The sequence below is a fragment of the Akebia trifoliata genome, chromosome 14 (assembly GCF_017979445.1).
Source record: "Akebia trifoliata isolate Shusen 1 chromosome 14, ASM1797944v1, whole genome shotgun sequence".
In the NCBI taxonomy this organism is placed as follows: Eukaryota; Viridiplantae; Streptophyta; class Magnoliopsida; order Ranunculales; family Lardizabalaceae; genus Akebia; species Akebia trifoliata.
The window spans coordinates 31,192,631-31,264,719 of NC_141388.1; the positions used below are offsets into that span (position 1 = coordinate 31,192,631).

General features: G+C 34.2%; 1 protein-coding gene and 1 pseudogene across 1 annotated transcript; one reads left to right on the forward strand and one right to left on the reverse strand.

Moving 5' to 3' along the window:
• The first annotated feature begins 23,756 nt into the window (after positions 1 to 23,756).
• On the forward strand, positions 23,757 to 28,891 carry LOC147386760 (E3 ubiquitin-protein ligase BOI-like; annotated as a pseudogene).
• A 2,240-nt stretch (positions 28,892 to 31,131) lies between these two features.
• Positions 31,132 to 51,732, reverse strand: LOC147386761 (uncharacterized). Its single transcript, XM_086424611.1, has 7 exons — positions 51,653 to 51,732; positions 51,251 to 51,534; positions 37,244 to 37,341; positions 34,366 to 34,752; positions 34,141 to 34,211; positions 33,573 to 33,640; positions 31,132 to 31,712 (listed from the first exon to the last, which is right to left on the reverse strand). Exons 1-7 carry the CDS (start codon positions 51,730 to 51,732, stop codon positions 31,357 to 31,359), a joined length of 1,344 nt encoding a protein of 447 aa, XP_086280737.1. The 3' UTR covers positions 31,132 to 31,356.
• Positions 51,733 to 72,089: the final 20,357 nt, after the last annotated feature.

A 72,089-nucleotide genomic window follows, 5' to 3' on the forward strand; every position in this document is an offset into this window, starting at 1 on the left:
ATTAAATTAAAATTAAAATTAATCGACAAACAAAAATTTCAAATCAAAAATTGATCCAAAAGATTCAAATCAAAACAACCAAGATCAACCAATCAAGACGTAAGCAATAAAGTATTAACAAAGTGCGAGTAGTGTGGAATCCCCACCCCCATTCTTCTTAAAAGAAAGTAAAAAATGTGTGAGAAAAAAAGAGAGAATAAAATCCTTTTTTTAAAATAGAAACTTAATGGCTGGACTCCTTCTCTCCCACTCTCTCTCTAATGGCTGGCTGAACGTGCTCCCTCTCATGGCTGGAAAGCTCTAAATCCTTATTGCACGTTCTGCCCAACTCCCTCATGTTCTGCTGCGACGTCCCTCTCTAATGCCCTCATCTCCCTGATTCCCCACTGCAACTCTCCCTTGCCGCACATCCTCTCTCACACGTCTCTACTGCCCTCTTCTTCTCTACTCACTGCTGCAACATCTTCTTTCCAGACCTACAAGAACGTCTCTGCCCAGTCTCTTCTCTACTCACTGCTGCAACAACCTTCACATCCCTCACGTTCTGCTACAGCACACTCATCTCTCTCAGCCCTCATCTTCAACAACACCTCTTCTACAGCACACTCATCTCTCTCAGTCCTCATCTTCAACAACGCCTTCCTGCACTTCTCTCTCTCAGCCCTCATCTTCAACAACGCCCCTGCTGCACTTCTCTCTCTCCACCCTCTGTCTTCTCCATCTCACCACAATACCTCTTCACGTCCTAACAGGAGTGACATATTCATTGTTGTCCTCCTTTTAAAATGTCCCCACAGCACAGCCAACCATCTCCTCTTATCTCTCTTTTGAACACCCCATCATCAGGCTTCCTTACTCTTCTACGTCTCTAAACAAACTTCCTCCAAGGATAGTGATCGCTCGCATTTTCATACTACTACACTACTCGCAAGCCATTTCAGGTCAGGCCTGAAGGAATGCACCGCCACAACTCTATAGCGGAGGTAAGTTCAGTTTATTTTTATTTATTTTTTATTTTTTTACGTGGTATTTTACATTTTTTCTTTCTCCTACTTTTCTCGTTTCTATGGTGTATGGATGATTATCCGGGTTTCATCAATGTGTTCATAAGGTTCATCACATATTCTTGATTTTTTTTTAAAAAAAAAAATCTCGTACGTAGATTTGAATTTTCAATTCGCTGTTTTTTCACGTGCTCCTAAAGTTTCGATTAAAAAAATTTGCATCTATGTATGAAGTGATGGCTCACTGATTTTGGTGCAAGTGGAGAATTAAAAATCGAATTTCTTTTTGCTTAAAATACTCCCAAGTCGACTCACTGATTTTGGGGTAAGTGGAAACTTAAAAATTGAATTTCTCTTTTTACTAAAAACTATGACTTAACTCGCTGATTTTGGTGCAAGTGAAAACTTAAAAATCGAATTTATTTTCATTTAAAACATGTGAGTTAACTCTATGATTCTGGCGCACGTCGAGATCTCAAAGTCCAAATTTCTCTTTATAAATACATGTGAGTTGACTCAGCGATTTAGATGCATGTGGCTCACAAAATATTATTTCAATTTCAGAAAATGGCTAATGAATTGATTTATTGATTTCTGGTGCATGCCCCAAGGAGTTATTTGGAAATATATGAATTACATGTGTTTTGGCCTTCTATTCATATTGGTAACTTTCTATTTTGGAAAATTATTTTTATAAATTTTTAAGTTGGGAATTCATCATATTTGCAAATTTCTAATCTGGGAAATATAAACTTCCTAATTTAAAAACTTCCTAAGTTACCAATTTTAGAAATTTCGCAATTCCTAATTTCCTAATTTGGAAAATTTTTATAAGTCCCATTGTTATTTATTTGGAAAATATTTGCATGTGTGGATTGCTAATTGATTTTAGATCATGAGACATAATTATGGCTTTCAGACAAATTTTTCCTTCTGTGCAAAATTCGAGAATCATGTAATATTGGAGAATTTTAGTCATAAGATTCGTTTAGCACATCTAATATAAATTAATGAAGATGATTGGACCATAGTCTTCCCCATTTGACCTTAGTATAGTTTTGGACGTAGTAGAGACCAATCATTTTGATCGGATGGGTAAGTTCGGTGCCTAATACCTTCTGAAATTTGTAATTTGACCCCTTACCCATTTCTCTTATTCATGGACCGATCCAGATCTATTCAGAGTTATTTGTGGTTCGCAGACCTAAACTAGGTGGCAACTCCCATTTCTCAAAAAATCACCATTTTACCAATCAGATTCCTCTTCACTATTTAGTGAAAAAGGGTCGAGACGATTTCACAAATGCAGTGATTCGGGATTTTATTATTGATAGAAGGTGGGTGATTCCAAGACTATATAATGATTGTATGCAATCAATTATTGATCTTATTTCATCCAAACCAATTCTTAAGATGTTGATGAGGGATAGAATAATTTGGAGCTTAACATCGAATGGCCAATTTTCTTCGAAATCAGCTTATGAAGCGCTATGTGAAAGGCAAGATTCAGTGGGATGGAACCAAATTATATGGAATAATTGTATTCCAAGATTTTCTTTTATTTCGTGGCTAGTAGTTCAGAAGAAGTTATCTGTAGTAGAAAATCTGAATAAGAGATGATTCAAATGGTTTTCGCGATGTTCCTTGTGTTATAACCATCAAGAGACAAATGACCATTTGTTCTTTTGATGCTATATACCCGATGGATCTAGACTCATTGTTTGAAGAAGTTTGGAATTTGAAGAGTAGGAATGGGGGTCAATAGAGGATGAAGTGCCGGTGATCAATAGTATGTGATTTCAGTGTAAACAAATATTGCAAATGCTTTATTTATCCTTTTGTGTAGTGGTTTACTATTGTTGGAAGGAAAGGAATCGAAGAGTTTTCGCAGATCTTAAAGCTCCGAAGGAAGTTGTATTGCAATAGGTTGGAGAGGCAATAAAGAATCGGTTTGATGGTATATCTATTGAAGACAGATCTATGCAAATAAATGTGCAGATTTTAAAAAATTGGAGCTGCTGCTATTCAATTGTTAACCTAGAAATTAAACAAATATTTTGGGCAACTCCAGAGGAGAATGTGGTGAAGATCAATACTCTTTGCAGGCTGGAGTAACATTTCTGCAAAAGACATTATTCAAATAGAGTTTCAAGCAATCTTAGAGGCAATTAGATATGCAAGATCGAGGGGATTGAATTGAATTCTTATTTCTACAGATTCTTTATATTCAATCAAAGGCACAAAAAACAAAATCGTTCCGTCATGGAAATATGGTGAAACGCTTGTGGAGATTGCAGAACAGAGCCAATTCTTTAAGGACTGTTCATTTGAATTTCTTTGGAGATAAACAAATTGGGTGGTGGATTATTTAGTGAAAATGGGATCTTATTCTGATGATTTTTTCATTATTGAAGATATGTTCAATGTTCCTCTAGAACTTTTGAGAATTGTAGAGGAAGATTTAACTTGTAACACACTCGTTAGTAGTGTTTCTAAGGTGGGGTCCCTCTAACCCCAGCTTATCAATAAAAAATAAAAAAATTCATTGAACTTTCTATATGAGCAATAAGGTTGCAACCTGGGTTGTCTAGCTCGAACTCAGCCTGCACTCAACCCGATTGATTGGCTAGCCTAGGCTGAGTTATGTAGAAGATGAGTTGAGCCTAGGCTAGAATATCTCAACCCGACCTCAATTCACGTTGAGCTCCAATTGAAGGATGTAGCAACCCAACCCAATGCCTATATAATAATATATAAATAATTTTATATTAATTATAGATTTTTTATTTAACTTTTTGATTCCATCTTCTTACCATGGCTTGTGGATTATTGGATATTATAAATGTGGGCTTTGGTTTAGTATGTCTTGTCTAAATGTTCTCTCAATGATGGATTTGGTGGTTATGTACGATTTTTTTTATTAGTGGTTTTGTTTTTTTTATGTAGAAATTTTTTTTTATTATATAAAATTTATTTCTTGATCAAAATTAAATTAGGGTTATTAGACGAGTCCAACCCACCCAAAATTACCTAACTCGGGCTAACCCGAGCTCAAATTGATTTTAGAAGATCAAGCTTGGGGTAGGGGGACCTAGGCCCGACGGTCCAGTTGAGTTGAGCTTCGGTTGGGGTTCTACCAATTGGGTTGAGCCTGGTTTTACTGTAACCCACACAGGTATCTGCCGTAATGACCAATGCACTCCTCCAAGACTACCAAACAAAAATTGATCTAGGCTGGCTGTACCCACCTATAAATCAAAACTCACTGCCCATAGATGATAAAGACCATATGAGTTTATTTAAAAAATATTTGACTACGGAGCAGCCCAAAAAATAGAATTAGATAACAATACAAAACTTTTTAACTTGCATGCCCAATGACTTCTATAGTCTAATTTTAATCAGAAAAACTTATCCATCAAACGTATTATGAACATCATCATTCATTTTGAATACAAAAGATTTTTGGGTTACTTTGTCCTCAAAAAGCAGTTGGGGTTGTGCTCCTTCCATAAATGATAATAGAAGTAGAAAACCCATGCATAATAGTTCTCGGAGATTTAAATTCAATCGTAAAGAATGAAGAACAACCTTGCTTCCTCAAAAACAGCCCGAAACTACTTAAATATAAGCAAAACTTGCAAATTGAGGGACACTTCTATCCAAATCCAATCACTATATGCGAATTTGAGTAGAACATACCAACTATCCTCAGAATTTGATCGACATAATACGCAATGGATGCATATTAGGAAAATACACCCTTTAGTTAAGTATTCCATAGTCAGAAGATTGTCTTGGATTGCCAACCAAATATAAAAAATCATTCCCGTTGATACTTCCCTTACCCCAAACTATTTTGATCCAAGATTTCTTACCATCCATTTTTCCTAATAGCATCCCATGCTGATGTAAAAGTGAACACATCCAAACACTTGAATCTGTAAGGCTGGAAAACATATAAGGATGACTTGTGATCGCATCAACCCATGTTCTTCACCAATAATCGAAACTTTGGCCTCAAAAAAGCTAAGAAAGTGATAAAAAAAATAAAATTATATCTTCTGCATACGTGTTACTCCAACCTACAAGAAGAATTTCTCCCACATTATTTCTGCCGATGAATCGAAATCCCGAACCATGCCCCATCTGTATTGATCTTCACCACATTCTTGTTTCCCAAAAAATATGTGTAATTGCTGGATTGACAACTAAGTAGCTGCAGCTTCATTTTCTCGTAATCTGCATATTGATATGCCTAGAGTCAACTTCAATAGCTGCCCCATCGAAACAATTCTTTATAGCCTCTCCCACCTTTTTCAGCACTATTTCCTTTAGAGCTATAAGATATGCAAATATTCCTTGACTCCGTTCCTTCCAGCAATAGTATATTACTGCACAAAACACTGAATGTAACATTTGTGTTATCTGTTTACGCTGAAATTGCACACTATTGATCACTTCAACTTCATCCTCTATTGATCCCATTCCAACTCTGATAATTCCAAACTTCTTCAAGCATTGGATCCAAATCCATTGAGTATATGGGCATCGAAAAAGTAGATGGTCATTTGTCTCTTGATGGTTAGCCCACAAGGAGCATTGTGACACCCATTTTTCATAAAATCCTGTAATTTTAAATTAAATAAAAACCTCCCTATGCATTATACAAGATGCAAGATCGCTTGTTTCTCAAAGAGAAGTTAGCTAGCCCATTTACCACCTTATTTCCCTCACTCCAATAAGATTTCCTTTCCACTCCACCAAAGCTATAGACCATGACTAATATCCTGAAATACACGCTTCAGCTTCCAATGAATATTTCCACCATTTATGCTGATCTTATTAGGAGTGAGGAATAAGATTTTCAATCATTAACTTCCTCCCTTGAGCATGAAAAAGCTTTAGGTCTTGAAGGAGTTCTTCACATTTATGCCATAAGAACTTGTTTCGAACAATATTCCAAAACAACTTCATAAGATCTGTTAGGAAGACAAACATGAATCAAATTTATAGTATGAATAGAACTAACAAGGGGCCTCACCAAAGCAAATGAGAAAAAAAAAAAGACTCAATTTTGGCCATAACTAGCTTTAGGATACTAAATTTCAATTAATCAACCATTAAAATTAAACTCAAATTCTATTGAAACCTTATCAACAAATTTAAAATTCAAAATCGAGCCAAATCCAAAACCAAATTAAAACTCAACCAATGGAAGCAAAATTAAATCTACCAATCACAACTCATTAGCGGGGAACTATCGTACTATGAGTAGCGTAGGATCCCCCTCCTTCATTCTCCTAAAAGAAAACAAGGGCAAGAAAGAACGTGCAAAAGAAAGAAGAAACAAAATATTTCAAAAAGAAATCAAAAAAGAAACTCAGCCTCTATTAAAGGATGGACGATTAGGAGAAGGCTCTCTTCTTTTCTTTTTTTGGGCTGAAGGACCTCTGTTTTTCTTTGGATCTCACTCTTTGGACGGCTTCTGCTCCATCGATCTTCTTCTACAGAGACCTCTCTGTGGTTTCTGGAATTGGCCAACTCCATTGCAGCAACTTGCTGCAACTCCTTTGGCTGAATTCAAGGCTCTCCTCTGGACGTCTTCTTCTCCTTCGGCTATCTCTCTCTACCACTTCCCCCCTTGCTGCCCCCTGCATCATCTCCATTGCAGAACCTGCAACTCTCACCTCACGTTTCCTGCTGCCCAGCTCCTCTCCACGTCCTCTCTCACTCCCAGCCCTTCTTTATCTCCCAATCCTGTTTGTCTTCATCTCATCTTCAACAGCATCCTCCCAGCACTGCAAAGCAGCCACCTTGCTGCCTTCATTACCTTCAACAGCATCCTCACTTCACTTCTTTGCCCTCCCTCCTTGCTGAACGACCTACCCAGCCTCTCCTCTTCTTCATAATTCCATTACAGAACCCAGCACACTCCGCCAACATTTTATTTTACATTTTTTTTTTCTGCCCAGTCCCTCCTTCTCTACAAAAGAAAAACGCTCTCTTCTCTCACCTTTTACAGCAACAACGTACTACCCCTTGTGGTGCTCATCTCCATCCTCACTTCACTTCTTAGCCCTCTCTCCTTGCTGAACGTCTCCACAGCCATAGTGCGCACAGGTCTTGGTGTCATATCTGAAGGAGTCGACTTCCGCTGCCTTTTTCTATAGGTAACTTATTATGGTTCTTTTTTTTTTTTTTTTTTTTGTTCTTGCTTTCTTCTTATTTTTCATGGCATGTTTTTTTGATGTATCGGTAGAATTAGGAGAATTTTTTCTTTTTTTGGTATTTTACGTTGTCATATACAGTGGCATATCGATGGGCTAAGAAGAAAATTTTATATTTTTTTGCTTTTGTCTTTGTTTGTGCATGCTGATAGGAGTAGAGGAGATTTGCTTCCTTTGCATATTGTTTCTATGTTTTTATTGTTTATTTGTTTTCCCATATTGATGGGGTTAAAAGATTTTTTTTAAAGTGTGTTTCCATGTTTTTATGTTTGTTTTTATGTACCAATAGGGAAGGGGAATATATATATTGTTAGGTTTTTTTTTATTTTATGTTTTATTCTTTTGCATATTGGTAGGTTAGGAGAATATTTTTACGCTTCTATCTTATTTATTTATTTTTTTTATTCTAGTTATTTTTTTATTTTATTTTTTGCATGATAGTAGGATTAGGGGAATTTTTTTTTTATATCATGATCACTATGCTCGAATTGGATTTTCATGATTTGTGATGATATTCAGACTCTTTGTATTATCTTAAGATTTTTTCATATGATTAGTGTACCCTTTGACTTGACAAATATGCATGTCATTGAGTGATAGCTATTTTGAAAAAATCGAAAATATATACGCATGCTCATTTGGTTAATTTAAGGATTCGATGAATATGAAAATTTTCTTATAGATTTTTTTTTCAAATTTGAAAATTTTAAGAAATGATATTTGTCAATCTTCAATTTGGCAAGCATGATAATGTAGATTTTTTTCTCGTTATTTTGTAAGTTTTTAATTTGACGATTCTTGGAAATCCATAATCTTCTAATTTGGGGACTTTATGTTTATATAATTCTTCTTTTAGGAAATTATTTGCAATTCATTGAAAAATCCATGTTTGAAACTTTCTAATATGGAAACGGCACAATTTTCCTTTTTTGGAAAGTCATTTATAAATTTCTATTTTAGAAGTTTCATGTTTTAACCACTTCCCAATTTAGAAGGTTTTATTTTCTATATTTCTATATTTGGAAATTTCCTATCTATCAATTTGGGATATCCTAATTCGGAAATTTGATTTCTTTTGGAAGCTTCCCCTTTCGGAGGATTCAGTTTACAAACTTCTAATTTGGGGGCTTATCATATATTTCTTGAATTCTTAGTTAGGAAATTTTACATTCTTAATTTGGAATATATTATAAATCCCAATTTAGCAGGTTTCTATTTGTAATCTTCCTATTTAGAATATTCTCATCAGTTTCTATTTTGGACAAAGTGGAAAATATGAGCATGTGGACTTTTCGTAATTGATTTTAAATCATATAGTTAAATTAATGCTTTTTTAGACCCTTCTATTTTTTGTAGAATTCAAAGAATAATCATATAATAATTGGGACAATTTTAGCCATAAGATTTGTTTGACAAACCCAACATAAATTGATGATGATGATTGGACCACAGCCTTGACCACAATCTTCCCCGTTGACCATAGGTTAGTGTTAGATCTTAGTAAAGACTGATCATTTTGATCGGGTTAGTTCGGTACGTAACACCTTCTGAAACCTGTAACCTGACCCCTTACCCATCTTCTTTGATCTGTAGATCGACCCAAATCCATTTGGAGTTAATTTTGGTTCCTATACCTAAACTAGGTAGCGACTCCCATTTTTCAAAATCCCCATTTACCAATCGGACCTTTGAACTATTTAGTGGAAAAGGGTCGAGGCTATTTCAAGTGACCAAACAAGCGAAGATCCTTACAAAAGGTTAAACTACTCAATAGCAATACCACACACCCCATCCGAATTGTAAATAAAATCCCCTAAATAGAATCCTTGCGCCATGATTCAAGTAGAAAAATCAACTTTCATTGGCACTTTTGATCGCCAAATAGCAACATGGGGAAAACAGAGCTTCCTAATAAATATCACACAAAGAGTGATAGAACGACCTCACCAAAAACTTCCCCTCCTTGCTCACCATCCACCCTCTCTCATCCTCTCTCTCCACCTCCAAAACAAGTGGAAAACTCCAACGATTAACCTACCAACCTCCTTCATCTCCCAATCATTGAATGCTCTATGGAAACTAAAGTCCCAAGCTCACTTTCCACCCACATATCTTCTAAAAGTTGAGATTTTGAAGAAATGGAATATAAAGATGGGAATTCCTCCCCAAAGGGATAAGAGCTACACCAAGTGTCTTCCCAAAATCTCACCCTATTACTTTTACTCACCTTAAACTTAGTTCTTGCCTTGAAAATTAGAAGAATCTTCATGATACCTTTCCACAAAGATTCCATTACCAAGGTAAATGAAAAATGAGACAAAGTATCACATCGGAGAATTTCAAAAGAGAGGAGAAGCAATACACTCTAAAAAAATATCATAAGATATTTGCCTCCTTTAATAAACATAGAGTACTGACTTGGGCAATCTAAAAATAATTTTAAAAATGACCTTCTAAAAAAATTACAAAGAGAAATAGGCCTAAATTTATCAAACCTGGACGCATTAGCTTCTTTAGGAATCAACGAATGCAAAGTGAGAGTTAACTTCACTAGGAAACTCCCATACTCAGAAAAATTTGAATAGCCTTTATGACATTGTTTCCTACTATATCTCGAAATGAAGAAAAAAACTCCATCGCCCAAAGCCACTTTATCACCCATATATGTATACAAAATCTAACTAGTTGTCAACATCTGTCCACAATGTCTTCGTTATGAGTGTCATTTTATGGCACACTTCTTGGAGTGACGCTGGAGAGGCTCCACCAATTTAAACCCGCCCATTTTCGTCATTGTTCGTGTTAGATAATAATCATGATCTATAACCTGTCATTCTCAATAGCAGCAGATACGATAGTGTTGGCATTGCGAGATGCCATTGATCTTTGGTTGACTTTTTGTCATTGACTGGAAGATGAAAGATTAAAACAGTCCCATCGGGTGTGCCAAAAATTTGTCGACAATAAATTTTAACAAATCTACCTAGAGATTCGTAAAATAAGATCACAAATGATTTTATTAATTTTGATGAAAAGGAGATTATAAATCTCAATATTTTCCTCTGATTAACAGTTAAGTACAAAGATAGTGGTGATACATGTGTAACTTTATTTTCTCTAGACTTCGCACGTGATTGACTGAGAATGTTGCTTTGACGGTGGCTTTGTTTGTGTTTAATCTTTTGTAAAGTTTTTTTTTTAGATTTTTCTTCTCTTCGGGCTTCATGATTTATCAACTAAGAAGGATTTCTTGACTTCTGAAGAATGAATTTTGAGCTTAATCTTTTGTATAGGTTTGTGTAGATTTTCTTCTCTCCTGGCTTCTCATTTTATCAATTGAGAATGATTTGTTAGCTTTTGAAGGACTTTTGAGCTTGATCTTCTATAACGGTTTATGTAGCTTTTCTTTTTTCTGGGCTTTACGCTCTATCGATTGAGAATGATTTATTGACTTCTGAAGAAGAGCTTTTGGGCTTGATCTTTTATTTAATTAGAGTCTAAGTCTCTTGAAGAGTTTTACTTTGTCTCTAAAGGAGATTTGAGAGCTTTTTTCTACTGAGAGAAAGTGATCTAGAACCCCCCTTCTCCAATGAGAGGAGCTTTGGTATTTATAGATTTAAAGTCAATTTAGCTTTTCAATTATGCCCCAACTTAAAGAACGTTGATTGGTTTATCTAAAAGGCTAAATTCGTCCAAATCCATTTTAAGGATTTTATGGACCATTAGTGGGCAAAGCTTATTTATTTTGGTATAGGACCCAATACTTATTGTGGATCACTTAGATTTATTAGATCATGGACTTTACCTACAAAGTCCAAAATCTAAATTATAAGATGTTCATTCCCAGTCAATCAATGGGCTCAATTTAGATGTGTGTCCCATTTACAACTTTTAGGGTCTTTCTTATGATTTGTAAAAGATTAGGGACTTTGTCAAAATTTCGATGAGTACAATAAGATACCCATCATCAAAGAAACAATTCAAATTACAAAAATACTTTTAGTACTTGTTAAAATTACATGCATATGAATTTAGAAGAAAAATACCCCCATGATAAGTATATTTTTGTAATAAAATTGATGAAAGGGTATTTTTTATAATTTTTAAATGCAAGTAAATGTTACGATGACATGTATTTTTGTAAATTCAAATGCATATTATTTTCGATGACTTTGGAGGACTATTTTTATAATTTAAAAGTTTCTTTGATAAGGTGTTTTTAATTTTTTTGTAATTTTAATACAAAATTTAATATATCTTGGAAGAAGGGTATTTTCATAATTTTTTGTGCATATTATTGTACCAAGTACTTTATAATTTTCTTAATAGCAAGTATTTTAGTAATATTCATATGCATGGGTTTGAGCCATATAATTTCAAATGATTTGCAGTACTTTTTGTGTCACAAATCATTTGTAGACTTTTCTTAAGAATTTAGATTACCCATGCAATTTTTTGGCAATGCAAATCATTTGCATTGTGTAACCAATCACCGGTACAATTTATTTTAGAAAATTATTTACAGCATAAAAAGCATGGCCTAAGATTTAAAAGTTTAATTTGGTATTTTCAAAAAAAATTAGTACACTTCATCATAACTATAGAATTCCCCTAATCCATTCATTACTAGTATGTTAGCAAAAAAAAAAATATCATCTATGAAGAGGAGAATTGCATTAAAGCCCTTGATTATCATGCTACTATTGACCAATCCGAAAATTGTTAACACCATGAGCAGATAGTCCAATAAGATGTCCTCTATTAGAACATAAATAAATATGGGTATATATTCACATAAGCAAACATGATATCCAGCAACATTCATTTTTAGAATTTTCATTATAGAATTGTCCTGAACACCCACATCAGGATTTAAATCCAAACCATCCCAAGCAAGGGATCAAACCTTCTCCAGAAGCTTTCAAGATTAACATCCAAGGACAAATGGTCCAACTAGATCACTTTAGGGTCAACATTCAAGGACTTTAAAACACAAAATTTCAAGAGTTCAACATACAAAAAACCACATCATGCATCAAAATCATGTTCTGTTATACCAATGTATTAACTAATTATTTGTTTTGATCTATATAAGTGTAGCACTTATCTTATTCTTTTGCTTTTCACCATTGTATTAAAAGCCTTTGTTGAAATATTTTGATCAAGGATTTCTTAGCCTTTACTATTTTTATTGATAAGCGGACTAAAGGGCCCCTACCTAAATACATCTAGCAACGAGACTAATTACAATACAAATCTTCGGTTAGTATTCTCTCACTACAAAAAAATTGCAAAATAGGAACAGATATTTAAAACTGCATTAAGCCGTTTCTATTTAAAAATGGTATTAAACCATTTTACCTATAAAGTCATTTTAATAGTGTTTTAAACGTCCCATTTCCTGTCTCATTCTATGGGAATGAATCACTCTCTCACTCTCGATCTCTCTTTCTCTCAGTCACTATCTTGATCGACCTCTCGATCTCATCTTTCTTTCTCTCAGTTGCTCCTTCGATCGACCTCTCAGTCTCTCTCCAGTAGCTGCCTCGATCGACCTCTCGATCAACTTTTCTCTTTTTATCTCTCTCGATCGACTTCTCCATTTCTCTCTCACAGTCTCTTTCAATTGACCCCTCGATTTCTCTCTGTCTCTATCTGATCGATCTTATTTTGTATGACAAGGGCATGGTTACCTACTGCATCACCTCACGTGACAAGCCAGGAATCATTGCAACTTCGGGCTAGGTACTCTCTCTAATCCCTCTTTTCTTTATATAGATTGTGTTACAATTTTTTATCTGATATCTTTCGATTTAGAATGAAGATTTGGGCTTTTTATCTAATATTTTAGTCATAATTTCAAACATTGTGACTATGGCCGCCTAGACAAAGGTCCTTGTGAATCAAAATCGATGCCAACTGAATAACTAGAGTCTCTAGTGGCACCTAATAAAATTTGACATGGATGTTTTGTTTCTTTTTGTTTATTGGATTAGTCGGATCTTAATGTTGATCAAGACATTTGACTTAATAGTCGCAATTAAATTTCTTAAATGGGAACTTGGTTGGATTTATAAGAGACCTTTACATATATAATTAAGATCATTCTTATTTCATAAATCTAAAGTGGTTGCTGTTGATAAGTCAGGCATTAATTGAATATGAGTTGTTACTTTTCAAAATAGCACTTAGTGAGAGTGAAATGTTGATATTGAGATCTTACCTAATAATCTTATAAGTATTTGTATTTTCTTCCTTGTTTCTACATTAAGATGTTTGCATGGAAATATCATATTTAAGATATTAATCTATTAGCTCTGCTGATTTTTATACTAAATGATAATTTTTGGTATTCATGTCTTATTAATCTCAAGAAACTTCCAAAAGGTATGATCCTAAGGTTGCATAGGGCACTTTTGGTTATGTGGACATAATAGGGACACAACCCCAAATATCTAGCAAGTACTTCATATTTGTTTGGAGTTTCTCGACTTAATTTCAATTTCTTTCAGGCTGTAAACAACATTTCAATGCTATAAATGTTGGATTTGTTATAAGCTTGAATCTTGATAATTGTAAGTAATTGTAGTATTCTTGTAGACAAGTTTATTTATTTATAAAATATATCTTTTTTGAGTCATAAGTGAATCTTATTTAAACTGAAATGTTATCTCAACTTTGTAGAATAATGATATCAAGTAGCAAAGCATGGATGACTAAATCTAGGATAAGTGCTAAGTACTTTGATGAGATTCAATCATTTTTGGATTTTGTTGTAAAAATTTCTGGTGGAGATACATTATTTTTGTATCCATGTATGAAATGTTGAAATAGTAAGGGAAAATTTCTATTGAAATGATTTCAGAGCATTTAATCATAAATAGTATTGATCAAACATTTATTGTATGGTTTGTTCATGGAGAAAATGAATCATTATGTGAAGAACAACCATCAACAGCAAATTCTGTAAATGATTTTTTTTATCAACAAATGATTAATTATCCAAGAATTGGTTAACTCATTTGAAAAAACATCTATTGCATTTGAAAAAATAGGTGGAAATTCTAATGATGTTATGGAAGATATGGGAAAAAATGAATATGACTGTGGGTCATGCTCAGTAGAATCTCAAGATCATGAAGACCATAAAGCAAAACGAAACAAGTCTTTATGCGACAATCCAAGAAAAACCATTGTACCTTTCATGTCCAAAAGAATTGACAAAGTTGTTAGTTATTATTAAGTTATACAGCATAAAGACACAACATGGTTAGTCAAATAATAGTTTTGAAGAATTTTAAGAGAAGAAAAATATTCTACTTATCTTGAAAAAATTGGAGATTGCAAAATAAATAGAGAGCTCTGCCTAGAAAGTCTCAACAACCTAATAAATTAGAGCAGTAGAATCTGAACCAACATAACAACCTATCCCTAAATATCCAATCACTAACTTAACCAACATAACAACTTATCCCTAAATATCTAATCTCTAACTTAACCAACATAACAACCTATCCCTAAATATCTGATCACTAACTTCAGATGTGTTATCATAACAAACAAAATAGAAAGGCCTATTTTTCAACACTCCCCTTAAGTTGATGTCTATCATGCCCAACTTGCTAATTAGATACTCAAAAATTAGGTCGAGGAAGTCCCTTTGTCAAAATATCAGTAGTTTACTTAGTTATAGGAACAAATGGCAAACAAATAATGCTAGCTTCAAGCTTATTTTTTATAAAGTGTCGGTGAATCTCCATGTGCTTAGTTCGAGCATGCTGAACAGGACTATGGGCAATGCTAATTGCAGTCTTATTATCATAGTGCAGTTTCATTGGATACTCTTCCTACTTTTGTAGCTCCTCTAGGACTCGCTTTAACCACAATAGTTCACATATTCCATGTGCCATTGCTCTAAACTCAGCTCCAACACTGCTTCAAGCCACTACATTCTGCTTTTTACTTCTCCAAGTCACTAAATTTCCCCACAGGAATGTGCAATATCCAGAAGTTGATCTTCTATCAGTGATAAATCCAGCCCAATCTGCATCTATAAAAACTTTTATATTTCTTTGCTCAGTTTTACCAAAGAAAAGTCCTTTCCCAAGTGTATTCTTCAAATACCTGAGAATTCTATAGACTGGTTCAAGATGTTCTTCATAAGGGGCATGCATAAACTGACTTACCATACTAATTGTAAAAGTAATGTCAAGACGTGTATGAGATAAGTAAATCAATTTACCTGCCAATTTTCGGTATCAAGTAGTATCTACTAGAGTTCCTTCACCTTTTTCAAACATTTTTACGTTTGGATCCATAGGTGTGTCAGCAGGTCGGCAGCCACTCATCCCTGCTTCTTCTAAAAGGTCTATATGTACTTTCGTTGTGACACAACAAACCCCTTTTTGAATGAGCCACCTCCATACCGAGGAAGTATTTTTGTGAGCCCAAGTCTTTTATTTCAAATTCTAACGCCAAGCAAGTCTTCAATCTGTTCATCTCTGTCAAGTCATCTCCTGTAAGAATGATATCGTCGATGTACACTATCCATATTGCTATCTTCCCTTTAGCTGAAAATTCATGAACATGGAATGATTAGCTTGACCCTATAAGTATCCTTGCTTCTTCAAAGAATGAGTGAACTACTCAAACAAGGCTCTTGGAGACTGTTTTAGCCCGTATAAGGACTTCTTCAATCTACACACTTTTGAACCAAATTTGTTTTCAAAACCTGGAGGAGAATCCATATATGCCTCTTCTTCTAAGTCGCCGTTGAGAAAAATAATTTTAACGTCTAGCTGCTGTAATGGGCAATCTAGATTTGCAACATTTGAAAGAAGTACTCTTATTGTATTCAACTTTTCCACAGGTGCAAAAGTTTTAAAAAAATCTATGCCATAGGTCTAAGTGAAACCTTTGGCAACAAGTTGAGCTTTTTATCTCTGTAGTGAGTCATCAGAGTTGTAGTTGATTGTAGACATCCATTTGCATCCAACAGTTGTCTTCCCCTTTGGTAAGGTTATTACATCCCAGGTCTTGTTCTTCTTAATTGCACTTATCTCCTCAAAAATAGCTTTCTTCCATTCAGGAACAATTAGAGCATCCTGCAAATTTTTAAGAATTTCTACACTGGAGAGTTGTAAAATGAATATAGCAAACAAAGGAGACAAACATTCATATGACACAAAACTTGACAAAGGATGGTTAGTACAAGACCTACTGTTTTTCTTATTGGTAATTGGGACATTAAGATCATGATATGACATAGAAGGATCAGATTTGGAGGTATTTTACCTGACTTACAAGTCTTCAAATGATTTGTCCTCAGGTTTAAGTCTTGGCCATGTGAAAAAATTGAGTCATCCTTTCTTCGCATCCAAGTCTTCCTTGAGTAAACCATCACCTCTTTACCTGTATTCTTATCAGTGTTTATTTCTTTAGTGTTCTGATCATTTTTTGGCATATTAGTAGATTGTCCCTCGCTTTTACGTCCTGAAATACCTAGTTTTAGACGCGATTGTACTGGACTTGGTTGTGGTTGTCTAGTATTACCTCAACTTAGAATATCACCCTTTAAGGTTGGTCATGGGTGGTCCGCACCATCTTTTCTCCATCACTTGTGCCCTAATCCAAACCTACATTTTCCTAACTACCCATTGATCGGTTGTGGATCTTGCTAAATAAATGTAGAGATTAAGATGTGAATTAAGACTTTGGGCAAGTCGAATTCGTTCCACAGGGACAATGAAGATTCAAAGATTCATTCGGTTAGAAACAAAAACAGAATTAGAAAACAGATTTTTCTTAAAAACAAAATTGATTTGTTGCACAAATGAAATGAAAATTACTTGCAATTGAAATTAAAAATAGAAAAGAAAGAGTGAAAATCTAAGAGAGAGAGATTAGAGAAGTCAATCAAACCATTGCAATTCATCCAAAATGCTGATTTATTCTAATTATAACTCAATCCACATAGCAAGTCATTGCTCGTGGATCGGATGATAAATCGAATTAAACATTGATGGTAACCGAAGAGTATTCATGAAAATCCTAACTTCAAACAAGTGTAGCTGACTTATACTTCAATTCTTCACATAGCATGATTGTTCTTGAGCTTATCTAAGTAACAATCATCTAAGCTTGATTTGAATGTATAAGTTTGCTAATCTTATCCTAAGAGGATTTTCAGAATTAATATGTAAACTAGAAATAAAGAATCAAACAACATTGGTAGGATGAAATTGCTCCGGCATTCTTGACCTCTCTAAGGAAGGTCTAGCCGATCATCGCAAGAATTAAAATTGCAGAAATTAATAAAAGATCAAAGAACATGGGTGAAGAAGATGAAGATGATGATCAATCCGAATTGCTTCTTTTATAGCTCTCCCAACAATTACACAAACAATGAATGGTTCCTCTTGATGTTCTCACTACACTCAAGATCTCACCAAAAGGAAAAATTACAGAGAAATTAAAAGAATAAAAATCAAAAATTAGAGAAGAAGATAGCAAGGAGAAGACCTAAGAGGGATCCAAGAGGGGACCCCTTCTTTGAAATCAACCCTCAAATTTATAATGTTCGTATTCGGGTAATCGAGGTGATTTGGCGGATAATTCGATTCGAATGGCCCAATCAGTTACAACCACCGAAGCTTCTAGAAGCTTCTGTAAAAATCTCGAAGACAAATTCCTCGAAATGACCGCGGGGCGGTCTTGGCTAGCCGCGGCGCGGTGACGTGGCACCCAAAATCCTCGAGATTTTGCCGGATGCTTCCTTTTTGCTCGCATGTTGTAACAGTAATTGTTATTTCTTTTGTTGATTTCCGAATGTGCCCTTTTCACCTGAAATTAGTAATAAACTATTGTTAGCCACATTAATTTGGGATTTAATAAAATTTATTATTATTTTAAAGGGAACTAGTATTTATACGATGGTAATCTCGGTGAAATTACGGTCCCAAAATGATATTATTGGGACCTTATCACCCATTCCCTGGTTTAACCTGTCATTGTCTAATTCCTCATCTTCTAGCACCTCAACACTATCTTTGCCTAATTGTTTTCCATCTAGCATCTCCAAAAAACTCACGGGATCCGAATCTTCACATGGTTTCTCCCCTTGAAGATGAACGTTATGAAAAAAAAATTGTTTAAGAAAAGGTGACATCCATGGTAACATGCATTTTTTTTTTTTAAATGGTTCAAAACAGTTATAACCCTTTTGTGTAGGAGAATACTAAACAAAGACACACTTCTTAGCCCTTGGATCAAATTTTCCACGGTTATGCTTATGAATGTGGACAAATGCAGTGCAACTGAAAACTTTTAAAAGTAAATTAGAGCAAATCCATGATGTGGGAAATAATTTTTTGAAAACGTCAAATGGAGTTTGAAATTTTAGAACTCTTCTAGGCATCTATTAATTAAGTAAGTTGCTATTAAAATTGCTTCTCCCCACAAGTATTTAGGGACATTGGTTGAAAATAGTAAAGATCTAGCAACCTCTAAAAGATGTTAGTTTTTTCTTTCAGCGACTCCGTTCTGTTGTGACGCATCATTGTAGGAGCTTTGATGCACAGTACCATTTTCAATAAAATATTTCCCTAGGACAAGACTTAAAAATAATCCCCATTAACACTCCTAAAAACCTTAAGTTTTCCCTGAAATTGTGTTTGAATCATTTTGTGAAAATCTTTGAAAACCTATCTTACTTCCAATTTGTCCTTTAACAAATATACCCAACAAATTCTTTTGTGATCCTCAATGAATGTAAAAAACCATCTCTTTTTAGAAATTGTACTAACTCTAGATAGCCCCCAAATGTCACTATGAAGGGTAGAAAAGGGTTTAGTGGGTTGTAGGATTGTAATGGAAATGATACACGATGATGTTTTGATAATTCACAAATTTCACATTGAAATAAAAATGGGTCTTTATTCTTAAACAGACTTGGAAACAAATATTTCAAATACAGAAAATTAGGATGACCAAATTTAAAATGCCATAGCATTATTTTATTATCAAGAGAAATAGACACTGATTCAAAACAACTACGTTGATGTTGGTTTCTCAATTCTGTCCCATTTTCGAAGAAATAGAGTTCTCCACTTTGCCTAGCATTGGCAATCGTCCTCCCTGATTTCAAATCTTGAAATTCACAATGAGATGGAAGAAAGTAAGCATGGCAATTTTGATCTTATGTTATTTTACTGATAGACAAAAGATTGCATGATAAGTTATGAACATGAAAAACATTGTGAAAGGTTAATGAGGGAGAAATGACTATTTACCCTTTTCTTGTTATAGTCGAAAGAGATCCATTGGATATTTTGACTTTTTGATTCCCTGCACAAGGACTGTATGACGAAAATAATTTTGATGAACCTATCATGTGATCTGTTGCACCAGAATCTATAATATATGAACAACTGGAATTGACACTAACAAGTGCAGTAGAATAAAAATTACCTTTTTGAGCCAATGAACAAAAAGGACACTTTTTTTGGGACTAGAGAAATTGACACGATTACTCTAATTGTTCCTTAATGAAAGGAAGTGTTTCTGAAGAGATTTTTTACCCTTGATCATTATTATTGACCAGAAACGTGTGTCTTTCATTGCTGGATTTTTTCTTCCAATTTTGTGGCTTGTCGTATATTTTCCAACAGGTCTCCCTCATGTGCTAGGGCCGCTTGCAATGATCACACCACGGTTTTTCTAACCATCTATTATTCCTCTTATCGTGATCATGTTCAAAGCCTTTAGTGGCCAGGGCAGAACCTTCAAGTTATTGGGAAGAACATAAATGGCTTTCAAAGGGCAGACTCCATAGAGTTGATTAACCAGGCTAACCATGGAGTTTTTGGACCTCCATGTCTTGAATTGTTCTACTAGTTTTGGCAGTTCACCAGTGAGATAGCCAACTTTGCCTTTGTCATCAATCACTAGTTTCACCGATTGAGCCCACTCTAAATAATTTTTGCCATTGAATTTGTGAACAGTTATTTGAAAGGAGCTTGAATTTTCAGAATAGTTGAATGAGACAACAGTGTTAATTTGCATTTCCTCCGTCATTTGTTTGGTGGAGTCACTAGATTTGGTGGCACCGATCATCGCCGTTTTTAGCATCAAGAAACCCTAGTTGAGAGTCGTAGCTCTGATACCATGAATTTTAGGGAAAGAAAAATACTATACTTACCTTGAACAAATTGTAGATTACAAAATAAATAGAGAGCTCTGCCTAGAAAGTATCAACAACTTAACAAATTAAAGTAATAGAATTTCAACCAACATAACAACCTATCCCTAAATATCTGATCACTAACTTAACCAACATAACAACTTATCCCTAAATATCCGATCACTAACTTTATCAACATAACAACTTATTCCTAAATATCTTATCACTAACTTCATATTTTATTATCACAACAAATAAAATAGAAAGGCCTATTTTTTAGCAAGTTTTAATGAACTACTTGAATTGATTAAGAAATCTTTATCGAATGAAAACACATTACCTGATAAATCTTATCAAACGAAGAAAATGATCAAAGACTTGGGAATGGATTATGAGCAAATACACGCATGTCCAAATGATTGTATCTTTTATTAGAAGCAAATAAATATAGAGATAATTGTCCAATCTATTATGTGTCTAGATAGAAATTAGATTATTTGGCACAGAGAAAAGATAAACGAATTCCTACGAAAGTTTTAAGATACTTTTCTTTAACACCATGACTAAAGAAGGTTTATAGGTTAGTAATAATCAAGTTTAAACATATTTTTAATATCTTACTAAATAATAAATATTTATGATATGTAACTATGAATCATAAAACTTTATTTTGTAGTGTACCATGGATATCTTAACAAATGACCTGGCATACTAGATCAAAAGAATCTATTGGTGTCATATGGTATCCCATTGATTCATCAAACTGGAAGACAATAGATGTCACATGGCTACATTTTGTTGGGGATGCATGCAATGTGCGTTTAAGGCTTGCAACTGATGGCTTTAATCCTTTTATTCATCTTAGTAATACTTACAGTTGTTGTCCTGTGATTGTAGTTCTGTATAATCTTCCTCCTCTTTTATGCATGAAAAGAAAATTCTCAATGTTGACCTTATTAATCCTAGGGCCAAAAGGATCAAGTAAGAACATTGATGTCTATTTAGAACCTGGATTGTACAGTCGAATGAGTTATGGGTTAATGGGGTCTCAACGTATGATTCCCAATCTAAGACAACTTTCAATTTGAAAGCTATCTTGATGTGGGCAATTCATGATTTTTCTGCATATGGGAGTTTATCAGGTTGTGTAACACATGGTTTGTATGCATGTCCTGTTTGTGCTAAGAGAACTTTTGCTGAATGTCTTAAAAGTAGTAAGAAGTACTCTTATCAGAGTTCTCGAAGATTCCTTCCTACTAATCATGTATTTAAGACCCAAAAAGCACTTTTCAATAATAAAGTAGAGGATAGTAGATGTCCTAAACGGTTGAGTGGTGCAGAAGTTGAGAAAAAAGTAATTGATATTAAGATGAAAATTGGTATATCAAAAAGAAAAAAATGAAAAAGTTATGACAATGAGACAAACGATTTAACAACATGGTACAAAAGATCAAAGCTACTCGATTTGCCGTATTGGAAGGTAATTTCTTTAAATTACAAATTAGTAATCATTTACATTTATGTCGACGAATTTGAACTTAATATTGTATTATAAATATTTTTGGTCGTAGTTAAATGTTCGTCATAAACTAGATGCCAAGCACATTGAGAAGAATGTTATTGACCATCTTTTATTGATGATTCTTGAAGTCAAAGAAAAAATGAAGGACGACATAAGTGCATGTGATGATCTAAAAGTGATGAAAATAAGAAAAAACTTGTGGATGAAAGAAGTAGATGGAAAAATAGTTAAATGCAAGGTTCCCTTTACTCTAAGTTGCAAAGAAAAAGAGTTGTTATGCCGTACTTTATATGATTTGAAAGTCCCTATGAGGTATAGTTCTAGATTGAAGCATCACGTGAACTTAGAGAATTTTCAAAAAAAAGGACCTCAAGTTAGATGACTATCATGTAATTATGCAATAATTGTTTCCTATGTTGATATACATGCATTTTCAAAGCATAAGATACTGCATTCTACTATTCGACGGATATGTATGTTTTTCAATGTGTTATGCTCATAGGTGATCTGAGTAAATGATATCATTGCTATCAAACACAGTTTTGTGGTAGCAATGTGTGTTTTGAGAAGTTTTTTCAACCTTTCTTTTTTGTTATCAGCATTGACCTTATGATACATCTAGTTGATAGAGCATTACCGTGCGGTCCAGTCAGATTTCATTGGATGTATCCTTTTGAATGGTATATTTTATAATGTTACGTATCAATTCATGTATAAATTGAGAAGTATATTCATAATTGGACATTTTTCTGAATAGGTTAATGAAAACTTATAAAGAATTAGTAAGAAATTTTGCACGTCCTGAAAGATGTATTGTTGAGCGTTACATTGTAAAGGAGATTATTTTATATTTTATGGAATACATGCCAAATAATGATAAAAGAAGTCATAAGTATACATGTAAGAGATTCTTAAACGAGAATGGTGAATTCATCGATGAAGGACCTTTAGGCAAAGGCAAGGACATATGTCTAACTCAAGTACAATATTAACAAGTATGTAGATGGGTTCTATATTGCTATGGTAAAGTTTACGAGTGGAAAGAGTAAGTAGATAAATTTTGTTTTGCATTATCAATTTGAATAATTTGAGAAGCAATTAATTACAATGAAATATGTCTATTGTTAACATAGGAAATATGAAACATATTTGAAATAAATCAATACAAAAGGCCTGAAAAAAAAGAAATTTGAGTCAAAGGATAGAGATGAAGGTTTCATCCCTTGGTTATGGAATGAGGTAATCACTTCAATTATTATTATATTTTCTAAAACATAGAGTGATATATTTATTTATAACTATGATACTAATATCAAATTATTTGTTTCATTCTTGTTCTGTTTTTTGAGTTTCAGATTTGAATGGTTAAGTAGGATTCTTGTTTGCCTATCCAATATTTGTGTCAAGGAAAAAACAATGACGATACTATAATATCTTTAGCGTTGTGCTACACTATTTGCCTATATGGTACTGTGATATGAAATGCTAAACCAACTGTGAAACAAGAATTTGATTGTTGTGTATATTTGATTGTGCAGGATGATGCGGCGAACAAACCTACAAAAAGAGGGTTTATGCACCTACTTAAATATGCTCGACTTTGTTTATCTAATTGTGATAAATTTAGGAAATTTATTTAGATTAATTTTTGGTGCAGATACATAGAATCTGTTTCTTCTTCACATATTCTTCCTCTAAAGCATTAAATTTTGATCTATTTTGTCTGCCTTATCATGTTTTAAGTATTCTTTCATTTACATTTTTGTGGTTGGCTTGTTATGGAATTATGATGGCCATAGTTTGGCTTTTCCCAAGAAAAGATGTAGTGGGGTGATAATGGTAATCCAGTTTCCCCTCTTTTTCTTGAGGAAAAATGTTTCCAGTATGATTCTAAGGCATCCACTCAGCTGCAATTATTTGGAAATTCTAACTTACTCGTCTAATTAGCCATTGTTCTTGATTAATTTTAAAATCACTAATATGTTTGCTCTATATTTCTCCTGGCATGTTGTTTTATAAGGTTGTGGGCTTGTGGCAGTTTGCATCCAATCAGGCCTTCTGTTTTTTCTTGCGATGCTCTTTGTTTTTTTTTTTTTTTTTTTTTTTAATCTTTTGTTTATCGATATTGTTAACCATTGGCTCTATTCTCCATATTATTTTGTCTGTCTACAAAAATGTGATGGTTGGACGTTTATAATCAAGTTGTTTTTAGGGAATCTTCCATTACACTAACTTGCAAATACCTTTTCACAAAATTCTTGGCTCATAGCTAAGGACAGTCTCCTAACTCAGAGCTCAGTAGCTCGTAAGGAACGTTACCCCCCTAGCCCCCTCGGGGGGGACTTCGAACTCACCTATCGGCATACACCGAACTTTTACTTGTATCTTTATGCCTAGTTTTTGCCTAGAACTTTGAAGTGACTACTTTTTGACAGATTAGAGCCTCAGGTCTGTCTAGTCTAAACCGACTTTATTGCTTGTTTTAGAGCTCCTAATGGCATGCTTAAAAATTTGTGTATCTTTTTTTATGTTATTAGTGATCGAACACCTTAGTTCCTTCATTAGTTTAACTGACAACCATCCCCACGAGCAACTCATTCCGTAAACTTCATGAGTTAAGGACTCTACATGAGTCTTAAAGCAGCGAGTTCAGTGTTTACGCCCCTTTAGCGATAGGGGCGAGCTTTAAAGTAAGTGGGAGTGAGTTCAATCGGAGTCTCAAGTACCACATAACTACTATACCACTACCACTCCACGTACACAAAGAGTCACTTATCTATGAATAGAATCCTAATTCAGGTCTTGTGTAGCACTTAAATGGATAACTCAAACCCTTACCTTGACCAGTTTGTAGTTCCAAACCTCGATGACATAATCGTTTATAGTAACTCACTGGAGGAGCATTGAGGCACCTGAGTACAGTGTTCCGGGTGTAGCTGGAAAAGAAGCTGTACGTGAAACGGTGCTCAGACGAAAGTGCTATTTCTTGGCCATTGGATCAGCAAGGGTGTGATTCAGATGGATCAAGAGAAGATCAGGTCTGTTGTGGACTGGGAAGTGCCGAAGAAGGAGAGAGCAGGCAGCAGTGGTGAAGCCGGATGCTCGAAGCCATTTTAGATACGGCAAGACAGCTCAGGAGGAGTAGAAAGTGGCCACAACCTAGGAGGGGTTTGATGGCAAGACAGCGCGAGGCCTGGAAAGCTTGCTGCAGAGGAGATAAGAAAATTTATGAAGCATCGATCGTCATTTTCTTCATTCATTCCAATCCCACGAGCAGAGAAAGAACTGAACTGGGGATGGAATAGGTGAGTTGTTCTCTTTCGATAGAGACTCAAAGCTCAGTAGCTCGTACGGAACGTTACCCCCCTAGCCCCTTGAGGGGGTCTTCGAACTCACCTATAGGCATACACCGAACTTTTACTTGTATCTTTATGCCTAGTTTTTGCCTAGAACTTTTAAGTGACTACTTTTTGACAGATTAGAGCCTCAGATTTGTCTAGTCTAAACCGACTTTATTGCTGGTTTTAGAGCTCCTAATGGCATGCTTAAAAATTTGTGTATCTTTTTTTATGTTATTAGTGATCGAACACCTTAGTTCCTTCATAAGTTTAACTGACAAACATCCCCACGAGCAACTCATTCCGTAAACTTCATGAGTTAAGGACTCTACATGAGTCTTAAAGCAGCGAGTTCAGTGTTTACGCCCCTTTAGCGATAGGGGCGAGCTTTAAAGTAAGCGGGAGTGAGTTTAATCGGAGTCTCAACTACCACACAACTACTATACCACTACCACTCCACGTACACAAAGAGTCACTTATCTATGAATAGAATCTTAATTCAGGTCTTGTGTAGCACTTAAATGGATAACTCCCTTACCTTGACCAGTTTGTAGTTCCCAACCTCGATGACATAATCGTTTATAGTAACTCATTGGAGGAGCATTGAGGCACCTGACAGTGTTTCGGGTGTAGCTAGAAAAGAAGTTGTACGTGAAACGGTGCTCAGACAAAAGTGTGTGATTCCGATGGATCAAGAAAAGATCAGGTCTGTTGTAGACTGGGAAGTGCCGAAGAAGAAGAGAGCAAGCAGTAATGGTGAAGCCGGATGCTCGAAGCCATTTTAGATATGGCAAGACAGCTCAGGAAGAGTAGAAAGTGGCCACAACCTAGGAGGGGTTTGATGGCAAGACAACGCGAGGCCTGCAAAGCTTGCTGCAGAGGAGATAAGAAAATTTATGAAGCATCGATCGTCATTTGCTTCATTCATTCCTATCCCACGAGCAGAGAAAGAACTGAACTGGGGATGGAATAGGTGACTTGTTCTCTTTCGATAGAGGCACTGGTTGTGGAATAAACAAATATATTATATCGGCCGATTGCTCTTATCCTTCCTTCGCTGCAGATGGCAGAGCTACCGCACTACGTTCCGTTGATTGATGGGAGTATTGAACAACCAGCACAAGAGACAGTAAAGAAGCTCAGCTGCCAGAGTAGAGTGGATCCTATCCCATGTTTACCAGCGAAAAATGGGAGAGTCATCCGTCTAACGAGAAAACGGAGGATATGAAATAGATAAATAATAACTATTTATCTAGTTTTCTGACAACTTCTAATTTAGTTGCTATCTCAGGATTGGATCTGTGGCTTCATTGTGGTAGTGCAATATGAATACAAATTGAGATACAAACTCAAACCATTGTTATTGCTTATGCTTGTGGTGACTTTAGATGCATTACTGGTTTCTGTATCGAAGGTAAATAGTATAGAATAAGAAAAAAGGACTTGCTTGATAGTCAAACAAAGTGGGCAAGAGGCAATATCGTTCTCAAACACAGTACTCACCATGTTGTTTTGAAAGACTTGTAAAAAATATGGCATAGAAGGGAGTGTGTCTCATCATTCTTGGAGCTTCTTTTTTTCCATAATGCTTTCACTTGATTTTGTTGATGTATAGATCTTTGTTCGATTGTCTTAGTGATATAATGGGTTCATATTACTAACTCCAATATTTGAAATAAGGCATAGGTGATGATTCTGAATGGTTAATGTCTATATTGTGTTCTCTTTAACTAGTATAGTGTTATCACTGTCAATTCACATCTTGTATTTACTATCACCTTAGCACTTATTCGAGGTTTTGAAGTGTTTTACCTAGGTTTTGGTTGATCTATTAAGACATTGTCAATATCAAATCTATTTTACAGCTCCAGGAGGATATAGTATTGATTCAATAAACTATGTGGGAAAAGAACATGTTTCTACTCCGAATCAACTAACTAAACGAGGTAGGGAGGCTGTAGAAGAAATTTGAAGGCAACCAAAAGCTTCAGATTTCCTTAATAACTTCTATCAAGAGAAGACTGAGTAATTGGCAGTTATTCCTAACCAAAATCTTGTGTCAACTGGGCTAAGACTATCGTTTGACGATGATGAATATAACTCCACTATGATTTCAGCAAGCAAAAGTATGGCAACAACCCTTCCTATCATTATTAACCTTGGTGACAATCTCAAGAGTGAGATTGATTCATAGAAGGAAGAATTTGGCCATTACATCAGAGTTCAGGTACATTGGCTTTCGAATTATTGTTTTAGCGTGCTTAAGAGAAACTCTTGGTGAACAGGAAGAACACATAGCGAAGGGAGTGAGGGAGATGAAGCAGAGGCGCACATCTTCTTTTCTTAGTGCCATAGAAAAAGGAGTGGGCAAGAAGCTACAAGAGAAAGATATCGAGATAGAGAACATAAACTGCAAAAATAGGGAACTGGTTGAGAGAATAAAGCAAGTAGCTATAGAAGCCCAGTCTTCGCACTATAGAGACAAGTACAATAACGTGGTAGTAAATATTCTGTAGAACAACCTCAGGTTGGCCATTGCACAGTGTGTTGATCAAGCAAAAGAAGGCTGCAAGGACAGCGAAGTTGACGATGTGGCCTTTTATATTGACCTGAACAACCATCTAAGCGTCATCCCGAGTGGACCCAGGATTCTCGAAAAGGGAGGGAAGATAGCTTGTAGGGTATGCGGGTGTAAGGAGGTTTCTATCCTTTTGTTTCCTTATAGACACCTGTGCTTATGTAACGATTGTGAAGGGTTTATCGATGCATTACAATTTTGGATTTGTAAATTATAACTCATTGTAAATCTTTTTATATATAAATTAATGTGATAGATAACCGCGATGTTCTTTATTTGTGTCTATTTTGACTGTGGGTAATAAGCGTGTAGAAAAAAAATTAAAATTTAATTTCTTCTTTAAAAGTTTAGATATCGATTTATGACCACTTTAGATATCGGTTTGTAATTGATGCCTAAAGTCTCTAACTTAGGACATTAGTCTTATATACATTGGATTTTAAATTGATGTCTAAGATATTTTTTTGTGTTAGTAAGTTCCGTTATATAAATGCAGATTTGGAACGGTTTCTAGCTGTTCCAAATCTTGAGATCTAGAAGGTAAATTCATAACGATCTCTCGATTAGAGACAGTCTTGGGAACGGTTACAAACCGTTACTAATTTCCATTTTTATTGTATATATATAGCTCATGATGAATACTCGTAGCATCCACAGTTACAATCCATAACCCCCCAATTTTGTTAAATAGCATGTCACGCGCTCTATTAGCTTCATGCCAAAAGAATTCAAATCTACATGATACGAAATTTGTTGAGATGAATTAATTCTCTTTTTAAATGACTAATTCCATATATTTTCAAGAGTATCAATCTCCTTGATCGATCTAATCAAGTAAAGAGAGTTTGATGAGTTAATTCCTTTATAATAATTCTTCCTTCTAGCAAATGTCATGGCTTTCAAAATTGCTTTCAGCTCGATTGATAGAATGTACACATCTTCAACGCTTCCCCCGCCTTCGGACACCATTCGGCTATTCATGTCTCTTCCAATAAACCCCAATTCTCCTCCAAACATTTACAAGAGCCATCCGTATTAATTTAGTAACACCTTCATTCAGGTAGCTCCAAAAGAACTGTTTCACTACTGGAGCACCAAGAACATAACTGCAACTCAAAACTTGGAAGAAATTTGGACTACATCTAGTAGGATCTCATCATCTATTTAGTATCCTTCAAATACACTATGGATAAACAATATTGATGATTTTGGAAATGAAATACTTTCAAAAACTCGTTTGTTTCGTTCTCTCTATATCAAGTCTATGGTAGCATTGAAACAGAACTTCAACATTTTAGAGATTGCATTGCTCAGGAATCTAATTCATTAAATTTTTTGCCCTTATTCTTTAAATGATCCCACACAAATTGAGTTACTCCAAATCTCCTCAGACATTGAACCTAGATCCAACTGCTGAACTAACATTCTAGGAATACATGATCAAATGTTTCCAAAGTAGTTAAACAAACACTGCAGTTGGAAACCAAAGAAAAATCCTCGTTTATGAAGATTGTTAGAAGAAAAAAAAAACTGTAGATTGAAGTATAAAATCAATAAGAATTAAGTTAAACAAAAAGTGCAATCACACAAGGCACAAGATATACATGGTTTGGTCAGAATTGACCCACGCCCATGGGCGAAAGCTGAAGTTTCACTATATCATCCAATGAAGAATCCGAGTTACGATCTCCATCTTTATATTTATCTCCCCAAATATGCAGCTAGTCTCTCTCCCTAGGGCAACACAAACAAGAAACAAACAATGATCTAGGCACTAACTTCACTTCTCAGTATTTGAACTTTGCCCCAGCAACAATGGTGAAGATGATGAAGATATGAAGAAGAACATAATAGGGAAGATAGGTTTGTGGGGTGAAAGTAGATGAGACTAATGATTTTCCACATGGGCTCAATTTGTCTCAACATTTTTGGAACGATAAGTGTCCAACTCTTCTCATGACTCTCCCTGAATCAAGACATTTTACTCTTCTAAGCTCTCCCCTCTTAGACATCAAAAAGGAATAATTCCTTGAATAATGAACTGATTTTATTAGAAATAAACATATTTAAAATCTGAAAATTAAACAAAGAATAAAAATGGAAAAAATCAATTTTTTAATTGGATTTAGAAATGGAAGGAAATGTAAACATATTCTCCTTCAAAATTCATGCCATTTCAAAACATGCCACTTTTTCCCTTTCAAGGACAACCCTTATGCTCCTTTTTATTTACAATCAAATTCCCTTGATATTTATTGATTATTTTCAGATTAAAATAACCAACGATCAATAACTAGAAACAAGAGCCTTTGCTCTTGAGATATGAGTTTTTCTAGGCCCAACAAAATAATAATATATTTTTTAGAAAAAAATTTCAGGGTTCCACACTTTTGGCTACTGATATACTATATAGACCTATATTCGAAACCATATTCATATTTGAATTATTGATCATGTTAAAACAAGCTTACTTCCTGGCAGCACCCAGAAATAACTAAGCCAATTAAAGAAAGAATGTCCACATCATGAATATTTGTCATGATTAACTTGGTCTCACGTTTAAACGCCCTGGCATGTACATGAGATGGAAATACTAGGCACTAGAGATAATAATCGTAATCTTGTGGTTCTGCCCTTTTGGTGTAAACTTATAGAGTTTAAGGGTCATGCTCTATGAGGATTTCATAGGTAGATTGGAAAGGGTTCCATGTATTTTGGCTGAGTGATAGACTTTTCTTATAAAAAATGTACTTGGGTCATCAATAATTAATATTCTTCATGCAGTCAGTATTCTCTCCATTTTACGCATGGAAATAGAAGAGACCAATGTTGAATCACTCATTGACGACCTTAGACACACCAAATATTAATTCAAAAGAAAAACCTACATACAGTACTGATATTGTTTGTGGAGCCTGATGGTATTGTACATGAAGTATTGTTCATCCCGAAGATATTTTTGAAATATCATTTGTATTATGTAAAACTATATTATATATTTTCTCTTTCTGGTGAAAGGGCGTAAGATGTAACTGCCAGTTTTCTTTTCATGGTGAAATCTGTATGATCCATGGATGTATTGCAATCTTGAGGGATCCACATAAAATCTTTGTGTTTTTGTGTGTGATTGCATCTCGTTTTTCTTTCTCCCGATCATTTTCTTGGTTCAATTGCCCTGTTTTCTTAACAAGTACACCTGTAAAACATAAATCATTTTCGAATAAATAGAAATGAAGTCCATAAATAACTATCATTGAAGAATCAATCCATTGTCTTCAAGCAACATGGAGTTCATTTTTTCCTAACCCTACTTTGAGACCACTTAACATTGTTTCTGATAACTCTATTACTTTAGCTTTAGACATTCTACTTGGTTGGATCTATGACATAGGAATTCTACTGTAGAAACCTTACGATAGATTTTTGAGGATTTTGATCATTCTTGACGACGTAGATAACAATGATGATCATCAAGAAACATGGTTATTGTTCATCGGAAGAATGTTAAGGATTTTCTTGCTGATCGCTGCAAATTTTGCTCATGCTCCTAGTCCTGGCCATCCCCAGATGATGTTGGCACAAAGAGTACCCCATCAGAGTTATCTGCTTACACCTCCAACCTCTTCCATTAACACGAGTGCATCTTGATCCCTCCATTGATTCATTACCTTCCTTTCCTTTCCTTCTGGGATTCAATACCCTTTCTCCACCGGTGTATTCTCGATCTTTCTTCTTTTTGGTAATTTCCACATTTACTTCAGTTTCTATATTTTCTTCATTGATTGCTTCTTCTTCTACCATGCGACTCCTTTTCCTCTTCAATGGAAGAGCAACCTCTATTTGATGCCAATTCTTAGCAACTGCCCAATAAGAAGAAAAAAGTATTATAGTTCTAATTCCGAATGTCATTGCACACAAATCTGAGATCACGGTCACCCTTATAATAAAGACTTGATACCCTACCAAATGTCTTTTCCCATGTTTAACTATCTCAATAGTATTTGGATATAATTCTCTTCAACATGTGACATATGTCCCAATAACCTAAAATCTTGGATATTTTTTAGTGACCACGGTTTCGTTTGGTTAATTTTTAGGGACATTTGTCATAGTACTGAGAGGATTTGTTCAAATTTCAAATTAACCATCACAGAGTTCAAATTTCGTGGGACATATGTCACACCTTGGGATACAAGTAGAAAATCTATGAGATAGTTACACGTGGGAAAAGACATTTAAACGTGATGGTTACTTTGAAATTTGAACTAAAGACATTTAAAGTGCATTAGTTCAACTTGTATCTCAAGGAAAGATATCTATGTTTATCTATGCATTGGCTCATCAGTACAGTATTGAACGCAGTGTCCAACAAAGTCAGTTTGCTTGACTCTTTTCTCAATAATTATTAATTGTGTCGTGCTGGACTGACCGCAAGATTGTACCTCATGTCTCACTTTCCTGACGTGTAAGTGTGTAGGAACCATAAATGCTTTTTTACTTGTATTTCGATGAAAAACATCTATGGTTCCTACAAACTTCCATGTTAGGAAAGTGAGATATGAGGTACAATCTTGAGGTCACTTCGTCATCATTCTTATTCATTAGTGTGAATCCATTGGCAATTTTGTCTACCTTCCATATTGGAAATTGAAGGTTTCAATGTTTTCAGCAAAGAGGGGAATCTAAATTCTAATCCAATTTTCGCGTAAATAAGGAAATTTTTTTATTGTTTTATAAAATAGTATCCAAAGGACATAAAAATAAAATAAAATGCAGTAAAATAGCTCTTTAACTTAAAAGAGCATGATGAACTAGGACTGAAAGATTGGAATTGAACTACCCAACTTACTGAATACAACTCTAGACCTAAAACGTGTCTTTCAACTACTGGTGGTAATTAGGCAATCCAACCTTCTTCTAGTCCTAGTCCTGTCGATACAGGAGAAATATTTTCCCTAGTACATAGTGAAGAATCACTTTACAAAATAGAATGTTTTTTTTCCACAATTTAAGTGAGGGGGGCGGTTCAAGGGCCATATGAGAAAACATATGAAAAAAACTTTCGTTTTTCAAAATAAGGGTTAGAGGTTTTGGATTGAGCTGATTTTTTTCAAGGATGGTCACTATGATGAGAAGATCATCCTCACAAAAAATCAGCTCAATCAGAAACTTCTAAATCCATCAAAAGTGATTTACAAATTAGTGATAAAATTGGTAAAAAATCGACGGTCCACATTCTAAATCACTTTTAATGGGTTAGAAGTTTCAGATTGGGCTAATTTTTTTTTTTTTGGATGATCTTCCCATCATAGAAATCATCCTCACAAAAATCAGCTCAATCCAAAATTTCTAACCCATATTTTAAAATTTTATTAAAAACGAAAGTTTTCTCATATGTTTTCTCATATGGCCCTTGAACCTGACCCTTAAGTGAGATAGTGTAGTTTGAAAAATGGTAATTTCAAAATTAAAATGAATGGTGTATTGAAATGGAAATTTTGTGGTTTTCCGGGCATGTTTTAGTAAAACAGCCTTAATTAAATGAGTGAATTACAAAGGGACATACCCACCACAATACAATTTTCGGGATCCCCAAGAACACGAAAAGAGGATTGGAGACTCAAAAATCGAAAAAACAAAAATGAAGAAAAATTAAATAAAGATTAAAATTGCCTCTTAAACAACTAATCTCTTCCACAACAGTAAAAACTATAATTTACCTTGCTCAGAAGAAGATGGAGGAATCTCTTTCACATGAGAGGCTACTGCACCAAAGCTTTTTGTGTTCCTATTGATTAGTAAGCACTGGATTAGTTTTTATGTTGGTGCATACATATAAAAATTACAAACTACAAATTTTAAATTACATGGATGCTTGTAAAGATGATATGCATCATATATCATAGAAATAGTAGGTTGCAAGGAATAATTGAATATATGAGTTAAGACAGAGTTGAATGGGGAAATAAGATTCATTTGCAGAGCCCAATGTATCATATCCAACTCCAATAGTAACATAAAAGCAAGACTTAGTGGAAAGAGAAAGTATTAGTTTCAATTACAACTATGAGGAAAGGGATGCTAGACTCTAAACAACAAAAGTGATATGCATCAATCAGAAAGGGAATCCGTTCTTGGGATATGATGTCCAAATGAGAGCAATCACAGTTTCATCAAAACTAACAGACAACACTGTTAATTTTGATTCAAGGGTTTCCTAGAAAATCCTTAATCGTATAGTTTTGAGTACGTGATCAGAGAAGAACGAATGATAAATTGCCCAACCACCTTGGATTAACTGCTGCAGATGTTGGTATCATTTTTGTGGGGTCATTTTCTCTGTTTCCTCCCTTCGTGACCTGAAACAACAAATAATGACATGAGATCAAATGCACGACATATTTATAAACTACACTCACAAAGTATCAGCTAGAAGGAATTTAGTTGGTACGTGGATGATGGAGAAAGGTTCAAGGTTAAGGAAGAAACAACAAAATATCTGTATTGGAAAACCTCTTTTACACTTAGAATGTAAAGTGAGCAAAGCTTATCGTGCTCTTTAGTATGGCCCATGCTAATCAAGGTGGTCATCTTCTCTCTTGGAGCCTGATGAGATTTATCTGACAGAGCATCCCAACTTATGCCTCGATTTTCTTCTTCTAACAGCAAAACACAAGGAGCAGTACACTCCTTTAGTAGTTTTCGGCCCACGGAGGAGGCTAAGAGGACGAGGATGAGGAGGAGGAGGACGAGGAGGTGGGGGGGGAGGGGGATCTCTCTTTCTGATCCACATACTGTATTGGATGAATGAGGAAGAAGAAATGGGATTTTAAAGGGGAAATTTGGTGGTGGGGAAGGGGTGGTGGGGAAGGGGGTGTGGGGGACGATCTGTGGGCCTACCTAGGAGCGGTTTCAAAACCTTGATTTATGGAAACGAGGTAGGTTTGCATTGAGCAGATTGTATGCATCCATGGTGAAGGATTGAAATTCTTCTCACCTTTTATTCATGCCCCGTAAACCACAATTGGAAGAAATTATAAAAGGGAGGTATTTTAGACATTAATTTCTCGGATTGTGGCATATGTGGCATGTATTGAGGTGTGGGACGAGGTTTTCAATCGTCCAGCAGAGTGTATGCAATCAAACTCGGTCTCATTAATTATAATTTTGATTGCACCACACCCATTGGTCACACTTGTGAGGGTGAGTTAATTTGGCCAGCTCATCATGCTCCCATGGTCATGAAGGATCGTTGGGCCCACATGGATTGCCATTTTTGCAAAATAGCACCTTAGTGCTCTAGATTTCATGGTCTAGATCAGATTTTTTTTTTTTTTTTTAAAAAAAAAAAAAAAAGGTTAGCTTGGTCCAAGGATTTGGAAATGTTTGGACACCGAACTCCCAAATTCATAATTAAAATTCTCTTTCAAAGTTCTTCTAGTTTTGTACTCTTATGTACATCCCAATTGAATCCAATCATGTATTTTTATTCCAAATAGATGGCTGCACAATAAACTTTCCTTCCTTAATAAGAACAGTGTTTTCCAAAGAGTGGAGCTAGGTTAGTGAGAATACCGTAATGCACATTCACATCTTAAAACGTGGAGGGGGGTAAAAAAAAATAAGATAAAACATTCAAGTTCGGTTGGTTTGCTGCTTTTCACGAACCAAAAGCTAACCTACCGCAAACTAGCTCGGTTCAAATTGGTTTCGCAGTTTGATTCTTCAGAACTTAACCTGCTAACCTAGGTCTAGATTATATTTTTATAAAAAAAAATTTAAAAATTCTTGTGTGAATCCAAGGCTTCGAAAATGGACGGTAACTGAACTCCTGAACTTAAAATTGAAACACAATGGCGAAAAGGAATAGTTAGTCCCACCAAAAAATATCCAATGGTTGTAAGTCCTAGTTCATAATATTTTATTTTTCAAGTGAAAATATAATTTCTTCCAGGGGGAAGAGGTCGAGGAGGGCAAGTTAATGTACAGCAATTGCCCTTAATTTGTCCACAGGCCCGTGAATTTATATTGTTAATATCTTTTAGTGGATTGGAAACTCGCTTTCATGTACTTATTTAAAAGTAGAGAAATTTTTTTTTATGAAGTGCCACTTAGTTAAGTGGTAAGATTTGTGGAGGTGTGATAAAGGGAATGAAGAGGTAAATACGTAGATCTGATAGGGTATTTGTAGGCTATTTAAATTGATAAAGGACTTAGGAAGGTAAAAATAATTAGATTTAGTGCCAATTATATTGATAGAGAATTGTTTATTTAAGATTTCCTAAGCTGTATAAAATCAAATAAAGAGTGTGGTTTAGGTATTTTCTTTTGAATTCAATTGAAAGAATTTAGGAGGTAAATAACTAGATTTATGAGGGGCATAATTTGAAAATCACATAAATAGAGGAAAGTTAAGATATTAGGAGAACTTGCAAGAGTGGATTAGAGTGATCTAAACTTGTCCATAGTAATCTAATTTTTATTTTATTGACTTTTTAGTAGTTTTTTTTCGAAAACTATTTTTAATTTGGTTACGTAGTTCTGAATCAGTTTTGAATTGAAAGAAATACTGAATCAGCATTGTCTTTGTGGATAAATCCTTGCTTGCCAAGGTTTAAACTTTGTTATTTATTTTGTTGATAATATGCATCGAACATGGATCTTTGGTAAAATTATTCTCTGATGTGGGGAGAGGCATCTGATGTGTTTTGCACATGACAAGAAGTTTCTTTTTAGGTGCCTCCTTTGGAACTCGGTCCATTTCTGCATCTTTCATATCAGACTCAAATTCATTCAAGGTTATTTCAGGGGGGTGTGTTATGTTACTGAACAATGAATCCATGCAAGGGATGGACTTGCCACAAAGCGAGCGAGAACTAGTGTTGTTGTTATTGGTCTTCTTGGGGTCTCACTTTTCTTTCTAGCAATTTTTTAAATCATAACAAACTTTCCTGATAAGTCTTTCCAAGTTTCCAATTTCGTATACAATTTATATTTTGGCACATGGCTCACCAATCTGATATGATCAGACCATAGCAGGCCACATTTTATGGGAACCAAAATATTAACTCAGACCTGTCCAGACAGTACCATCACATTCCAAACGTAGAGGTCCCAAGGTTAACACTTGCTAACCTTAAAATTGATCCCATATAACTCATTACAACCCATATAGTATTATATACAAATATGATTACACAATAAATATATTGCAAATTTCATAAGTCCAATATTTTCGAAATACTGAGATACTTGCTACCTCAATTGGGATTCTAACACTCCTATCCATGTATATGAAATAGAAATGCTAAATAATTGAGGATAATTATATAAAACTTAAGAATTATTCCAAATATCTTGCAAGGCATGATAATCAGTTTGCTAGGCATACCTCAGAAAGTAGAGCAACTACAACTGCGGAAATGCAAGGGATCTCTTCAGCAAGTTGAAGATAACACACACAACAATGAAAATCTGAAGATCCTTCAACTGCAATAAATACAATAAACCAAACATCAAGCAGTCAAGCCAAAAGGCTTTTATATGCCAACATGGATTGTAAATGTAGGAAATCAATGTAATCTTGTATCTAAACAAATCAGTAGCAACTATTCATCCCAACTGACATTACTAAGCATGAAAGACTTTGAATACCTAAACAGCCAAAGTAGTTGATGCATAGACGTATCATACAAAATCCCACCACTATTTGGGTACAATCAGATATTATTAGATCAAGAATTCATTCATTTTCTCATGAAAAAAGACAAGAAAAAGATATCCACAAAATTGACGGATGGGGAAATCAACCAAACAATGCTTACTTTTCCAGTGCATAAACTAATTTCAGTTACTTGAATGATAATTTGCATCAAAGCAAAGAGACCTTAAGTTTACTTGCAAGTAGAAATGGGGGAACATTGATTACAATAAAATCTATGTAGAACACTTTCCCCAAATTTAGATTGCAAACCAAGTATTTTTACCACAAACTCTCCTCACCATTGAAACAAAGATTAGAGCTTCAAAACAAAAAACAATGCTACAATAGAGACCAACAATTATTACTAGTGCCACCATTACAACAAATATTCTAGTATCAACATTTCTCATCAAATCCCGAATCAATTTCATAGTCAACACAAATTCAATAGAAGAATCGGATTGCAAAGAGAAAAATTGAGGATGTGCAACCACTATTTCTCCAAGCACAACTTCCCTACCCAACTAACATTTAAATCATCTCGACCCTTTTTCACTAAATAATGAAGAGCAATCTAATTGGTAAATTGGGACTCACTATCTAGTTTAAGTTTAGGAACCAAGAATAACTCCAAAATAGATCCGGATTGGTCCACGAATAAGAGAAATGGGTAAGCAGTCAGATTACTGGTTTCGGAAGGTATAGGCACCATAGCCACCCCATCTAAGATGATCAGTCTCTATTACGATCCAAAACTATCCTAATAGTCAACATACAAAGATTAAAGACCAGATAGGGTCCAATTATCATAAATTTATGACAGATTTGCTAAATGAATCCTACGATCAAAATCCCTCCAAATATTACATGATTCTTGAATTTACCACAAAAGGGAAATTCTAAAAAGGGCCAAATCATATCCCATGTTCTAGATTCACATGGCAATATTTTTCAATTAAAAATCTACAAATGTGAATATTTTTCAAATCAGAGAAAATAGAAATTTATAAAGATTTTTCAAATTAGAAAGTTATGAATGTAAAATTTCTAAATCGACAATTTATGAAGTTTCAAAATTAGAAATATAAAAATTTTCAAATTAGAAATTTAAAAATATAGGATAAATTCCCAAATTAGAAATTTATAAAAATAAAGTTTCCAAAGTTGAAACTTGCAAAATATGAAAATTTCAATGTAGAAAGTCATAAATTTCCATGACTATGAAATTTAAAAAAATAAAATAAAATGCAAAACTCCCAAATTGGAAAATCAAAAAAAAAAAAAAAAAAAAAACTTTCTAAATTAGATATTTATGAATATGAATTTTTTTTAAAATAGAAAATTATGAATTTTCAAATTAGAGTGTTCCAAAATGAGTTTTTCAAAATAGAAATTATGAATATGAAAATTTTCAAATTAGACAATTGTGGACACATGGCAACTCAACCAATCGGCAAAATTCAATATCGCATAAAACCATTGAATTAGTGAAATATTTAATCTACATGAATCTCAAAATTAGCAAAGATCGAAATCATGTAAAATCAGCAAATCAGGAAAATTATAAACATAAATAAATCTCGTAATTAGCAAAAATCAAAATCATGTAAAATTACCAAATCAAGAAAATTGTGAACATATTAACAAATTCATGAATTGGAGACTTGTACATGTCAAATTTCTAAGTTGGGAACCTCGTGAGTACATGGGAAATCAGCGCCCTGAAAATTCATATACACATACATAATTTCCAAACCAAAATGTTATAAATACATGGAAAATTAGTGAATCAGAAATTCATTCTTGTGTGCAAAGTTTTGAATCCAAAAAGTTAAGAACACGTGGCAAAACAGTGAATCAAAAATTTATGTACACATGTAAAATTTTTAAATCCAAAAAATTTAAAATTCGTGATAAACGTTACGAACACATTAAAGAAGGTCGGGCAATTATCAAAACAAAATAAAAATAAAAAGAGGAGGAGAAAGAAGAATAAGAAGATAAATAAAAATAAAAACAAACTTACCTCTACAACAGAATGGTGGTTGTGGTGCGTTCCTTTAGATGCAACCCGAGATGACTTGAGAGAAGTAGTAAAATAGAATAGAAGGAAGTCGAAGTTTTGTTGTTGGAGAAGTGATATGCCTTGGTTGAATCTGTAATGGAAGGGATGTAAGAACATGACTACTAAGATGGTGAGGATGAAGTTAAGAAATTGAGGAATGAACTTATTTTTTGGGAAATCCTAATACACCTGCTCGAGGTGAAAGAGTAATGAACTTATTTTTTTGGCAAAAAAAATGAGAGATTAGCAACACTTCTGAATTTTTTTTAAATGGATTCTTATGGGTCTCAAGCCAACATTTTGATTTACTTTGAACCTTAAGGGTTTACAAAAATTTCTATCAAGAGGGTAACCTCTAATATAGAGTGAGCTTCGTAATAAAATGCCCCTAGTTTGATAGGGAACATTGCACTAGGCATAATGGAAAATCATTTGAAAAAGAATGCCCCCAGTGTAAGGGGGGAAACTACACTCATTAGAAAAGAAAAGTGCCCCTTGTTATGAAAGTTTGAAATCTTTGATTATCGTAAGCACAATAAAAATTTATCTTTTAATTTTATCTTTTTATATTAAAGATTTTTAGTTAGGCTCAAACAAATAGGAACAAAATTTTCCTTCTAAAATTCATCATAGACTTTATTCTTTCTCCCCATCAGTTCACTTAGGGAAGAAAATATCTTCAGATCAATCATAGACGAGATACTTGTTTGCATTGAGTTTATATTTGACTCAAATTGGGTATTAATTGTACGATGATTAAGAGTTTATCCTATAGTCGATGAAACTCGCCATTCAAACTTTCAATGTTTTGGCTCGAACTGCCTTTTAGATTCTCAACTTAACTGAGATTTTCTTTTAGTTACTCTAGCTTTTGCCTAGATCATCTTTTTAGATTTTCAATCTAGTAAGCATGCTCTAAATTTTTCCTAGGTCGACTTTTCAGATTTTCTATCTTGCTAGCTTACCATTTTCTATATTTTCTAATTGTTGGCCATCCTTTCGGATTTTCAACCTTGTGGGCATGCCCTAATTTTTGTTTGAGTCGTCCTTCTGGGTTTTTGACCTTGTAGATTTTTCTTTTTCTCTTTTTTTTTTTTTATGTTCTTTTGAACTTCCACAGCTATTGCCTGATCTTGCTTGCTATTTTTCTCGATTTTTTCATGCAGTACTTAGTATGACTTCCATAGGTGAGTTTATGAGTATGCTAAGAAAGAATGGAAAGTTGAGGCTCAAAACCCAAATGCCCCTTATGTGGTATTTCTTTCGAAACTTCTTTCATTTAGTTTGAATTTTATTCCTCATTTTGTTTGTTGTTTTATTTCTGTTTCTTTTTCTTCTTCTTCTTTTTTTGTTTTTCTTTTTGAGGTGGGAAATATATATATTTTTCTTTTTGGGGTTCTCAACCTCCAAACGTACCCCAAAATTTCATAATCATACAAAAATGTAGTTCAAGCCATTCCCTACCCTAGGTTGGATGATCAGACTAAGAAAATGGCAAGTTTTTTTTTCTGAAAAGGCTGCAAAGGGCTAAGGTAAAAGATATTAAGTTGGGTAAAAGAAAACTTGGTTCGGCCAAAGATGGCCTTGTTAGATATAGTACCAGGCAATCTAGCCAAGGTTGAATGGTTCTAATATTTTGATGTCATTATGATCTTTGAAATCCAACAGCTTTTCCAAACAATCTTATCTTGTTGGCAAAAGGACCTTCCTTGTTGGATTTGAATTTTCTTTATTAGGTTTGAGAGAACTACTCGATTTTGTTTACAGGTTAAATATTCAACTTGTATGTCCAACACCTTCACTTTCCTATCAAAAGCACGAGTAACTCTTCTTTAGTAAACTTGTTCTAAGCCATTTTTGTCTGATTCAATTGAGGCCTTATACGATGACCAATCAAATCCGTTTCTAATGATTGGCTTTTTGTTAATACTTGATTTCATACCACATAGTAAAAAATGCTAAGTAACTCCCATAGAGGATTAAGTTGAAGTTTGACACACTAAAGGTGCGAAAGAAAATTTCTCATGCCAATCTCAATGTATCTCATGCACTTTTATGACGATGGTTTCAAGATTCTTGTTAGCTGCCTCAACAGTAATCTACTCTAGGTGACTTGCTATTTTGAGAAATCCAACGTTAATATATTTCATAACCTGTCATTTGATTATGTGATTTCATTCTAGCTTTATATGTAGTATTCCCGTTTCATAGGGCTAGTATCTATTTCGTGTTAGACAACACCAAAGCTTACCTAACATATCCTCATGGAACCACGCGAATAAGTATTTTGAATTTTCTAAATAAATTTATCATCTCCTCATACTCATTTGGGGATAAGCTAGTTCCAATCTGAATTTCTTGAAAATTATTTTTTGTTCCGAAGTCAATGACCTTCGCTTTCTCGTAAAAAGGTTGAGCCAGACTTTTGTCTTCTTGTTCAAGTTATGTGATTAACTCGAGAAGGTGTTCCTCGTTAGAGGATCCTCTCTTAAAGCAATATTATTAGTTAATTCGTTAATGCGCTCGAGGTATTTAGAAATTTCTTTTATTCAATTAAATTTAGATGGGGCAACCGACGCTATTGTAAACTCGACAACCTAACTCGACGCAACAGAAACAAAAGGGCTAGATCGATTTAACGAAAACAAGGTTTTTTTTTTCCTTTGATTGATAAGTCGGGGTTGAAGGGTCCCCTCCATAAAAAGCACTACTAACTATTGTAGATACAAGTATTATCTTCTTCAACAATTCTTAGAAGATCATAAGGACCATTAAAATTATCCTGAAATATTAAAAACCCATCCGAATCAGCTCCCAATTTTGCTAAAAATTCTGCTGCCCTATTTGCTTCTCTCCATTGGAATTCAAAATTACATTCATCAAAGTCTTGGGCTATGACTGCAATATCCTTTAGCATTTCAGCATACTTCTATGAAGGACTAATCTCACCAGTTATGCACTTAATAGAATACAACGAATCTGATGAGATTAGAATTCGTTTGAATTCTTTCATTTTTGCAAAACGCATTGCTTCAAGTATCGATTGGATTTCAATTTGAATTCTGTCTCCTCCCTCACTATTACTCCAAGTAACAAAATAAATAACTCCATTTTTATCCAAAACCAACCCCTTGACTTTATAATGATCCATCAGTATTTATCTACAACACGTTGTCCGCTGAGGGAATCGACGAGAGTCGTTGAACTACATTTGGTACCAAAGAAAACCCACATGACCAGTTCTTCAAGATTTGCAGCATTACTTCTATATTTTTATTGACAACTTTCATCCCATCAAACTGAAACCTCACTACCTCTTCCACCTATTTTAGAATCACCTCCTTTTGAACAAACAATTCCGCAAAAATTCGCTGATTTGTTTCTTTCCAGCAGAGGTAGATCACTACACAAAACGTTAAGTACAACATCGGTTTTATATGTTTTTTCCTGAAACAAAATGTTGTTAATAACCTGCACTACCTCCTCAATTTTTCCCATGCCAACTCTTACTATTCCAAACCTTTACAAACATTGTTTCCATATCCATCTAGTATATGGACATTGAAAAAGAATATGGTCATTTATCTCCTGATTGTTACAGCACAATACACACCCAGATGCCCATTTAAAACCCCTCTTATTAAGGTTTTTCACAGTCAATAATTTCTTCTTTATTGCTAACCAAGCAATAAAAGAATATCGTGGAATGCCCTTATTACTCCATATAATCTTTCTACACCCCACTGTGTCTCGTTCTTCATCCAATACTTCATAGGCTGATTTCGAAGAAAATAAACCATTTGTTGTTAATCTCCATACTATTCTATCTTGTAATAGCATCTTAGGGACTTGAGTAGCTAAAATATTATCAATAATTTCTACCATACGATCATTATATGGTCTTGGAAACACCCATCTATTCTCTACAATGAAATTGCGAATCATTACATTATTATGGCTTTCGAAGAAAAATAAGATATTGTGAAATTGATAAAAAAAAACTATACTCAAACTAAGTCACATGACTCGTGAAAAATTAAAGACAAGTACCTACAACAGGTTTGATAACAATTGAGGACTCAGGACATTGCCGTCAACCGATAGGACTAAGGCATTGGTGATCTTCAAGAAACATTTGGACAATGTTAAGGGATTTTGTGGTAGTTTACCAGTCTTGAATTTCTACTTTAGATTTTTTACGTTCTTTTGGATTTCCTTGTTCAGACTTGATTCCTCTCCCTTGGGAAAAGCCATATGATTGTCAATATTGAGATCAGATATTTTGAAAGTTCTTTTTTCCTAAGTCACATGTTCAAATTTATTATAAGAAATGGGGAACGGTTCATGTTGCTTGTCCATCCCGTAAGGCTTTTAATTTTCTAAGGAGTTGGATTCTTCTGAGTCCATCTTAGTTGAAACATAAGTGATGAAAACAAGGCTATCATAATGAAGTAGGGACAAGTATTAGATTTCATCTTAAATTAGCTTGAATGGTTTACAACCGGTGGTGAGAATTTTATTAAGGACTATCATTCTAGTATGAAGGGTACTGAACGACTTTAGATCGACTGGGTAGATAAAATGGACTGGGTCAAATTGGAGTTGGGTATTGGACACCATGTTCAAAGTCCAAGGAGGTTGGCAAATAGGTAAAAGATTGGTGGTAACATTTGATTGCATAAAGGTAAGGATAGTAACTTTTTTAGCATTGATGAGATCTTGAATAATGTGACGAAGGACAACATAACGATCAATAAGGTGGCCGTGATTTTGGTGAAACTCACAAAATAAGTTGGGATTGTAAGAAATGGGAAGCAGGTTTGGTAAAGGTCGATACTGGAAAGGTGCAATGAGCCTTTTACTAAATAGTTTCTGAAAGACAATGCTCAAAGACATCTAAAGAATAGTGAATTTTCTTCGCGGTCGAGGTTGGCTAGGATTACATTGATCAACAGGCAAGGTAGTAGATTGGACAAGTGTAGCAAATGTATTTGCCACATAGGTGTGATTAATGGTAGGCCTAGAATTGGTGAAAGACTTTTTGAGATTATTGTCAGAAGGGTTGGAAAGAACTCGGTAATGAAGGCACATCCAGTTGGCTACCGACGTGTAATAGAGACTTAAATGTAGGAAGGTACTAGGAGTCTAGATGCTGAGCATATCCTTGTGAAAGACTTTTTGAGATGATAACTATTTGTTCCTTCTTTAAGAGTCTATCCCATATTTGTGCAACCTTAGCTCTCTAACGATCAATGAAGTAAGTAAATATTTCCCTATTCTTTTGCTTAGTTGATTTCAAATCTCTTTGAGAAATTTTGATCTTAGTTTTATACTTGTACTAGTGCCAAAACAGCTTCAACATATTTTACTATATCCCTATTGCAGATAGATCTTAAGACATCAACCATCGTATCACCAATCTTGATAGGGTATGTTGAAAAAGTAATGTCATATGTTCATCACTTAAGCCTAGGTGCACATGTTAGTGACGTATACTTTGAGGTGTGTTATTGTGCAACCTTTGCCATTGAATTTTTCCATCTCTTGTATTACGAACTTCTCAAACCGATGAATCTTAAGGATTTGATTCAAAATCTCGATTCCTACTATGGTTTCATCAATCCCTTTTATGTTCTTCACAGTTGTTTCCAATTGAGTCATTCTATTTGATAGCATCAGGCTTTCATTAAAAGGATCTTCGTTTCCATCAAGTTCATATACCTTTTGCAGATTCCTAACCATTCTACCTTCTAGTCACTTGTCACTTTCATCAGCAAGGAGTTCTTGTTGATTCAGAGATCTGTTTTAGCACTTCTAATTTGCTCTTTATGTTGCTTATGTCCATTGTAAAGATCACCAAGATCTTACTAATCTTTACAAGTTCAAACTCAAAAGCCATTTCTGACAATTCACTCAGTGTTGATGTCTGCCCTAACCGACCTAACTCTAGACTCCAACTAAATAGTGGATGCTTAAGCTTAAAAGCAATGACATCCTGAAATCCCATCAAAGGTGGATTCTTTGTTACAAACTCGAGAGTAGGTTTCTAGCATTTAGAAATAAAGGTCTCTCTTGATAGTGTTTATTAAGTTAACCCCCTAGATTTAGAGTCTCTAATAGATGGAACATTCTAAGCAAAAAAATTGCATGAAGATGATTTTCTGATTAATCAAGAATCTTAGAAAATTTAGAACCATGATTAAGGGTTGTACAATCTCCAAAAGTAAGGTCAAGGTTCTACTAGTCGGTACACCCATTAATACATTTTTTACTGATCTCAATTTTATCGATTATGAAATATTCACTATATTGAATCAAATTGGCCAATAAAAAGTAATTGGAACTATGTACACGTTTGAGTTTGGGCTGATTCGACCGAAGGGATCCAAATATTCTACTTGAATCAATTCATCCACTATTTTTAAGTTAATTAATCCAACCGATCTCTATGTTGATCCATAGGATCTATTTACCAATTAGGATAATTGGTTTAACTTGACATTGACCGGTATGTCTCATAGGTTACATTTATTGAGTTGGATCGGTATTGTGAGTTCAATTTGAGCAGTGTGGACTAGTTTACTCCCTTACCTTTTGGTTCAATTAAGTAAAGTAACCTGAGAGGACTCTTGGTCGATTCAAGTAGTGACCTAATGGGACCACACCTAAGTTCATGTTTCTAAGCTCATTATATTATTTAGGATAGGTTAGGACAAAGCTTAGGTCACTTCAGCCCAAAACGCCGATATACCATCCGAGTTTTACCTAGTCGAACAGTACATGGTTCTCTAGTTTGATATACCCAAGTGTACTGTATTGAAGTTGTAGCATTCAAGGGTGTCGCTCGTGTCTCAAAGGACCAGGTTAGCTTGGATCCGGCTATAGGATTCATACGGACATGCCATGATAGAAATATGAGTATGCATGCTCGTAAGTATGTGCGAAGGGATAAGGTGCGCTTGAGGCACTTTCGAGAATAGCCAATCATATAAGCCACATACATTCACCAAAATTAATCACATCCAATCATATACCCATGAAAGAAACAACAAAATCTAACATAATCTAATAATCTCCTTGAAAGAAACAACAAAATCTAACATAATCTAATAATCTCCTTGAATCAACTGGGTTGACTCGAGAAAATATTTAACCTAAGGATAGTTTTGGATCAGGTCAAGTTTAACTCTAAAATCCCTAGTGGAGTCACCACTGAAATCATTTCAACCCATTTTCACTAAATAGTGAAGAGGAATCTAATTGGTAAATTGAGGATTTTCTGAAAATTTGAAGTCACCACCTAGTTTAAGTCTAGGAACAAAGAATCACCCCAAAATGGATTCGGATCAATCCACAAATAAGAGAATTTGGTAAGAAGACAAATTACAGCTTTCAAAAGGTGTTAGGCACTGAACCCGTCCAATCAAGATGATCGGCCTCTACTACGATCAAAAACTATCCTAATGGTGAACAAACAAAGACTAAAGAAAAGATAAGCTCCAATCATCATCAATTTATGTCAAATTTTTTAAATGAATCCTACAACCAAAATCCCACCATATATTACATAATTCTTGAATTTCGCAAAAAAAGGGAAATCTGAAAAAGCCCAAATCATATCCCATGTTCTAGAATTTACATGATAATATTTTCAATTAAAATCTACATATGCATATTTTTCAAATAAAATAAAATAGGAATTTATGAAGATTTTCCAAATTAGAAAGTTGTGAACGTAAAATTTCTAAATCGATAATTTAGGAAATTTCTAAATTAGGAATATGAAATTTTCCAAATTAGAGATTTAAAAATATAGGATAACGTTTCCAAAATAGAAAATTGCAAAAATATGAAATTTTTGAATTAGAAAGTAATAAATTTCCATGAACATGAAATTTCTAAATAAGAAAAATGTAGAACTCCGAAATTGGAAATTTTTTTAGAAAAATGAACTTTCTAAATTAGATATTTATGAATATGAATTTTTACAAAATAGAAAATTATGAAGTTTCAAATTAGAGAGTTCCAAAATGAATTTTTCAAAAAAGAAATTATGAATATGAAACTTTCCAACTTAGGCAATTGTGGATATATGACAATTCAACCAACTGACAAAATTCAATATCGCATAAAACCATCAAATTAATGAAATATGAATATACATAAATCTCAAAATTAGCAAAAATCAAAATCATGTAAAATTCTAAACATACATGAATCTCGAAATTAGTAAAATTCAAAATCATGAACAATTATCAAATAAGGAAAATTATAAACATGTTAACAAATTCATAATTAGAGACTCATACATGTCAAATTTCTAAGTTGGGAACCTTGTGAACACATAGGAAATCAACGCCCCGAAAATTCATACACACATACATAATTTCCAAACCCAAGTGTGACAAATACGTGGCAAATCAGCAAATCTGAAATTCATACTTGTGTGCAAAGTTTTGAATTCAAAAAATTAAGAACATATGGCTAATCAGTGAATCAAAAGTCTGATTTTCTTTTCTAGATAGCAGAGGCAAGAAGAAATAAATGAAAAAGATAAGCAGAAGAGAAATAATAGAAAAACAAGAAGAAGGGAACAGTAGCAACACCATCTCTGTCCTTCTCTTGAACGCCCTAAACACCGCCATCTCTGTCTTTTTTTCTCTTAAATGCCCCAGAATCACCACCATCTCTGCCTTTTCTTCTTCCCTTGAACGCATCTACCATTATCTTCAACGTCTTTTATTTTCCTCCTATTAAATAGCAAGACTGTCACTACTGGATTTTTCTTCGTTGGGGCGCGAAAATATAGTGATGAATCTGCTTTCCGTTCTTTTCTTCTGGAACGCCACTATTGTTGCACAACAGCTTGTCATCACTTTCTTTCATTAACTTGAGTTGCATCTGAAGGAACAACACTCAACCCTATTATCATGGAGGTAAGATCATCTTTGTTATTTTACCTTATTTTTCTCTTTTGATTTTGTTTTTATCTTTGAATTATTTATTCTTCTTTCACCCCATGTTTATTTATTTTATGTCTTTTATTTTTTTTTATCATTGATCCATCGTTGACATTTTTTTTTTGTTCTTAACTCCTAACATTTTTTTTTGTTCTTAAGTCCTAATTGTCTTGTAACTCATAATAGAGGACGTTTTTTTCTTCTTTATTTATTTCTCCTTCTTATTCTTTTTTGTCATTTTTTTATTATGCTAATAGGATTAGAAACATTATTTTCTTTTTTGCGTTTTTAAGTTCCAAACCATCAAGCTTAAATCGGAACCTTTTTAGGGTTGGTTGAAATTTTCTAATTCTAGAGTGATTTGCATTATTTTGGTAATTTTCATGTTTAGGAATGAATGATTGTTCAAATTAATTGTGATACGCGATACTTGTGAAATGATTTGAAAATTAAGCCATGCAATAATTTGCTCATTAAGTTAATGAATATTCAAGACGAATGTTTGAAAATTCAGAAATTGGCATATCTCTATCTCTTGTTAATATTGGAATTTCTTCTATGTGAGTAACTTATCAATTAGAAATTTCATGATCATTGTACTCGAATCAATCGTGTGCGAATCATGGTGACGGAAGTTCAAATATTTTTTTTTTATATTATCCTCTATGTGGGCGATATTGCCGATTTTGTGGTTAGAGATTTTTGAGGATTTCGAAATTCTTTTATTTAATGATGAATATACATGTTTTTAATGAGGACCATTTTGGAAAATCTAGAATTGTACATATATATGTCCATTGGATTAATCGGATATACGTGGAGTTTTTTTAGTTTTCATTAATTTTTCAATTTCTGATTTGGGAAGCATGCTAATATGAGATTTTTCCAATTTGGAATTTTGTGTGCATGGTTGTTTTTAGATTTGATAATTTGCCATACATTTGCAAATTCCCTCTTCAAAAGAAAGTGTTCATGTTCGTAAGTTTCTATTTTAGAAACTCCATATTCTTAAACTTCTACTCTTGAAAAGTCATATTTGCAAATTGCTAAAATTTCACACTTATATTTTCTATTTTGAAATGTTTGTGAGAAAAAGTTTTTGTTTTGGAAAATTCATATTCGAAACTTTCTAATATATAAATTTCATAATTTTCTACTTTGGGAAAACACATATTCATAAATTTCTAATTTAGAGATTTCAAATTTTAGTAATTTTCCAATTTAGAAGTTTTGCATTTTCTTATAGTTTTGGAAATTTAGGATTTTTTTAACTTGGGAATTTTATATTTTTTGAAAGATTCATGTTTTGCAAATTTCTAATTTGAGAGTTCATCCTATACTTGTAATTTTCTATTTTGGGAAATTTTTTTCTAATTAAATTTTAAAATTTTCACATTCCTAATTCTCTAATTTGAAAATATTTCACAAATTCCCATTTTTGCTGATTTGGATCATATTTGCATATGTGAATTTTTAACTGACTTCAAATCATGGGATATAATTAACGCTTTTTCACAAATTTTTCCTTTTGTATGAAATTCATGGAATAATTTAAATAATTGAAGAATTTTAGCCATAAGATTTGTTTAGGAAATCTAATATAAATTGATAATGATTGGACCCTAGTTTGACTTTTAGTCTTTGTGTATTGACCATAGGATAGTTTTGGATCGTAGTCGAGACCAATCATTTTGATCCGATAAATTTGGTGCCTTCCGAAACGTATAAATATAACCATTGAAACATAAGTTGGTTCCTAGATCTAAACTAGGTGGCGATTCACATTTCTCAAAAAATTCTCAATTTACCAATCAAAACCCTCTTTATTATTTAGTGAAAAAAGGTCGAGGCTATTTCAACTATTTGCTTGTTGTATCAATTGAACCTATTTAAAGAAATGAAAAAAATAAATATAACCAATGAGACATAAGTTAAGTGGTTAATTTATATGTATTAAGTGTGACTTACATGGTTCTTGTACCAATCTATGAATTGGTCGATGTGCATTTTTTGTATATCACGGACATGCGATCGTAATCGTAGATTTTGCATCTTAAGTTTTCAAAAGTGTTGTCTATAAGGTAGTGCAAATGTTAAGATTTGTACACATTTAGTGTAGAAAACTATACGTAATGAGAAAGAGAAAGGAATGATAATTCACCTTACTCTAGATATATTACAACTTTTTCGTGGTTGAATAATACATAAAGATACATTTGTTGCCAATCTTTCTCACTCAAGAAAAAGGGTTGGACACTTCCTATCACACTTTCATCAAGATTTCGTATCGGTCAGTTGAGCTTTGTTTCAACATTATATAAATATCTTGAGCAGAATGTAAGACATTCTTCTGCCAAGTAACTTTCAGCAATGGATCCCTCTGGCCATACTTTATTACGCACATAACAATTTTGTTAGTATAAGGACCTATATGGACATAAATGTACATATTTTTTTTTTTTTTTGCTAAGCAAGCAAGATGATTTATATTATATATGGGAAAATTTGTACATAGGGCAGACCCTAACGATTTACAATTCGAAATTGAGGCAATTCAAGCTTATCTCCAGTATAAGCATGTTTAACATTAATAGGTAACTCCATTACTCGCATGAACTTCATCGACTGTCAACTATGAATTGCTGCTGCAGCAAGGGCGTCTGCAACAACATTCTCTAACTTCAATTTTCGATAGCATTGTCCATGCCTTATGCATCCATTCGTCTAGTCTCCAAGAGACTACATGACTTGCAAGACCCATCACTATGATAGCTGAATCCATTTCAACAATAATTTTTTTACCAATTAAATCAAAGCTCTCCAATGCAACTACCAATGCACGGATTTCAGCTACATTGTTTGTCGCTTCTCCGAAAACCCAGTGCCCTGCTGCCACAAGTTCTCCATGATCATCACGTAGAATAGCACCACCTCCTGAAATACCTGGGTTACCTCTTGCCGCACATAAATGTACATATAGGTGAAAATATGGAAGTAAAAGAAGTCACGTAGATATTTGATAACTTATAAAGTAGAAAGTAGATCTTTGATAACTTAGAAGGTATGAAAGACCTTTTGATGGGATACATCCAATGATATTGGACAAGTCCATTGAACATCGTCTCCATAACCAAATGGATGGGCAAATGCATCATAATATTAAAAAATGTTGGTGGAAAAATCTTCTCCAAATGACAAAGTGTAAGCATAATGCTCTCTTCCAATTGTATCATATCTTCGTCTTGATAGATTTTGAAACATAATTCTTTAAATAAATTACTTAATTCAATCAGTACATTACTCACATTCTTGGGTAACGACTTCCTCACAACCAATGATAGAAATTGCTACATTATAACATGGGAGTCATGACTCTTTAGTCCTAATATTTTGCGTTTTATGATATTGATACATCTTGCAATTTTTGAAGAGTAACCATCTGGAACCTTCACACTCTTCAATACTTTACAAGACAATTCCTTCTCAGTTTTATACATAAAAAAACAAGTAGTAGGAAGATAAGCTTTGTTTGTGCCAAATAGCACTAGTGGGTGAAAGGAGTGTCTCACACCCATATCTACCAAGTCGAGACGAGCTTTTAAATTATGCTTCGACAATAATGTACCAAGTACATTATCACAAAAATTCTTTTCAATATGCCTCACATCTAGACTGTGTCTCAATAAATTATACTTCTAATAAGGCAACTCAAGAATATACTCAATTTTTTCCAATTATAAGGCATGTTATTTTCACTCCCTTGTCATGATTTCTTACTACCAATATGTTTACTTAATCTAAAGGTAGTTTCATTGACTTAATTCAACACATCAAACCCAAACATTGGAATTGAAGTAGATCTGGACTCTACATTATCATCAAAGGATATTTTATCACGTCAAAATCTGTGATCAATTGATAAGAATTGGCGATACCCCATGTAATAGTATTTTTGACCCTTATACAAGTAACGACTGCATGTGTTCTTGTGGCAGTTAGGACATGCAAGCTTCCCTTTCGTACTCCTACCAAATAAGATGTCATAACTTGAGAAATCACTAATGATCAAAATGAATGCCGCACGCATAAAAAATGTCTCATTCCACAACACATCATAGGTATCTAATCAAGTTTCTCATAGAAACTTTCAATTCTTCTATAGTGGTGTTAAGAACATGTCAATGTCATTTCTAAAGCCAAGGGGACCTAGAATTAACAATGATATCATTGTAGAAAAGTGTTTTATACGCATCCAAGGTGATAAGTTGTACGGAATTAGAATCTTAGGCCATGTGTTGTGAGCAATTCTCATTGTCTAGAATGGATTGAACTCATCACTCACCAATCCAAGTCTAATATTACGAGGTTCTAAAGCAAAAGATGGGTTAATGTTATGAAAATATTATCATGCTTTAGAATCTATAGGATGTCTCAACATCCCATCCTTAATGTGACCATCATCATACCATCTCATGACAGAAGCAGTTTTCGATGACATGAACAACCTTTGTAATCTTAAGCCCCATTTGATACAGTTGCCAGAATCTACTATCAAATTCTGCTGTAAGAAACTGTTGTCAGAAGTTGAAACACGGAAAAGCTTATTTGATAGAGCTTTGTAAAAGTACTATGCAATTTACCAAAATCTGGTAACTATTGCTTGATACAGCTTCTAAAATATGTTGTATTAGGGTAAAATGACCAAAATACCCTTAAGGTTGATAGTACACCTAGATTGCATCAAAAATTATCAGAATACCCTTATAAATATATAATTACATAAATATAATAATTTTATATTAAAAATTTATAAAAATAATTATTTTAATTTTAAAAAATTGATAATTCTTTAAAAAATTATAAAAAATTTATAATTCTATAAAAATTTCATCAGCATCTCCTATTAAAAATGGACATATGAAATTTTCCTGATAAACAAAATGCTTGCATAATACACAATCTTGATAATGCACCTAGAATGCATAAAAATATATTAGAATACCCTTATAAATATATAATTACACTAAATATTTATAAATATAATAAATTTATATCAAAAAATTATAAAAATATTTTTTTTAATTTTAAAAAGTTTATAATTATATAAAAATCTATAGAAATTTCAGCAGCATCTCTTCTTAAAAATGGACAAATGAAATATTCCTGATAAACAAAATACCTCATAATTAATGTTGATAATGCACTCAGAATGCACCAAAAATGACCAGTATCATTTATATTCCTAACACATCCACATAATATCTCATTTATATTCTGACATCATTTATTAGGTAATCCACACTACATGATCAGTATGTAGCATACGATGAAAACTCTATTAAATACAAAGGAAATACATTAGTTTGAAATCTTGAAAATCTAAGGAAGACGATAGAATGATCTCTTAGACAATATAACGATATTGAATTGTCTCATGCATTGAGAAGCATTACCACAACAAATTCTAGGGAACTCAAGATCCATAAAGACTAACGAGTGAACAAATCAAAAGATTTTATCAAACAAAATACAGAGTAACAAACTCATCTATGAAGCTTCTGGAGGCCCCTACTAAAAAAAATTGGTGCAAATCTAAAGAGATATTGAAGGTTATTACAATATTTAACAAAGTTAGGATACAAGGATCTAACAAGAACTATAGAAAATTAATTTTAGCTCAATGAGGTAAAGTTCTCTTACTATGTGGAGGGGGGAATTGAGAAGCCAACACCCAAAAGCTCAAAAACATAGGCTCAAAAAATAGTTGAAGACCAACCAACAAAAAGCCTAGATCCCATGTACAACAAGTTTAACCCCACAAACTAAATTTAAGATCTCTTTTATTTCAACAAGGCTTTTAAAAATGAATATGGACAAATTAGTAAGTAATTTAATTGGAATTGGGGCCTATTTCTTTCTCAATTTAATTGGCATTGGGGCCTATTTCTTGTATTAGTTTTTTTTTTTTTTTTTTTTTTTTTTTTTTTTTTTTTTTTAATATATATATTTTAGGTGAGATATCTAGGATGTGAACTGGATTCTTCAAGGTGGAGAGACTGCATCAAACCTTTTTCTGTTTTAAAATCAGCTCACCAATCTACATCAAGAACTTTTAGTTCTCTTTTAGACATGAAAAAGATATGCATAATGTCATCAAATTAAACGACTTGATCTACGTAGATATAAAAAAAAAGATCTAGAAAAAGTGTCACTTACCAAAAACAAAAAGAAAACCTTTACAATAGAGTAAGAGCTTATGAATCTTATCTCATCGAAAACAGAATAAATAAAATCTTAAAAAGGTAAAAAACTTCATAGTAAGCTCAGAAAAAAATATATATATATATATATATATCAAACAAAACAAGACAGTAATCAGTAAAAAAAATTATGATAAATCACCACAATAAAATTAAACAAATTTCCATCTTAGTGGAAGCTTAAATTAAATAACAGCTATAAATCCAATGCTTAAGACTCAAATAGTTATAAAGTGCATCCCACCACAACTTATCTGTCATTCGGTGCATTTGCCCCATCATCCAAGCAAGTCTAGCTTTCTGTCCCATTTCTTTACTTTTAATCATTTCCACATAAGAATTATATTCTTTGGTCAATGAATTTGTTCACCAATCAAACCACCCAATCAAAAGCGTAAAACCAAAATTAAACTTTAATATGTAAGTAAAATGAAATAAACAAACCACATCAACCTAAAAATCAAAATAATTGAAGAGAGGAGAAAAGAATCAAACCTTCAAAATGTTTCTACACCTTAGGAAGATGAACGGTGTCCCTCACAAGCCAGGCTCTCATTGAAATTATACGAAGGGTACTCCGCTGTAACCATCCCAACTTCAAAAACCAAATTTTCACCACTCGATAGGATTCCAGTAATCGACCACCACTAAGAAAAGCCCTAACTCTTATCCCTCTAATCTCTACGATGTGACCTTCTATGAGCTTCCCCGTAAGTATCTCCGAAATTTATAGACAAATTTCCCAAAGGTTCAATTGAGAGAGTAATCTACTATTTTTGTGGGAAGTAATCCGATTGGAAATCTGTACGAGAGAGAGAAAGAGAGAGAGAGAGAGAGTGAGTGAGTGTGTGTGTGTGTGTGTTGTGTGAGAGAGAGCCATGCGAGCAAGAGAAAGAAATAGTGTTGTGTGAGATAGAGAGACCAATGTGAGCGAAAGTTGTGTGAGAGAGAAAAACAGAGGGTTCCGTCAATAGAGAAGAGAAGAAGAGAAATCGAGGGGCATTTTCGTCATTTCGTTTTAACCGCTTTTTGGTAGTTCGCGCCTCCCTCAAATGTCAATTAGAAAAGCTTCAAAATATCTCTTTTCATATCTGCATTTAAAAATGCAAATTCGTAATGCAATTCGTTAACAAACGGTAATTACGATCCAAACTCAAATTCACACCACAAATATTGTAAGAAGCGCTCTAGTAAGCGTTAACAAACACCCACTCAACTTCAACCGAAAATGACGCAAAATCTTGGTAGGGATTTATTTTTTTATCACCTAAAGAGTCATTTACCTTCCACCTTAAAACTCCACAAATGTCACAAACATCCTTATCATTAGCCTCATTCCAATGCAACATACAATCATTAGGGTATGCATGAATTTTGTTGTAGTTGATCCCTAAATCTATAATAATTTTCTTAGTTTAAGTGAAATTATTAGGTAATGTAGAACCCTCCAAGAGTACCACTCTCAACAAATCAAGCAACATGTTAAATGATTTAATACTCCATCCAGCAAAGCATTTTTGTGAAATAATCTTACTATGAATAACAACTTGGTGTGTTTCTTACACCCTAGGTACAACTCCTGCTTAGCATCTTTTACTAGCTTGAAGAATTTCTCAGCATCTTGTGGACACCCCATTTTTGTATCTTCCTAATTCGACAATTCGTCGCCCAGTTGTCGTGAGTTCCTTATGAAGAGTGCAAAGAAATCGAAGGCTTGGAAGTACTATCCATGTTTCCTTCCGTTTCTAGTTCTTTCATATCCCCTATTCATTACAACTCGAAATAGAAATTTATGGACGTTTAGAATCGCTACACCTTACACCCGATTTAGCAAGCACGCACGCTTAAGATCACTACACAGTTCAATAACTTAGAGACCTTGCTACGCTAAGAAAATACGACTTTAAAACTTAAAATTAATAACATTGAGACTGAAAGAAACCTCACACCAAAATTCGTAAAAATTTACAAAAATCATAAAAATGATAAAAATACCCCTCATCAATTTCGGACCTCCAACAAATCTTGAAAGTACATCCATTGCACTTAGAATATGATTTCGAGTCTACAAGGACCCAAATCGACGAAAACAAATAAATTAAAGAAAAATCATAAAAATGATCAAAATGCCCCTCAACATCAAAATCTGACCTAGAAACCTTAATCCTTAGGAGAACATGATAAAAAAAAAATCAAAATCAAATTGAAAGTCTAATCTAATGAAAATTAAAAATTAATTGACCACATTAAAAATTAAACTTAAATTAAGAATCAAAATCCAAATAAAAAAATCCAAATCGATCAATAAAAAATTCAAATTAAAAATCAAATAATTAAAAATTAATAGACCAAATTAAAAATCAAATTCAAACTAAAGATTAATCAACAAAATTAAAAAAATCAAAACCAATTAAAATCCAATTGACCTATCAAAACGAAATTAAAATCAAAGACTAATTAACTCAAATTAAAATTCCATCAAAACCCAATTAAATTAAATCAACAAATTCAAAATTCAAAATTCAAAATCAAACTCACTTGATCAATCAAGATTAAAATAAAACCAACCATTAAAGACTAAAATAAAATCATTCAAGGTTAAAATCAAAATTTAATCACGCTAAAAAAAAAAAGTAGGAATTCATCAATGAGAGACCATTAAGGCAAGTAGCGTGGGATCACCTCTCTTATTCTCCTGTATAAGAAATGTGAGAAAAGGAAAACAAGGCAAAAAAAAAGAAGCAACGTGTAAAAAATATAGAAGTTTTTTTTTCTATAAAGCACCCATCTACTCCAATGTGAAAAAGTACTTCTTATTCTCCATTGCTGCAACGTCCTTGCTACAGTCAGCTCTCACTCCTCTTCGACAACGTCTCAGCACAACCACTTTTAGCTGCCACAACTATCTCAGCCTTCATCTATTTATTCACCATTGTTGCAATCACATTTCTATTGCAACCATATAGCTGTTGCACTCATCCCTCTACATCTTTTTCTCCTATCCCCCTCTTCACCAATTCTGTGTAAGGATCTTATTTGATTGAGAATTCTTAGATGGTTATTACAATAGCCCAAATAGGATATTAATAGGCATTACAAGAATAATCTAGAACGTCTTAATTATTCTATTCTAGAAGATTGTAAGAATAATCTAGAAAGTCTTATCTATCCTAATCTAGAAGTTTATAAGAATAATCTAGAAAGTCCCAACTATCTTAATCTAGAATATTACAAGAATAATCAAGAATAATCCGACAATATCCTATTAGGCCCCCTCAAGATGGTGATCCAGAGGAGACACCAATCTTGAAAACTAAGTCACACAATCGAGTCCGAGAAAGAGGCTTTGTAAGAGCGTCGACAAGCTGATCAGTGGAAGTAATGTGAGACATGCGAAGCATAAAGCGTTGAACAAGATCTCGGACAAAATGATAATCACTGGAGATGTGCTTCATGCGAGAGTAAAAAACGGGATTAGCACAAAGATACGTTACACCAATGTTATCACTGTAAATAACTGGTGGTGAGGGAAGTGAGACCCCAAGTTCAGCAAGTAGAGACCTAATCCACTGAACTTCCGATGCAATAGAGGCAATCGCTCTATACTCAGCTTCAGTAGAGAAACGGGCCACAGAGCGTTGCTTCTTCGAGCTCCAGGAGATGGGATTAGGACTAAGAAAAAGAACACAGGCCCCTGTAGATGTGCGATCATCAGAGTTTTCGGCCCAGTCAGCATCGGTGAAACAGTGAAGGGACAGAGAAGAGCTTGCACGAAGGAAAAGTCCAAGATCACGAGTACCGTTTAGATAGAGGAGCAGACGCTTGGCAACACCCCAATGACGTTTAGACGGTGCATACATAAATTGTGAGAGTTTGTTAACTGCGAAGGCAATGTCTAGGAGCGTGACAAGGAGGTACTGAAGACTTCCAATAACTTGTCGATACAAAGTGGCATCCGTAGGGGGAGAGCCATCATAAAGTGAAAGTATAGTACCAACTACAAGAGGTATCTGAATCGGTTTAGAAAAGAGTATGTTGTGTCGAGCAAGTAAGTCCACAATGTACTTCCGTTGAAAGAGGAAACATGAGTTTTGGTGCAAGAGAACTTCGATACCGAGAAAGTAGGATAACGATCCCAAGTCTTTGATAGAGAACCTGGCAGCCAACTGATTAATGACGAGAGAAACAAAAATAGTATCGCTACCTGTGATGATTAAGTCATCAACATATTCCAGGAAGTAAGCAATACGACCATCGAGGTTAAACACAAAGAGAAACCTGTCTGACTGGGCATGAACAAAGCCTAACTGAAGCAAAAAACTATGAAGTTCTTGATACCATACCCGAGGTGCTTGCTTAAGACCGTAGATGGCTTTCTTAAGTTTACAAACATAAAAGGGAAAATTGGCATCAAGAAAGTCAGGTGGCTGTGCCATATAGACATCTTCATCAAGATGACCATGGAGGAAAGCATTATTGACGTCAACTTGCCGAAGAGCCCAACCTTGTGACAATGCTAGACTCAGAACAAGACGAACAGTAGTGGCCTTAACAACCGGGCTGAAAGTGTCATAGTAATCAATGCCGGGTCATTTGTGAAAACCCTTGGCAACAAGAAGAGCTTTGTATTTGTCAATAGATCCATCAGGATTGCGTTTGATTCGAAACACCCATTTACAACCAACTATATTCTGTGAGCCACTAGAAGGAATAAGATCCCACGTACCATTTTAAAGGAGAGCATCAAACTCATTGGACATAGCAGAGCGCCATCATGGATTAGTAAGGGCTTGAGTTACACTTGTGGGCTCAAAATCAGTAGATGGATGGGAAGAGATAAGGCAATACTTGGGGTTCGGCTTGTGAATGTTATTTTTGGAGCGGGTGAGCATAGGGTGGCTATTGGAGATGGGTCTGGGCAAGGTGGAAGTGATCGGGGGAATGGGAGGGACAGAGGAACAGCTCGGTGGTGAGGAATCATCGTTGGAGGCCATGAATGAGACCGAGGATGAGGGTTTATCATTGAGCAAAAAAGACGAACTAGCAGCACCACCACGTGAGGTAGATGGAGCTTTAAAGAAAAGAGAGGAAGATGAAGAAGGACTCGACGGTGGGACAGATGAGACGGGCATGAAAAATGAAAAAATGTCTTCGACGAACTCAACATAACGAGAAGTAAATATTTTGGAAGAAGATTGATCATAACAGATATATGCACTTTGTGTTAAGGAGTAGCCTAGAAAGACACAAGCATGAAATCGAGGTTCCAATTTATGAGCGGTATACAGACGCAACCATGGGTAACACTGACAACCGAAGACAAGAAGCTTTTGAAAGTTAAGGGGATGACCAACAATTTTTCAAATGATGACATCATGGAGAGATTGGATTTGGGCATGCAGTTGATGTGGTAGGTAATTGTGGCAAAAGCAAAGGCCCAAAAAGTAAGAGGGATGAACGCATGATAGAGGAGGGTGAGACCGGGATCGACAATATGACGGTGTCGACGTTCTGAAAAGCCATTGTGTTCGGGAGTATGTGGAGGTGTTGTGAGATGTGCAATCCCACTAGATGCAAGAAAGGAACGGAGTGCAATATATTCCCCCCTCGTTGTCTGTGTATAAGGTAACTATTTTAGTTTTGAAGTAGTTTTCCACAAGAGACTTGAATTTGACAAAGCTTTCAAGAACATCTGCTTTTCGCCTTAGAGGATATAACCATATGTACTTAGTAAAGTGGTCAACAAAAATAACATAGTACTTAAATCCATCAACGGAGAGAATAGGAGAAGACCACACATCAGAAAAAATTAATTCAAGGGGTGTTGAAGATGAATGGGTAGATTCATAAAACGGAAGCTTGTGACTTTTATTAATTTTGTAGGAATTACTAGAAAAGTTTGATAGAAGACGGGAAGATAAAGAAAAAACATTAGATGAGGCTAAATGATAAATAATTTTGTAGGATGGGTGACCAAGACGGGAATGCCACAAAGACAGGGAGTGAGTGACTGACAAAAGAGCACGTAGTGGAGCTGACGAGCCCGTCGTGACCGGCCAATAATAAACTTCGTCCTTATGTGATCCTTGGAGAAGAAGGGCCCCCGTTTGACAATCATTCACCTGAAAGCCAGACATGGAAAAGACAACAACATTGTAAGTGTTACATAATTGGGAGACAGAGATAAGATTTTTTATCATAGTTGAAACATAAAGAGTATTTGGGAAGGATAATGAGGATGAAGTGGATAGATTTAGGGAGTCAGTATGAGTGATGACAAGGCCTTTACCATTACCGATGACAATGTCATCAAAATCATCACAAGGAGAGTGAAGTGAAAGGTTCACAAGATCAGTAGTGACGTGATGAGAAGCACCCGAGTCTAGGATCCATTCAGATGGTGTTGAAGAAGTTGATGGATGAGTGGCCATGGCTGGACGAGGCCGGGGACGTGACTGTTGGACAGTGGGAGTCCATGGAATATGCTTGAAAATGGAACAACATTTTGTAGAATGGCTTGTTCACACAACTGCCAGCGACCGAGATACAGGCGTTGTCCTTGATTGTCGACGGAAAATGGAGGCCGAGATGTCAAGGAGGCGTGTGACGATTGGGCTGACTAACCGCGAGTTGGGTTAAAGGAGCGGGGAAGACCACGCGATGGTTGGGACGATGAAGCATACCTCTGTGGGGAAGATCGAGTAGCAGGGAAAGCCGTGACAGGGATAGGAGAAGATGAATCTGTTTTGGCTGCCAGTTGTACTTCATAGTTGTGCAGTTTCTCATGTAGCTCATCAAAAGAGATGGATGTTTCTCGTGCTTGAATAGTATTAGAGAGTTCTTTATAATTCTCGTCAAGGCCATTAAGAATTTTCATGATGAGATCTTCATAATCAACCGAGACGTTCATTAGGGCTAGTGCATCAATAGTGGTTTTGATACCTTGCATATACTCAGTAATAGACTGAGTACCTTTGACGGGGTTGGTGAGGCAACCCTTGAGACTGAGAATGTGACCGCGAGTCGGCTTAGCATAGGTGCTGGAAAGAGTCGTCCAAGCATCATAGGATGTTTTTATAGTAGCAATGAATGGGATTAGTGACGGTGTGAGAGAACCGATGATGGCATTGAGCAAGAGTTGGTCTTGACGGATCCATATGAGATAATCGGGATTGGGCGATGAGACACCGTTTTGCATGATGGTGGTAGGTGGACATGGCTTTGTTCCATCAATAAATCTGAGTAAGTCGTAGCCGATGAGAAGCGTTTGAAATTGGAGCCTCCATGCGGTGTAATTTGTGGATGTGAGTTTTAGAGGTGCTTGTGCTAAAACATTAATAGCAATGAGGTATGTGGTGTTGTCTAGAGGATTAATGACTATGGAGTGGGGGTGGTTGATGACGGTGTGGTTGGAGTGGAGGCCATGACTTAGAAAGAAAGTTTTTGTGGTAGAGTTGTGATTGGCTAGCGTTAAGAAATGGATGGCGTTAGCCTTGAGGCTCTGATACCATGTAAGGATCATATTTGATTGAGAATTCTTAGATGGTTATTACAAATGCCCAAATAGGACATTTATAGGCATTACAAGAATAATCTAGAAAGTCTTAATTATCCTATTCTAGAAGATTGTAAGAATAATCTAGAAAGTCCAAACTATCCTAATTTAGAATATTATAAGAATAATCAAGAATAATCCGGAGATATCCTATTATTCTGCACCTCTTATCCATTGTCCCTGCAATGCCCTACTCCCTTCTAAAACGTGTAGTTGCTACATTCATCTCTCATTGCACCTCTCTCTGTTTTCATCTTCTTTATGTTCCAACACAACCATCTCTCAGCTCTCTCTACCAAAACGTGCCTGCTGCACCAAAACACTGCTCTCTCACATTCCCCCTTTGCTCCAACGCCCCCCCTTCTCTCTCTCTCTCTCTGCAACAACACTTCTTTCAGACGTCATCTTCTCCACGTTGCTGCTACAGCGCCACTCGCTCAGTTATCATTTACTTCACAACGCGACGCAGCCTCCTCTCTCTCAACCGTCATCTTCTTCACAACACAGTACAGTCGTCTCTCTCTATCCTCGCCTCTCACATATCCGTAGCAGAAAACACTCACAGGCTTTTAGGTCGTACTTGAAGGATTCAACTCCTATCATCTCTCTATAGGTAAGTCTAATTTTGGTTGTTATTTTTATTTTTGTTTTCGTTTTCTCCTTGTTCTTCATGGCTCACTTTTTCTGTATTGATAGCATTAGGGAAATATTTGTTTATGCATTTCTTTATTTTCTTATTCATGTTTACATATTGATCGGATTAAAGAATATTTTTTTTATGTAGTTGGTTCGATATTTTTATATAGGTAGGATTAAGAGAATTTTTTTTCTTATGTATGTTTTCTGTTTTTTATTTATTTATCTATTCTTTTTTTTCTTTGTTGCTTATTGATAGGATTAAGAAGATATTTTTTTTTATCTCATATAGTCTTTGTTTTTTTTAAATCAATAGGGTTAGGAGAATATTTATTTTATATATTTTCTTTAGATTTTTATCTATTTATTTTTAGTATTAGGGGAACATTCTTTCATGTATTTCTTTTATATTTTTTTTATGTTTGCATATTAATAAGATGAGGGAATTTTTGTTAAAATATTATGATCATTATGCTTGAATTGGTTTTGCATGATTTATGATAATATTCAAGCTATTCTTATTATTTTAAGATTATTTCATGTGATTAGTGTACTTCTTGATTTGGCAAATATACATGCCCATTTGGTCGATTTAAAAATTGAATGAATGGGGGGTTTTCTTTGTATAGTTGGAAATTTTGTGTGCATTAATATGTATCAATCTCCAATGTGGTATGAATAATAACATGAATTTCTTTTTATTGTTATTTTGTAAATTCCAAACTTGGTGATTTGTTGTAAATTCATAATTTTCTAATTTGAGACTTCATGTTCATAAAATTCTTCTTTTGAGAAGTTATTTGCAAATTGTTGGAAAATCGATATTCGATACTTTCTAATATGAAAATTACATAATTTTCTATTTTGGAAAAACATATATTTATAAATTTCTATTTCAGAAATTTCACGTTTTAGTAATTTCCCAATTTAGAATATTTTACATTTTCCTATTCAGAAATTTCATGTTCATAAAAATTTGGGGTTTCCTAATTTGGAAATTTGATATTTTTTGGAAACCTTCTATTTTGGAGAATTCATTTTTATAAACTTCCAATTTGGGAATTCATCATATCTTCTTCAAATTCTAATTTAAGAAACTTCAGATTCCTAATTTAGAAACTTCATGAGTTGCCAACTTAGCAGTTTTCTATTTCCCTATTTAGACAATTTTCATGAGTTACTATTTTGAACGATTTGGGAAATAATTGCGTGTTAATTTTTTTATTGACTTTAGATCATGGGGCTAAATTAAGGTTTTTTAAAATCTTTCTATTTTGTTCGGGATTTGAGGAATCATGTAACAAATGGAGATTCTTAGCCATAAGATTTGCTTGGCAAACCGCTAACCTAAGATAAGTTGATGATGATGATTGAACCATAACCTTGAGCATAGTCTTCCCCTTATGACCTTAGGATGTTTTTTGGATCGTCGTAGAAACCGATCATCTCGATCAGACGGGTTCGATGCCTAACACCTTTCAAAACTTGTAATCTGACCCCTTGCCCATTTCTTTGATCCATGGATCAATGCATATTCATTTGGACTTATTTTTTGTTCTTAAACTTAAATTAGATGGTGACTTCCATTTTTCAAAATCCTTATTTACCAATCGGACCCCTCTTCGCTATTTAGGGAAAAAGGGTCAAGGCACTTTCACATCTACATTCTTACCATTCCTTGTTGCCTATGACGAAATGCTTACATCATTAGTTGTGTTATGCATACCAAACAAATCGTGCAATAAATGTCCCATTTCTTCACCTCTCACATCGAGTTCAATATCCACCACATGTGCATCGAATGATGATTATGCTATGCCTTCTCCATTAAATCGCCATCTAATATAACTTTTATCAAAACCATTACATGTCATATTAAAATCGCCTCAACCCCTTTTCATTAAATAGGGAAGGGGTCTGATTGGTAAATAGGAATTTTTAGAGAAATGGGATTCGCCACCTAGTTTAGATTTAGGAGCCAAAATTAACTCCAAATGGATATGAATCGGCCCATGGATCAGAGAAATGGATAAGGTGTCAGATTACTGGTTTCGGAAGGTGGTAGGCACCGAACTTGCCCGATCAAAATGATCGGTCTCTACTACGATCCAAAACTAACCCATGGTCAACGGGAAGGACTATGGTCAAGGCTATTGTCCAACCATTATCATCAATTTATATCACGTTTGCCAAATGAATCTTATGGCTAAGATCCTCCAATTGTTATATGATTTCTCAAATTTCACTCAAAATGGAATGATTTGAAAAAGTTTTAATTTCAGCCCCATGATCTAAAGTCGATAAAAAAATCCACATGCAAATATTTTCCAAATCATCTAAAATAGAAACTCAAGAAAAATCTTCCAAATAGAAAAATTACAAATACAAAACTACTAAATTGGAACTTATGAAGCTTCTAATTTAAGAATTTGAATTTTCCTAAATTAGAATTTGAAAAATATATGATGAGTTTCAAAATTAGAAGTTTATAAAAATGAAATCTCCGAAATAGAAAGTTTAAAAAAAATATAAATTTCCATGAATGTGAAATTTCTAAATATGAAAATGTAAGATTTTCTAAATTGGGATATTACTAAAATGTGAAATTTCTAAATTAGAAATTTATGAATATATATTTTCTGAAAATAGAAAATTATGCAATTTCATTTTAGAAAGTTTCTAACAATTTGCAAACACAACTTCCCAATGAGGTCCCAAATTAGAAATTCATGAATTTACAACAAATCACCAAGTTGGAAATTTACAAAAAACAGAAAAGAATCACGTTACTATGTTCACCGAATTGAAGATTGACGAATATCAATGCATACAAAATTTTCAACTTTGAAGAGAAAATCCACATTAATCCAATTCTTAAATTGACCATATTTGTCAAATCAAGAAGTGCACTAATCGCATGGAATAATCTTAAAATAATATGAAAAGCTTGAATATCATAATAAGTCATGCAAATCCATTTTGAGCATAATGATCGTAACATTTTAATTAAAATCCCCTAATCCTATTAACATGCCAAAAATAAAAAAATCAAAGAGATACAAAACAAATATTCTCCTAATCCTATCAATATGCCAAAAAAAAAAAACAAATAAAAACATAGAAAAATACATTAAAAAAATTCTTCTAATCCTATTGATATGCAACAAACAAAAACTTTGAAAAAATGCGTAAAAAAAAAATTTCTTCTAATCTTATCGATATGGAACAAAAATAAATAAAAACCTAAAGAAAATATATAAAATAAATATTCTCCTAACCGTATTGATATGCAAAAAATAAGAAAATAAAAAAAATGCATAAGAAATATTCTCCTAATCTTATCATCAAGCAAAAGAATAAATAAGGCGTAGAAAAGAATACATAAAAAATTATCCTAATCTCATTGATATAAAAACTAAAAAGATAATCATATCGATATGCAAAAATAAATGAAAACATAAAAAATACATAAAACTCCTAATCCTACCGACATGCAAAAGCAAATAAGAAAATAAAAAATTCATAAAAAAAATATTTCTCTAATCTTATTGATATGCGAAAATAAACAACATAAAAATGCTGGATCTCTCCTATTGTGAATCATTCAAAACGTGACAAAACATCACATAGCATGACAAAAAAAATCTTTCTATAACCAACTCTATGATCAGACGCCAAAAATCAATATGAAACCTCAATGTGGGGGGAAATTTTAGCATACGAAAACAGAGAGAAAAATAAACAATGTGCCATGAAGAACAAAAAAGAAAAGTTAAAAAACTCAAAAATAAAAATAAAAAATGGTATGAAGACCTGTGAGTACTCGTTGCTGTAGTAGTGAGCCGAAGAAAGAGGCATTGTAGCAATGGTACAAACAGGCTGGGCAGCAAAGGGGGTGTTCTGGCTTTGCTGCAAGGAAGTGGAAGAGACGGAGTATAACGGGTTTGATGGAGAAGAAGAAGGGACTAACAAGGGGCATTGGTGAAGATGAGGGCTGGGAGAGTTGAAGGATAGAACGTGAGAAAGAGAGAAAAGAGCTGAGACGTTGGTACAACAAGAGAGGTGATGGTTGTAGTGATGTGAGGACGTTGGAGATGTTTGTGAGATGATGGAGGCAGCAAGGAGTGTTGCAGTGCTGTGAGGACGTTGTAGGTGTGCTAGAACGTGAGGTGTGGACTGATAGGGGTGGCTATAGAGGGCTGGTGCAGTAGAGTTGTGAAGAAGAAAAAGATAGGGAAAGTTGCAGAATGTAAGTAGGATGAGGGAGATGGGGCTGTTGCAGTTGAAGGTACAGCAATGGAGGTGAGGTGGGACGTTGTGGGCAGAAGAAGAGGAAGAGAGGAGGGTAGAGAACAAAGAAGAAAGTCAGAGCGCAAAAGAAGAGGCCCCTTCTCTTTAACGTTCAGCCCTTTTTTATAGAAACTCAGTTTCTATTTAGAAAAAAATTATTCTCTCTTTCCTTTACACATTTTTACTTTCTTTTTAGGAGAATGGGGGGTGGGGATTTCACGCTACTCATACCCCGATAGCCCTCCGTCAATGAGTTGCGATTGGTAAATTTAGTTTTGATTCCGTTGGTTGATAAATTTTTGTTTTCAATTTTAATTTGATTTTGAATTGAATTATAATTGGGTTTTGTTGACGTTTTGGTTTAAATTTTAATTTGATGTTAAAACATTTTCTTTTAATTTAAATTTGAATTTGCATTTAATTTCAAATTTTCATTGTTCAATTAAGATTTAATTTTAATTTCGTTTGATTGATTGAGTTCGATTTTGGATTTTGAATTTGTTAATTTAGTTGGGTTTCGATTTGAATTTGAATTTCTTGGTTGGTTGGTTTTTTATATTTTTAATTTGATTTTGCATTTTAATTGGTTGAGTGATCTTTTTAATTTGAACTTTTTTCATTGGTCGATTAATCTTTAATTTGGATTTTTTAATTGGATTTTGATTTTTAATTTGAGTTTGATTTTTAATTTAAATATGATTTTTAATTTAAATTTGATTTTTATTAAATTAGATTTTCAATTTGATTTCGATTTGATTTTGACTTTTTATCATGTTTTCCTAAGGATAAAGGTCTCTAAAAGTTAGAATTGGACATTGATAGGTATTTCGGTCATTTTTGTGATTTTCCCTAAATTTTTTTATTTTCATCGATTTGGGTCCCGTTAGACTCGAAATCTTATTCTGAGTGCGATGGTGGTACTTTCTAGATTTTTCAAAGGTTTGAAATTTATGAGAGGCATTTTCGTCATTTTGATGATTTTTGTAGATTTTTAAAAATTTTGGCGTGAGGTTTCTTTCAATCCTAACGTGATTATTTCTAAGTTTCGAGGTCATATTTTCCTAGCATATTGAGTTCTCTAAGTTATCGATATATATTAAACCTAAGCGTGCGTATTTGCTAAATCGAATGTAAGGTGTAGCGATCCTAAGCTTGTGTAAATTTCTATGTCAAGTCGTAACGAGTGGGGTAGATGAAAAAATTGGAAATGGGAAAATTCAATGACAATACTCACAAGCCTTTCAGTTCTTTGCTCATCATTAGGCATTTACAACGACCAGACAACGAATTGTCGAATTACGCAAATACAAAAATAAGGTGTCTGCATAAATAATCGTATGTTATTTCTTGATCCTTATACAACATGTTATTGTAGTTGGGACAAAAACGATCTCAAGCAAAAATATGTTATTTCTTAGACATGTTGGAGATTGATGAATGAGAAGGGGCTATGGATTGACTATCTCAAGCAAAAATATGTGAAGGATGGTAATTGGTGGAATCCTTCAAAAATGAGGCTCAAAGCTTTGGAGAACTTTCCGGTGTTTTATTAAACAAACAATTAGGCTGACAAAGAGCTTGATTGGAGATGGAGCAGAAACTTCTCTATTCTTACATAATTGGAGAGGGTCAATTCCATTAATAGATCTATATTCAAATGAAAACAAAAACATTATGTTGAACGAGGTTTGGGATCAAGAGGGTTGGAATGTTTCGAAACTTAGAGCCTTGGTCATGAATAATTCAGCAGTGGAAGAGATTCTGGCATCAAATGTTCAACAAGGAAATCATGATAGATCAATTTGGATGGCCTCTAATTCAGGATTTTTTTCTTCTCGATCGGCATGGAAATCTTTGAGAGCTAGAGGAAATGTCTCTCTAATTTGCAAAGCAATTTGGAATGCAAAGGTGCCAACAAAGATGAAGACTCTAGCGTGGAAAATCTATCATAAAGTGTGCCCGATGGATAGTGTTTGAAAAAAATGGGGTATACCTATGGCTTCAAGATGTTCTTGTTTTAAAGGTAATGAAGAAACTATTGAGCACCTTTTTTTCGAATGTCCGTTTACGATAGAAGTGTGGAACTACTTCAGCTGTCATTTGCTTGAGGAGACAACCAGAGTTATGACACTTTGGAAGTGTCAGTGGTATGGTTCCGTGGGTAATCTGTTGGAACATATGGATAACTAGAAACAGATGTATTTTTGAAGACTTGAAACCTTTAGTTCAAGTGGTCATTAATAATTATCTGAAATGGGTAAAGGAATTGGAGGAACATTTATTTTTCAAGCTCCCATCTTCCGATGATACTCTCCGAAAATTATCAGATATTGGAATTCATCAAAAACGGATCGCTCAACGTTTTCTACTTAAAATCTGCTGGAAGAGACCGCCCCATGGTTGGTTTAAGTTAAACACTGATGGATCAGCAATCTGTAATCCAAGTTTATCAAGTGGTTGTGCTATTTTACGTAATGAACATGGTGATTTGGTAGAAGTAGGTCATTGGAACTTCGAAATGGCGACAAACAATATGGCAGAAGTCCGTACGTTGGTAGCTGCGCTGGAGAGTTTTGATTTACAAGGTAAGAATATCATCCGTTGAAATGGATTCAGCTATCATAGTCAAGGGTCTTGCACATCATGCGGTCTCGTGGAAATTGGATGAATGGGTATTTAAGGCAAGATCATTGATTTCAAAAATAGATGCTCGAGTGTGCCATGTTTGGAGAGAAGCTAATGCAACGGCAAATGCACTTGCTGCTACTGCTATCCAGAACCTTCAGTCGTCGACATTCAAAAGAGTTTGCGATTTGCCTTTAAATGTAAAAAATGCTTATATGGGAGATAAGCTAGATCTTCCGCAATTTAGATATGTAACTCGTTAGGGTTCTATCTTTGTATATTTGTTTATAACCTAATACATCTTCTTGCTTGCTTAGCAAAAAAAAAAAGTTGGGACATGGGCATTTCAACATCTCATTGATAGTTGCTCCGTGAGTAATTGCAAACTAGGTGAAGTTTTTCACTCCTTTAATGTATCCTAACTAAGCCTTGACTTATTGATCCAACTCCTATTCATAAGGTAGATATGGGCAAATACCTAATGGAAAGAGGTTCCAAATGCATTACTTCACTATATATTGACAAATAAGAGACTCAAACTATATATCTAAACTAAATAACTCAAGGATCACTATTTGTATAGACCTATCGTGTACATAAAATGAAAGGACATGTACTAAGGGATTGGAGAATTGACTTATCTAAGGTAAATAAAAAAAATTCAAAATCCGGTGGAGCTATGCAACATATTTTCATTTACATGGTTTTACAAATAGAATTAAGCAACTTCACTTACATGAGTATTATTTTTCACTTACATGGGTTTACTAAAGATCAACCCTTCCTCAGATGCAAAATACATACCCCCCTTTCTCACAAACAATCTCCCATCTGGATAAAATGATCCTCAAAGAAAAAACCTCTAAACTTAACAAAGAGGACAACAATAATATTCAGAAGTCCTTTGGGAGTTCAGGAGATTCTTGGTCATCTTGAATAGGCCATATCATTAATTCTTTTTTTTTTTAATTTCTAGTTATATAATGTTACCCACTAATAACAATACTTGACTACTAAAATAAACAAGAAACAAAAAGTCTACACCAAGCAGGATACAAATAGTAACCCATCAACAATTAATTGATAACAGAAATTAACAACAATTGTAAAAGACATGAAACTTTAGTAGTGTCCCTCGTGTCACAGCCACTCGGTCAACATAATCATAATTCAAAATGATTTTGTCACCAAAACAGAGAGTTCTTAACTCCCAAGTCTACAAACGTACCAAATAAGATTTAAATTAGAGCAGCCATGCTAAAATGGCTTACAAAGAAATACTCAAATATGCTCAACTAACATTGAATGTGCACATAACCATAGATTTTTTCCCATAGATATGAAAGGAAAAAAATCTTTGGTTTTGTGCCCATTCAACGTCAGTTGAGTGAATTTGAATATTTTTTTAGTTTGTTTAGTATTATTCTTTAAATTAAAACTCCACTTTAAAAACTTAAAGGTAAAGGGACCAGATTCCAAACAATTGGATCCATGCTTTAATACTTAAAGGGAAGGCACAAATGAATAGTAGAAGATGATGAAAATTGAATTTCAATGCACCTTAAATATCCACAAACAACTAACGAAAGCATACAAAATCAAGAATCAACAGTACCTACATATAAAACAAACACTATACCGTAACACTAAATTACTAAATTGGAAACTATACTCCTTTAAAAAGAAACCCAAGATACTTAACCAAGAAAAAAAAATCATCTCCTACATCTAGAACTAAAATACAAAACAATCAAATATATTTAACCAATTACAGAAAACCTACATAATCTAAACATAGAAATAATTCGACATAACAAATCAAGCTATTAACACCACAAAACTATAAATGAAGAAACATCGAGCCACAAATGCTACAAATAAAAGATCCCTCATAATCGAACAAAAAAAAAACTCTCAAATCTATCACTATCTTAAATAAATTACATAGAATCTGTAGTTTCAGGGTTGTACCTACTAATTGAGTAATATTGTTTATCTCGATCTCTAAAACCAACAAACTTAGCTTAGATTCAAGCAATCTCTACTGAAAATCTCCCCCATATGTCTTATACTTTCCTTTCGTCAACTCCTAACCCAATACGTCAATTATTGTAAAACAAAACATTTTGTTTTCTTTCTCTAG

Coding starts and splice junctions, on each gene's coding strand:
- LOC147386761 (XM_086424611.1), bottom strand. CDS start 51,732: ATGCATTTGCCCATCCATTTGGTTATGGAGACGATGTTCAATGGACTT. Junction 34,753..37,243: donor TAGTTGCTCTACTTTCTGAG/GTATGCCTAGCA, acceptor AACCGCTCCTAG/GTAGGCCCACAGATCGTCCC. Junction 34,212..34,365: donor ACATTCTAAGTGTAAAAGAG/GTTTTCCAATAC, acceptor TTGTTGTTTCAG/GTCACGAAGGGAGGAAACAG.